The sequence below is a fragment of the Lacerta agilis genome, chromosome 11 (genome assembly GCF_009819535.1).
Source record: "Lacerta agilis isolate rLacAgi1 chromosome 11, rLacAgi1.pri, whole genome shotgun sequence".
Taxonomy (NCBI): domain Eukaryota; kingdom Metazoa; phylum Chordata; class Lepidosauria; order Squamata; family Lacertidae; genus Lacerta; species Lacerta agilis.
In genome coordinates this window covers 34,459,349-34,531,437 of record NC_046322.1, presented here as the reverse complement: position 1 = coordinate 34,531,437, position 72,089 = coordinate 34,459,349, and the positions used below count along the sequence as shown (strand labels likewise).

At 41.2% G+C, this 72,089-nt stretch overlaps 1 long non-coding RNA gene across 1 annotated transcript; it reads right to left on the bottom strand.

The window, feature by feature from the left end:
• Positions 1 to 45,649: 45,649 nt before the first annotated feature.
• On the bottom strand, positions 45,650 to 67,935 carry LOC117055146. Its single transcript, XR_004427581.1, has 3 exons — positions 67,892 to 67,935; positions 66,750 to 66,860; positions 45,650 to 45,728 (listed from the first exon to the last, which is right to left on the bottom strand). It is a non-coding gene; the product is annotated as an uncharacterized LOC117055146 (long non-coding RNA).
• Positions 67,936 to 72,089: the final 4,154 nt, after the last annotated feature.

Below are 72,089 nucleotides of genomic sequence, written 5' to 3'. Positions count from 1 at the left end.
AAACTGCTATGGAATCTCTGCACTTACCCTCAGAGTTCTTTTATAACAAATTCACAAGTACTGTTTTCCTAAAAGCACCTTTCAAGTGATCTGCTTTTTACTGAAATGCGACTGCTTCTGTGTACTTATTTTTAAAATCGCTTGACAGAATTGCTAATGTTCTCGTTCCTTCAGGATATTTCTTAATACTTGTAGCCTTTTCATGTTTCTAATTAGGCCAGTAATGGTCCCTGAAGTTAAACCAATTAAAATTATTTACTGTGACACACAGTGTGAAGATAATTATCTGATATCTGAATCCAACTTCTGCTTACTTCGCAACATTACTTAATAGGAAACAGAGAAACTGATGCCTGTGCTTTCATTTTACTTGTCTACCAAATGTGTTTGCCCTATAGCAAACTGTTTAAATAAGGCATTAAAATCTTTGTGGTGCTAATCAAAATGTTTAAAATCCACTCACACTCCCTTTATAATTCTAAGAAGCATATAAAAACACTTGCACATTACCTTTCTACATTATAGTTGCTGACCAATGTAGTATTATACCCACATTGCGTATAGATAATGCGTCATCCACAGTTTTTTATATTTAAAAATTGTTTCTTTCCCCCTCCACAGTGCTATCGCTTGCCCTGTCACATGTTCCCACACTACCACCTCTTCTGCCTCCAGAGGAAATATTATTCGTATTCATTCATTCATTCATTCATTCGTTTATTTATTTATTAAAAATCTTTTAACATTTTGGTACAGTGAATAACAGAGCTGTTAAAACAATACAAAAATTATCAGGGGAAAAAATATCATAACAGCAGCCACCAAGGGCCTGATATTCAATATGGATAGTCAGTGAAAGTCAGTTTAAATAAATCTGTATACAACAGGCAGGGAGAACATCGCAAAGTAGGAGGCTCCCATATTTCAGAAGGTAGAGCATTCTGAAAAGTGGGTGCCAAAACATAAAAGACTCTGTTAACAGATTCCAACCCCCCACCCCAGACCGGCCTTCTTATGGAAGATGTTGAGGAATAAGGAAAACTGAAATGTTGCACTATCACTTTTCCTTCATCACTCTTAACACCAATTCAGCAGAGCAGTTTTTTGTTTTTGTTTTTGCTTGGGGTGTCTTCTTCTTGTTAAACTGGAAAAAATTAATGAGAGAATAATTCTAATTTTAATGTTTATATACTTAAGTTTTGGATTTGCTGCATAGGAAACACATTGCATATGGATGGAACGGAAAGTTCTATAGTTACATAAGTTTTTCGTTAAAAGTCTGATAGTAGCAAGTGCAAAAGCAGTGAGTTCAGAAGTAAGAATTCTGCCTAAATGCAGAACCTTTCCTCCTAGAAAAATGGTGCTGGTACTCATCAGGACGTTGTTACAGTAAGTACCAGACTTTTAACCAGTGCTTTTCTTCTACAAAAAAGTGCCAGTACTGCGTACCCTTGAGTACACCCAGGGGGAAAAAAGCAGTGCCTAAATGCAAGGTAGAAATTGTGGAAGCTTTCAGAGAGCAGGAGTGGCTGAATATTATGTTAAAGCATGTTGCAATAAACCTTTAGTAGTGTCAAGGAATGTAGGATAACAAACTACAAAGAGCTGAACTCAATAAATATACAGCCAGAGCATGATTTAGATGCATAACGCTGTGTTATAACACACCTCGTGTATATTTTCTCATTTGTTCCCATTGAAAACACAAATGCAAATATGTCAATAAAAGTTGTTGGTGATGTACAGTATGGGTTGGTAGTCAACTATGCTTTATTCAGAGTATACCCACTGAAATTCATGGAGTTAGTCATGTTCATTTATTTCAGTGGGTCTGTAAAACATAGGTGAACACCACATATGATATTCACACAGTATGAGAGATTGTCCTGTCAACTCAGCAACCTTTACTGTCAATTTAAAGACAACCCCCTCTGTGGGAAATTGCTCTAAAGTAGTTCATCTTCATTGGGTGCGTGTAACGTTTGGTTAAACCCTTTCCATGCATATTGGCCCAATAGAAAGCAGGATCTATTGATACATCCATAGAGGTTTTCTGAGATCTCAAAGCCTTTGGAGCTGTTTCAAGTGAAGCAACTATTGGCTGGATGTCCACAGGTGCCCATGCCTTCTGGGGCAGGGTGTGTGACAACTAGGGAGACGACTTTCTCAATGGTAGAACCCTATGGAAGGCTTAGCTGATGCTCATTAAAAATAACAACACCAAAGTACTATTTATACCAAGCATGGGGAACATTTGGCTCTCCAGATGATGCTAAACTACAACTCCCATCAGGCCCAGTCAGCATGGCCAGGATGATGACAGCTGTAGTCCAGTAACATCTGGAGGGCTAAAGTCAAAACAAAACAAAATAAAAAATTCTTTCCAGTAGCACCTTAGAGACCAACTAAGTTTGTTCTTGGTATGAGCTTTCAGGTGCATGCACACTTCTTCAGATATATATACCTGCTATTTTCATTGTAATTTTTAATTGTTTTATTATTTTCTTGTTTGGCTGTGAGGTTTTCATAAACTGTGCTGGGTATATGTCTTTATTGAAAGAATCTTGATACTACTATACATGAAATTAAATCAGAATTTGAGGAGGGTAGATAATTGGATCAGTAATATAGACAGGAAAGCTGTTGTAAGAGACATGGGTGGTGCTCTAGATAACATTTTGAATTGGTGGTGATGAGGGAATAGAGCAAAAAAAAAAAAAAAATTCTACTGCCTTTCGGCATACACCTCCACAGATGTGAAGAAGAAGTTCTCTGTGGAGAAGTTTATCCTCAGCAACAGGTCAGACCATGTGACTTATAGCAGTACTGTACAGTTCAGAATCTACTACAATTCATAATACTGTAGTGTGAAGTTCTGCAACATGATTACTGTTTTCAAAAATTAAAACAACTACATTTTATGTGAAAGATTAACTGATATCACAAGAGTTACAGAAGGAACGCATTTCACTTAAAGTAAAACCAAGGGGATTGCTTTCACATGGAATTGGGCCTGTTAAGGTACTCTTTGTTTTGACTTGTAGAAGTCAAGTTGGCCCATAACCTGTATGAATACAAGAGGATTGTCGCTCTCCAGAACTCTTAGATAAATAATGTGATCATTTGCACATTGTATCTTGATGAAATAATGCATAACGCAGTTCAGCTGCATGGATACTAAACCAAATGGTACATCTGGCACCCTGACTTGAATTACATTCAAAAAAGTCAGCCCCCCAAATAACTTTGTAAAATATATATAGAACTGAGGTATTTCTTCATATAATATTGTACTTGTTTCTCTAATTTGCTATTGTAGAGATACCCAGGCCATTGTTTTGCAACCTACTACAGCTAATTAATAATTGTCTACTCATAACACCATTGAGAGCATGTGGATATGTGCCAGCCTTGGCACTAAGGAGTTAAAAACTCCTCAGTCTGCACTTTGTAAAGTTTGCTCCAATGCCCTTTTAGACAATGACAAGCTGTTAAGTGTAAAACTAATTAACATTTCAAAAACTGGTGTTAATCAGTAGTGCTTAGATTCATCTGGAGCAATCTTCTACAGACTTTCCCCTCCTCTTGTTTTTTTTTTTTTACACTAAAACTTTAAAGTTACTTCTGTTCAGTGCATGTCATACACACACATGGAACCAGGAAAACTATTCCTGCTTCAAATGCCTTCCTAGGAAGTCTCAATGAATCTGAAATAAGTTACCTGCCAAATGTTCATATTCGTTGGAAATTTGATGAATTCGTTACTGCAGTGCATATGTGTCCTGATTGTGACTTTTGTTAAACAAGGCCACACTGCAGCAGGGGGTTTGTAGTGCTTATGAATGGGGGAACTGAATTATTATTATTCTGATGCATCTTTGCAAAAGTATATTTATTCCAGTTGTACTATCACAGGATCAATCCGCTGAATCATTTAGATACATTTGAATGCACATGAGGCTGATTAAGATGGATTTGAATGTATGTGTCATTTTAAAATATAACAAACTATGTGTTTCAAAGATATTTTGTTAGTGTTATAGGAATTTCCTTCATCAATTTGGAAGGTTGGGGAATCCTGGTTTAGAACAACGGTCAACTCATGAAACCCAAAACTGGCCCAGAGTGTGTATCATATTAAAAAATGTGTACAGCTTCTTCTGACTGGTCTATGTCATGTCAGGCTATTCCCAAGGATACAATGAAGGAAACAGGCAAAGTAATAATATTTGTCTGATTGTAAACTCTGCTATTTCATCACCTCCTGGCAAATAGAAGGGGAAGAAATGGAGGCAGTGAGAGATTTTACTTTCTTGGGTTCCATGATCACCACAGATGGTGACAGCAGTCACGAAATTAAAAGATGCCTGCTTCTTGGGAGAAAAGCAATAAAAAACCTAGACAGTATCTTAAAAAGCAGAGACATCACCTTGCCAACAAAGGTCCGGATAGTTAAAGCTATGGTTTTCCCAGTAGTGATGTATGGAAGTGAGAGCTGGACCATAAAGAAGGCTGATCACCGAAGAATTGATGCTTTTGAATTATGGTGCTGGAGGAGACTCTTAGTCTTGAGAGTCCCATGGACTGCAAGAAGATCAAACCTATCCATTCTGAAGGAAATCAGCCCTGAGTGCTCACTGGAAGGACAGATTCTGAAGCCGAGGCTCCAATACTTTGGCCACCTCATGAGAAGAGAAGACTCGCTGGAAAAGACCCTGATGTTGGGAAAGAATGAGGGCACAAGGAGAAGGGGATGACAGAGGACGAGATGGTTGGACAGTGTTCTCGAAGCTACCAACATGAGTCTGACCAAACTGCGGGAGGCAGTGGAAGACAGGAGTACCTGGCATGTTCTGGTCCATGGGGTCACAAAGAGTCGGACATGACTAAACAACTAAACAACAACAACAATATTTCATATTTTAAATTCATCCCACACTCAGGATTTGGGATCTTGCAAGTTTAGGTCTGTGATCAGTTTTTAAACTGGATAACACTTGCAGAAGTATGAGTTGCCCATAGTGAAGAAAGGGAGTAAAATTCCCCTCCCCTTACTTTTCAACAGCATCTTCAGAATAACACTTGATGACTTTCTAAAGAAATTATAGAAAGGCAAATCTATTCTTCCTTCCTTCCTAGCAGCTGCAAGTGGCAACACGGTTAAGTACAATGTGGCCTACCTCTGATAATTTGGGATTAGAAAACATGGAGCAAGTGCTTGTTCCTCTGCCTAGAACAAAACTCATCTGTGAGAGAAAGTCACACATATTCTCAGATTGCAACAATTTACAGCTTCCAGAGCTCCAAAAGCAGCGATCAATCTTCCCTAAAGCACTGCTGTTACAAACTGAGTGGTAAATTTCATCCTGAGATTTTCTCATGGTTAGAAGCAATGTTTGAAGGGAGGCTGCCATCAACAATTGGCCTTAAAACGTGCCCTTTCTAGAAACAAGTGCCATTAAAACACAACATCACACACATTCCCATGAAATAAATACATACACAAAGCATTCTGCTTTAGAAGAATACTGGCCTATCATGAAGTACTAGAAAATGGGCTGGAGAAGAAAATCAACTGACAGCGTCTTCTCAGATGTAGGTACTATTTAATTCAATGGTGCTTACTACTTAATTTGTGCTAAGATTACAACCTTAGTCTATTTAGTTTGATCCTTGGCATATGGAGCAGAGGCTTCCTTTCTCTGGTGGGGAAACTACACTGCTATGGAGGGCTCTGCTGCACCAGCCAGTGGTGTGGATTCTTGTTAGGCTACCAATAGCGGCTACCAATAGCTATGATCCTGCTGGCTGTGGCTAGTTTAAGACTCCAAAATGGGATGTCATGGATTGGGGAGAGGCATAGCTGGGCCAGCCAAGGATCATCTGGATCTTAAACTGGGCTAATATCTGGAGAGTCCTGACTTGGACCACTCCATTGCACGAGCCTTGAGCTTACACAGCAAAAATTGAGAAAAATACTGCCTCTCCTACTTAAGCTCTGGCTAGTGCAAATCCAGGGCTTTGGATGCAGTGATGACTCTGCCACTGCTGCTCCCTAGCCCTGCTTCTCCCCAGCCAGAAGGTATGTTTGCTCCATAATCCATCCTGAGTCAAGGTGAATGTTTGGTAGACAGACTTGGCAAGTGACATGTAGAGCAGCTCTACTTGAGGAAGGATACACAGTGGTAGGAGTGGGGGGGGGAGTCCTATTGTGCAAGCAAAAGTCCTTGCATGGGCTTCTGCTGATGGGACTCATATGCTGAAACCTATCCTATATCTTTTCCTCAAAAGTAATGAGGTAGCCAAGCTATGAGAATTGGATAGCTTGGGTAGCCAAAGTAAGAGAAATGGGAAATGGGAAGACACTTGCCTATGGGCATTGCTGTAAATTTAAAGGCAACTATGCATAGTAATGTACGGAAGTGAGAGCTGGACCATCAAGAAGGCTGATCGCCGAAGAATTGATGCTTTTCAATTGTGGTGCTGGAGGAGACTCTTGAGAGTCCCATGGACTTCAAGAAGATCAAACCTATCCATTCTCAAGGAAATCGGCCCTGAGTGCTCACTAGAAGGACAGATCCTGAAGTTGAGGCTCCAGTACTTTGGCCACCTCATGAGAAGAGAAGACTCCCTGGAAAAGACCCTGATGTGGGAAAGATGGAAGGCACAAGGAGAAGGGGACGACAGAGGATGAGATGGTTGGACAGTGTTGTCGAAGCTACTAACATGAGTTTGGCCAAACTGCGGGAGGCAGTGAAGGATAGGCGTGCCTGGCGTGCTCTGGTCCATGGGGTCACGAAGAGTCGGACACGACTGAACGACTGAACAACAACAATGCAACTATGCTGGGGCATAATGCCTAGGGCAACCCAGTCAGATGAGTGGGATACAAATAATAAAATTGCTATTATGTGACTAGAGAAGTTATGCAGGTCCTAAACAGAAAATTATCACTCCATCTCAACTATAAAGTAAGTCTGAATATGTCCATTGGACAGATGTGTTGGATATCCAGGTGCAATAGTTGTAATAATATCAAAAGAATCAGGAATGTATACCACAACCTTCAACTAACTCCTTACGTTTTACTTTCTTAGTTTTCATTTTGACCAGTAAACAAATTTAGTGGTTCTTTTGCTTACCCATAGCTCTTTAAAGCACTTTATTTTCCTGACAAATTTTCCTTTAATTTGAGACATTTGATTGTTGTTGTTGTTGTTGTTGTTGTTGTTGTTGTTGTTGTTATTTTTATATATTAAAAAAAATGACATGTAGATCTTTTCGCAATGTTACAGGCCTTTAAAGTCTTTCTGGTTATTTATACGCAGTTTGGCGAGACCAGAAGGCAGGTGACCGCATTCTACACCAACTGTAATTACAAGTTTTGTTATTGTTCCAGTGGACTACCTGGAGAGAGATTTCTTGCTTATATCTGGTATTTGGGATGCACACTAGATTTGGCTTCAGTTTTTGAAAGTTCTAAACCACATTGGCAAGTTTACGCTTTTTTATTACTCGCTTGGCTCTGTATCATCTTGTTAACTGTGGTGTTCAGCATGTTCCATGTTGCCCACTTCCCTTCTGTTTGGTCCAACATCTGAGCCAATACTGTGGACACCCATGGGGTGAACTTGGCAGCTGTGAAACCCAGATGCTGAGTTCTAGCATGTAATTTTCCAACAGCAGCATCTGGGTGTTTGGTTGGCCTTTTATCTGGCTTATGTTGGCCGCCATGGTGGCTGCAGAAATTCTGTGTGGCTGGCATGGGATTAGTCTGCTGGCCTATTTTGTTCTCTTGAATGTCATGTTCTTTTTCATTCATATTTAATAGCCATGCATTTACCCCTTTCTGTGGATGGGGCTGAAGGAAATCCCCTTACCAAACCATGTATAATGTCATAAAGAAATCTTGATATATATTTTTAAAGATTCATCTGATGTATTGTTTTCAATTACTAATGGATCGGAAATGGTCATACATGATAGACACCTGCAGAAAAAAGCATACCACAGGAATTCTTCCAGACACCTGTATATAGCAGTGGTGGCTAACCTTTTTTGGTCCAAAGGTGACATTCAAACCTGGCCAGTTCTTCAAGGATCACATACCAGTAGTGGGTGTAGCCATCCCACATTCTTGCACACATATACATAGGACACACAGATACATGTAGTAGTCCCACTTTTCAGCTGATCAATGCAGATCAGTTGAGGAGAGGGGATATCACTCCCTCTACATTCACCAAATGATCATGTTTTTTGACAGAGGCGGCAATTTGCATCCCCACAAAGGTCCTGGCCTACCCCAGTGCTGTGTCTATATTAATGCTTTCTTTTTGCCGCTGTTACCTAAAATAGTGGGTTCATCTACAGCAGCACAACTGAATGCCTTCGACTGCCCTAACTGTCACAGCAAAGATGGGGCAAGCTTGTTTTTTCCTGCTTCGGAGGGTAGGACTTGAACCAATGGATTCAAGTTACAAGAGAGGAGATTCTGATTAAATATCAGTAAGAACTTTCTGACAGTAAGAGCAATTCAACAGTGGAATGGACTTCCTCGGGAGGTTGTGGCCTTTCCTTCTTTGGCTGTTTAGAAGCAGAGGTTGAGTGGCCATCTGTCTTGGATGCTTTAGTTGAGATTCCTACGTTGCAGGACTAGATGACCCTTGGGGTCCCTTCGAACTCTACAGTTCTATGATTTGCTTAAGATAGAGAAATCCCTGAATATTTACCATTTTCAGTGCCACTAAGTTGATATTATACTAGCAGCTTTCATTTAGCAGGAAAATACAGTAGCAAATATTTAGGACTAGGGTGCTATGTTTCACTTTTCCAGCATTTCCATTTTCTGTTGGAATCTGAAACTAAACAGCAATAAAATTACACAGTGATTGGATACTTCTGCTCTGATATATTTCTTTGTGATGAGAGCAGTTGGACTCCACTCCTTGAATTTCAGGTTCTAATTTTAGAGCCAAGCAATCATAATCCAGTTCATGTTTCAGATTCTTCAGTCATTGTTGGTATCAAAGGACATAGCTATTATAGATACACCAGTGGGGTTTCAATTTTTTAATCAGAATATTAAGACAGCATGGGTTACTGTTTTCAATACAGGACATCATATGGCATTTGCAAATACGACTCTATGAAGTTGCTTGAAAATAGAGTTTCTGCGAAATACAAAGCTTATGGTGCTTTTCAAAAAATGAATTTTCAATAATATCCATTGTTTCTATGATCTAAAAATGGAAAAGGTATACAATTTCTCCTACCTTTATGATTTAGCTTTCTTCATCCATTTTAAATAAATAATGTTATCAACAATGTATTTAATTCAACATTGCCATTGAAACAATTAGTGAAAGTTTTTCACATGGAAATAAAAGAGAGGTGCAGTGTTTTGTGTGTGTGTTTTTTTAAAAAAATAGGCTAGAAGTGGGATATCTCTCCTCTGCTGTTTATAGTTAATTGGTGTGGGAAGTGAATATCATGTAAACATGTTGGATGTCCTTGCTATGCAAAATACAACTCTCTTTACAGGAAGATATGTGACACCTATCTCACAGACAGGAGCTTGCAATCCTGTTCATTAATTTTATCACTAACATAAACTTTTAATATGCATATGATCAGTATATGGGACTTCCAGGGCAGCTTAAAATGACTGTAACCTGTAATTACTGTCCCTGTACTTGATTATAATAATCTGATTGCAATTATTCAGTGATTTTAATACAAGCCCCAAGCTACATAACAATAATTCAAGTGCAGTGATTGGGAACATGTTTCTGTTTGGCTGTGAAATTATGTTTTAATCCACATTGATTCAGGGATCTGGCTATAGTTCTGTTCCTGTAATTAAGGCATATTTGTACAGTCATGTAGAATAACTTTCATCAGAAGTGATTTAAATTAATGCAATGGTCCTATATAAGTCAGAATGGATCAGGAACATGAGTTTCTTAGATATTAATAATGTGGCAAAAATAGCAGGGGATGGCTGGTTTGGTCCAAATAATGAATTACAATAATTCTCAGATGCAAAGGAGGACTTGAACAAATCAGAATTTTCTGTGGATGTTGAACTTATTAGTATTGACCATCACTATGCTGCTTATTGTTTACTAATTTATTTTAAAGTGGGTGGCGCTGTGGGTTAAACCACAGAGCCTAGGGCTTGCTGATCAGAAGGTCGGCGGTTCAAATCACCACGACGGGGTGAGCTCCCGTTGCTTGGTCCCAGCTCCTGCCCACCTAGCAGTTCGAAAGCACGTCAAAGTGCAAGTAGATAAATAGGTACTGCTCCAGCGGGAAGGTAAACAGCGTTTCTGTGTGCTGCTTTGGTTCACCAGAAGCGGCTTAGTCATGCTGGCCACATGACCCGGAAGCTGTACACTGGCTCCCTCGGCCAGTAACACGAGATGAGCGCCGCAACCCCAGAGCCGGACACGACTGGACCTAATGGTCAGGGGTCCCTTTACCTTTTATTTTCTTGAAACACATATTTAAAGCAGCTAAACAGACCTCATCAGAACCTCAGCTGCAAATCCTGTGGCAAATGTCATCAGAAGGAAATTGTCCCCAAACCCCTGGAGTGAAAACTTGAGAGACCCAAACGTGGGTTGAGCATTGTGCCACAACTTATTATATAATGCTTTGGTTTCTGAACTCTGAGAAACTCCAGGGGCAGTGCTGGTTGGTTTTTGGATGACAGAGCACAGGAGAGACTTGTGACATTTTTTGAAAAAGTTGCTTTATTCACAAATATAAAAGCAGAGCCTAAGAGGAAGCAGCTGACAAAATCCTACAAAGCAACAGATCAATGGCTATCCTGCATAGAATCAAATAATTGTAGGGTTGGAAGGGACACCAAGGGTTCATCTAGTACAACCCCTTGCAATACAGGAATCACAGCAAAAGAATGGACAAATTGCCATCCAACCTTTGTTTAGAAACCTCCAAGGAAGGAGAGTCCACCACCTTCTGACGGAGCCCGTTCCACTGTTGAAAGTTCTTCCTGGTGTTTAATCAGAATCTCCTTTCTTGTAATGTGAATCCATTGGTTTGGGTCCTACCCTCTAGAGCAGCAGAAAACACAAACTCTAGATTCCCCTGCTTCTGTCAGATTGCATAGATCTGGACAGTTAACTGGTAAGCTGCCTAACAAAAGTTTGATCAACCAGAAGCTGAAACAATATTACATGTCTAACCTATAATTTAACTAAGAATTATAAGGTCTAAGATATAAAATAAATGTTCATAAATGTACCAGGCAAACACATACATAAATACATAAACCACATGTCTGAATCGGTACAGGAAAAGTCCTGAAACCATTTTGTCTCTCCCAAATTGACTTCAAATGTTTCTCTGCAAGGACAAAGGAAATGGGAAAACCTCCCCATTGTGTCTGTGCTCACAAATCCTGTCTTAAGGGGTATCTGTGTTTGAATAGGGTGAGCCTGTGACCTGGATTCAGGAACTGAGTATTTATCATCACAAAGGAATCGCTAGACTGCCCAAATTATGCAATCAGTGATCATTCTCAGGTAACCTGGCAGACAGGTTTTCTGTTGTAGACCGCCTCTTCTGTGATGTATGTATGATGTATTGGGGGTGTGTGTCTTGAGCTAGAGGGTGGCAATTTAAAAAGTCTATATAAGGCCATGCGCATCATTGTTCTGGGTCCCTCCTGCCTCCTGCGTGTGGTTGTGAGCACCCTGTTGCAACAGTTAATAAAGATCAGGCTTATTAGCTGCTTTGCTTCTCAATATTCTCCGTTATTTTCTCCTACTGATAGAGAACCTACAAAAGGACTCTATATGGGCTCTTAGGTACCCCATAAGGGAAAAAGAGCAGGTTTTTTTTTCTTATAACAACTGCTAGTTAAAGCACACTTCTCCTACCTCTAGGCAAACAGACGTCAGAAAAATGCTTGCTTTGGGTGGTGGCCTGACAGTAGCATGAAGCACTGGCTCAGTAGTGCAAATGGTCTTTGGTTTTGTTGTTGCATGTGTAAAGCAACAGAGTTTATATACATTATACAGTGGTACCTTGGTTCTTGAAAAGCTTAGTTGTCAAACAAATCGGCTCTCGAATGCCACAAACCTTGAAGTAAGTGTTCCGGTTTTCGAACGTTTTTCAGAAGTCAAATGTCTGATGTGGTTTCTGTGGCTTCCGCTTGAGTGCGGGAAGCTCCTGCAGCTAATCAGAAGTTGCGCCTGGTTTTTGAACAGTTTTGAGAGTTTGAATGGATTCCCATAACGTATTAAGTTCGAGAACCAAGGTACCACTGTAGCTTGTAATACTGAAAAAATGCATACTTTTTTGTTAGAAGTTACATTGTTACGGTATTATAAATTACCTTGGATATTTTGTGTAAATTATGTTGGGGGGAAATTATATAAGAACAAAACGTTGTACCCAGATAATATATTGCCTACTTTTTATGCCCTTTAAGAACAAATGTGTTCATTTGTGTGTGTGCCAAACAGGGCCGTCTTAAGCTTATCTGGCACCGTGGTGCAAGGATCCCTCCGGTGCCCCCCACCCCACCCCCACGTTTTCCTCCCAGTGGGCAGCAGCTGGAGGGTGGCTCCTCCAGTGGGACGGAGGCTCCGGGCGTGGCATGGGAGGCACCACATCCAGCCTCCACCTCTTCCCTAGCGCCCTCCAGAACTTGGCGCCATGGTGCCCCGCACCACTAGCCTCTATGGCTAAGACGCCCCTGGTGCCAAACTCTTTGGAGAGCCAGTATGGTGTAATGGTTAAGAGCGGTAGACTCGTAATCTGGTGAACCGGGTTCGCATCTCCGCTCCTCCACATGCAGCTGCTGGGTGACCTTGGGCTAGTCACACTTCTCTGAAGCCTCTCAGCCCCACTCACCTCACAGAGTGTTTGTTGTGGGGGAGGAAGGGAAAGGAGAATGTGGACTGCTTTGAGACTCCTTCGGGTAGTGATAAAGCGGGATATCAAATCCAAACTCTTCTTCTTCTTGGGCCCAGGTAGAAGAAAGCCTAGTTTTCCCCTCACCAGGGATGACAGTTATGATTCAGGAACATCTGGGTGGCACACCCTATCTTAAAGGAATGTCAAGGAAGGCCCTTTCTGTATTATCAGTCCTAGCCAGTGATGGTTGGTGTTCCTGTGTGATTTATTATTTCTTTTCATATTTTATTATTTCTTTTCATATTTTTAAAATCCCTGTTTTCAGGAACAAAATCTGCTTCTCCACACAGAAGCCTTGGGTCTCTCCTTCCCAGCACCCACAATGGAGTGGTCAGTTGTGAGTGACCTACTGCAGTGTTTTTCAACCTTTTTTGGGCAAAGGCACACTTGTTTCATGAAAAAAATCATGAGGCACACCACCATTACAAAATGTTAAAAAATTTAACTCTGTGCCTATATTGACTATATATAAAGTAATTTTTCAATTTTTCCCACGGCACACCAGGCAACATCTCGCGGCACACTAGTGTGCCACGGAACAGTGGTTGAAAAACACTGACCTACTGTATTTGATGGAAGGAAAAATTAGAAATAAGGGGGGGCACACCCAGCTGGTCCTTACTGTCAAAAGTTTGATGGGCAGAAGAGTTGCAGATGTAACAGAAACTGTGGTTTGGGAGAGACCTGTCACCTTAATTTGGTCCAGTCATGCCTTCTTAAGGCTGAAATTTACAAGGAGCAGCTGCATGCCTTATCCCTCTTAACAGACGGAGGGGAGTGGGGTGGAAATCACCTCTCCTATGAGGCATGTTGGTAAGCACCATTCTCAGACATTTTTAGTCAATACATGTTAAAGACACCTTGTCTCCTACAGATACCAGACAGAAAAATCGAGGCCTGTAAATACTGAATCTAACACCTGAGTTCGTTTTATGAAGTAAAGAGGAGGCAGAAGTGCCTTGAATTGGAAGATGTGGCTGATTTCACTCCTAGTCAAACCAACATTTCACTCAGTAGCACACCTGACTTGTGTTTGGTCCCCATAGCAGAGCTGAAAACATCTTATTGAAATGAACTCAGGGTGTTGAAGTGACCTCAACTTCCCGTGGGAACTTGAGGTGAACTTCATGCTCCAATTCATTCTAGCAACACAATAACAACATGGCTGTCAGTAGGCCTCAATACTCTAAATAGGGCAGCTGCATAATTCCTCTCTCTCTCTATCCAAGCATGCTGTCTTCCTTATCCTTTAAATGACAAAATTGCATGGTGAAGCCATATTTACATATCAATCCCTTCTCCTTGGTCCTTTGCTTAGGGCTGCAAGTTATGATATGCTTTGTACCCTGCCTCTAATATCTGAGTGCAAAATGTTAGGAAGAACATACAAACATATAAATCACAGATAATTCCTTTAACATAAAAGCAATCAGGTCTCAAACCTTTCCTGGCAGTTGTATTTTGAAGGCTGGCACTACAGTTTACTTTATACTTTATGTGACCCTTCTGACAAATTGCATATTTGTTTTCTACTTGGAAACAGAAGTAGAATTCAAAATGTATTTTAAGAAGTTGAAGATGCTCTTAATAGACATTAGGTAAAGGGTAAAGGGACCCCTGACCATCAGGTCCAGTCGTGTCCGACTCTGGGGTTGCGGCGCTCATCTCGTTCTATAGGCCAAGGGAGCCGGCGTTTGTCCGCAGACAGCTTCCAGGTCATGTGGCCAGCATGACAAAGCCACTTCTGGCGAACCAGAGCAGCGCACGGAAACGCCGTTTACCTTCCCGCCGGAGCGGTCCCTATTTATCTACTTACACTTTGACGTGCTTTCGAACTGCTAGGTGGGCAGGAGCTGGGACCGAGCAACGGGAGCTCACCCTGTCGCAGGGATTCGAACCGCCGACCTTTTGATCGGCTAGCCCTAGGTTCTATGGTTTAACCCACAGCGCTACCTGGGTCCCTTAATAGACATTAGGTCAACATAAATTCTCCAATAATTCCCACTCACCTGCCTCACATTGTACTGATACCTAGCTGTACAGAAGAAACTATTTCAAATAAAGAACTGTCCTTCCAGGGCCGTCTTAGAGGGATCGGCCGCCGTGGTGCAGCGATCCCTCGGTGCCCCAGGCCTGCTGGCTGCCCCTCGGGAGGGGGGGTGGGCGAGCGGGAGATGAGGGGCATGGCGTTGGAGCAGGTGTTCGCGCGCCGGCGGGCGAGGGATGAGGGGCGAGTGGACGGACGCTCACGCACCGGCGGGCGGGCGGGCTGCAAGCCGGCCGCCCTCGCCTCCTGGAGCCCCAGCTGGAGTGCTGGAAGGGCACGCAAAGCCCCGCGGCACTCCAGCGCTCCAGCTGGGGCTCCGGGAGGTGAGGGCAGCTGGCTTGCAGCCCGCCCGCCCGTCAGCGTGCGAGTGCCCGCCCGCCCGTGGGGGTGGGGGCGGGTTGGGGAGGGGGAGCCCGGTATGCCGGTGGGCTCACGGGGGCGCCCCTGGTGCGCCACGCCACCAGCCCCTGTGGATGAGACGGCCCTGTGTCCTTCATGAGCTCATTTGCTCTTACAAAAAATACAGGAATAAATGTCTGGTTCTACACTTAGGCAGAAAGAAGCATCTGCACAAAAACAAGATGGCAGACCCCTGGCTTGCAGGTAGTACATGTGAAAAGGATCTATGGATCTTTGTAGACCAGAAGCTTAACATGAGTCAAAAGTGTGATGCAGCAGTGAAAAAAGCTAATGCTGTTTTAGGCTGCATCAACAGAAGTATAGTGCCCTGATCAAGGGAAGTCATAGTACCACTCTGTTCTTCTTTGGTCAGACCATGCCTAGAATACTGAAAATTTGTGATACGTTTGAACAGACAATTGATACATAAAGGCAATACTTGTTTTTGATATACAGTGGTACCTCCAGTTGCACACAGGATCCATTCTGGAGCTCCAGTTGGATCCTGAGGAATTCGCAACCGGAGATGCCGCTTCTGTGCATGCGCGTGGGGCGAAACCTGGAAAAATACTTCTGGGTTTGCATCCTGAAGGATATGCAACCAGAGGTGTGCATATCCAGAGGTACCACTGTAATGTCCATAAAATACTTTCTGCTGGACAGGAATAAAACATGCTTTAGAAACCAAAGTTAAGAAGTTCAATGGGGCTTACTCCCAATTAAGTACGGTAGCTTGGAGATTGCAGCCTTAAAGTGGAATATGCTTTGCGATCTTTAGTTTATTTTTCCTCAGAGAAGAAAAAGAATTTGGATTTGATATCCCGCTTTTCACTACCCAAGGAGTCTCAAAGTAGCTAACATTCTCCTTTCCTTTCCTCCCCCACAACAAACAGTCTGTGAGGTGAGTGAGGCTGAGAGACTTCAGAGAAGTGTGACTAGCCCAAGGTCACCCGGCAGCTGCATGTGGAGGAGCAGGGACGCAAACCCGGTTCACCAGATTACAAGACTCTTGCTCTTAACCACTACACCACACTGGCTCTATGGATAGTTCACTGGCACTATGAACTATCAGTCCTATTGTACAGAAGAACTAAGAATTTTTTGCTATTCACAATTCGGAGCGCTCTTGTGATGAGCTCTTGACTCTTTAAAAGAAGTGTCTCGCTTTTGAATTTTGAGGAGTTTGAAAAGCAGTTACAGAAGCAGCATGAGATATTATTGGGAAATAAACATTGTGAGAAGCACCAGCATGAACAAAGTTTAATTCATTGTGTCAAAAGGAAGGTAGTGTCATTTAACACTCAGAAGGCGAGTGAATGCAGTGTGGTTGGACATGGCACAAAAGTTCCATCTGAGGAAATCTACAGAGTATGTTCGTGAGGTAAGTGGGAAAAAAATGTCAATTTAGCCCTGAATAATCTGGAACAGGTTGACATAGGAAAAAGGATACCACTATCAGTATTGTTTAAAATGGTTAAACAGTACAGTTATTTAATAGCAACTGAATCTGAAAATGGATTACAGTATTGTATTTTCTTCCATTTTGTGTGTTTTACCTTTTTTTTCTTATACCTTTGTAGAGACATTTGGTGCAATTTCAAGATAGATTGAGAGGGTTGGGCTTTTAAGTTGGTAATCAGTTTTTAAGAATTTGTCGCCGACATGTAGATAATAAAAAAGAATATGAAATACATCTTAAATTGTGTATGTGTGTGTGTATACACACACTATCTCTCTCTCTCTATATATATAATATTATGTGTGTGTGTGTGTTACAGACTCACAGTTGCTAAAGAACTCAATTGAATTGCTTTTATTTGTTTATATAATATGGTGTATGTGTTTGTGCTGACTGGGGAGGACCTTGCCTCCAAAAACATCCTTGCTCAAAGATTAATTCAATTCTTCTCCCACAAAATGCTTAAGTCCATATGCATCCCTAGAGCTGCTCTGTGGTTCATAAGAAGACTCTGTAATACATTTAGAAGCAGAGTTTGTAGAGCCAGCACTAGCCGTTTTTGGGTATGCTTCGAGGTTCATCAGAAGTCATACTGTCATGATCAGCAGGGGCTAAAAAACATTAATAAAAGCCAGGAGGCAGAAAATGATAAGCTATATGCTACTAATTAAGAATAGAGGAGAATTTCATTCAGTCCACAAAATTTTAAAGTGAACCAACCCCATTCGTAGTTCCGAGACTTACTGTATTTTCCCATGTATAAGATGATTTTTTCCCTGATTTTTTTGTCATAAATTGAGGGTTGTCTTATACACGGGTTAATATGCTAAGTAAGCAAGGGCTGGTGCTGCAGCGGTAGCAGGAAAATGTCAGAGAGGAGGCTCCTTATCAGCTCTTCCCGGTGTAGGAAGAGTATTTGGTGAGTGCCAGTATGTGGTGTATTACAGCACCAGTTCTGTCAGCCAGAGCGGGGGATCATTGAAAAGCTGCTCAACAGCTCAGCAAACTTACAAAAGAAGCTCAACAACTGTTGAGGGCTCCCAAAAATAGGGGTTGTCTTATACATGGGGTTGTGTTATACACAGAAAAATACGGTATACAGTCATGCCTCATGTTGCATCCGCTTTAGGTTACGGGTTTTTGTGTTGCGTCCTGCAGCAACCCGGAAGTACTGGAACGGGTTACTTCCGGGTTTCGCTGCTTGCACATGCGCAGAAGCGCTAAACCGCCCCGCCGGCGTGGCTGGCATGCGCAGATGCAGCACTTCGGCTTGTGTCAGTTCCGTGTTACGGGTGGGTGTCAGGAACGGATCCCGCCCGTAACACAAGGTTCCACTCTCTCTCTCTCTCTCTCTCTCTCTCTCTCTCTCTCTCTCTCTCTCTCTGTGTGTGTGTGTGTGTGTAGGTGTGTGTGTGTGTATAGGAACACAGTTAACAATTGGTTTTAATCCTCTGAATTTTATGATACAGTTTCAGTTGCAAAAATGCATATTTAAGGAGGAAATGTGTCCATATATATCAGGTGGGAAATATACAGAAAGTATACAAGCTCAGTTGGTAGAGCATGATGATCATGGGTTGAAGCCCCACGTTGGACAAAAAGATTCCTGCACTGCAGGGGGTTGGAAATAACTGAAAGATTTGTGGAATCCATTCTGGGGGGGGGGAAACTCAGCTAACCTTTGAAGCCTTTTGTTTACCTTGAAATTCCTCAGTTGTTTTGCCTGAGAAAGAGGGGGTTCACCTCCAGTTTTGACTGTAGGCACTTTTGGCAAACCAGCTCACCTCAAAAACAAGGGCAAAGCCTGAAAATGTAAAAAAACAACAACCCCAAAACATTATAAGAAGGAGAATAAACCTGCAGCAAACTGAGTTTGGGAATCTGAATATATAATCTCTCTCTCACACACACACAAATAACTCCTTTTATCCAGTTGCAGCAATTACATGTATCTTTGAATTTCCTACCTTGGTTGTTTTTATATATAACATTTATTTAGATTTCGAGTATTCTACTGTCAGCACTGCACTTTAGGAAGCTGTTTTATGACATTCATGATCTATCATAAAAGCTGGCAGTGGTCAGCAATTTTCTTATTTTACTCTTGCTTTGCACTATGTAATATTATGCTCTGCTTTTAAGAAGATAGGTTAAAGTTTAATGCAAAATAGAAGAGAGTAGAAGCTACGTCAGAGATGAGACACGAGCATATTTGCTATAAAAGATGGCTTGCTCATAACAGAGGTCAAGACGTCTGTGGACCATTACAGTGGTGACGGCCACTCTTTGCTAAAGTATAAAATGCATTATTAAGAATAACGGATAACAATGAATTAGCTGGTGTGCAATTGAATTGACTAAGCTATAAACAGGCAGCTGAATTTTCGAAGGAAATTTGCTGCTCAGGATCAAAAATATAATTTCAGCAGCACCGAACTCTTTTTATGATAGCTGAAAAATTATTGGAATTATATTTCTCTTAAATATTCACGTGCTAATTTATGAATTTATACTTTAAAGGCTGCAATCCCATAATGATTTACTGGGAATAAAGCTCCCTTGGCAACAGGAGAGGGAGAGAGATGGGACCATAGGTCCTGTCTATCTGCTGTTCTGAAAAAATACAGTTCCACTAGGCTCCCCCCATGATTGTCATCTATAGCAGCTCGGCTGAAAGACCAGCAGCTGTTGGCTTTTTCTCTTCTTTCCATCATAGCCAGTCACTACAAGAACTCTTGTAATTGTATGTGGGAACTAGTGCCTGATTTTCTTTTCTTCCTCCTCCCTCCCAATTCCTTTTTCTTTGGCATGTTGTCTTTTAGATTGTAAGCCTGTGGGCAGGGATTGCCTTACCACTGATATTTTCCTGCTGCCATGGAAGCTTTTTTTCTGACTGAAGAGGAAAGGGGGATGCTTTAAGAAATAATACCAGTGCTTTTTTCCTTAAAAAAATGTTTAGGGGTAGGTACTCTCATTTTGACTCAAGAGAATCACCATTTTATAGTTCAAATTGGGAAAAATAAATACAGTAAATGGACAAAAGTACCAAGATTCACAAAATGTTTAGGGGTATGCATACCCCTGCGTAAAACCAGGAAAAACACACACTGATTAAAACACAATGGCACTTAACTTCTGAGCAGTCATGTATAGAATTGCACTATTAATGGCATACTCATCACTTTCTATTATTTGTAATCACTCCCTCTGTATGCGTGTTACTATTTCAGAAATTACTGCTCCTTGAGTCTCAACATTTCCATTTTCAGAATGTTGCAGTTTAGTTTCTTACATTACTGGGTAAAGTTTCCTAACATCTATTCCTGTTGTGCACTTTAGAAATGAAATGAAATATATCTACATAATTCTATCTCTACAATAAAGGGGAATTCCTATAAAAACCGTCCACTAAGCTATTTTACACAAATGAAACCATTTTAGAGCAATTATATTTTCCTACTCATTAAACAAAGGAAGAAAGACAACATAAAAGTATCCCTGCTCTCATTTTTGGGTGAAAGAATGAGGTGGGGGCGGGAAATCTCATTGATGGTTCATTTCAGTTTAGATTACTGACAGGGCAAAGGTTTGAACTTAACTTCAAAATATTTGTCAAGCCTGACGCTCTGTGTGTGTAATGAGCACAGAAGTATGATCCGGTAAGAGGGTGTTATCCGAGAAGCAGTTCCACACCAAGAATCAGTAATTAAGACTTGAAAAGTATTATGTGAGGTTTATTTCATTTATTAACTTAGGTTGCGTGATGTGGGAAAAGATTTTTTCAGTTCTTTTTAGAGCTTTAATGAGCACAGTTCAAGAGATTACTACCACCTCCTCAATTTAACCAACTTCTCAACCACTGCTCCAAAGGAATCACATGAGTACTTGACCTCTGTGAGATTTTAAGAAGAAAAACAAACTTCATAAAACTTAATCACATTAGTTAAATCTGGAAGGATGTTTTAATGCTCCTCCTAAGCCACCAAGTTCTATTACCTGAAACCCATCAACATAATCCTTCCTTAGGAAGAAAGGAATAAATCAAATTGAAAAGATTTGTAATTGAATTATCCGCAGTCTCAGGGCAATTAGAACCATTTTTATTGGACACCTAGCTATAACCTTGACTGTTTCTAATTAGTTCATCAAGTCAGATAATAAGAAAATGTAGGGGCACTTTTGCAGTGTTATAAATTAAAGGGAGTTCATATTGTTGATACTGTGTGTACACAGAAGTAATGGTTGAGATGTGCACATACAGAAAAGACAGATATAACAAAACAGAATGCAGAAATATAGAACGAAGCGATGTCAGGAGAGGAGTTCCAACATGCCAGTTGTAAGAACATAGGTAAGTTTACTACATAGGCCAGAGACTGATACTACACTTAGGAATGGGTAGCAGGGATGGGTGCAGCCATGGACAGGCCTGTAACACTAGGGCCACAGTCTCATACAATGAAAGGGCAGGGTAGTGGCAAGGTTGGGGCAGTGAGAGCTGGCTGCTCTCAATGATATCGAGGATAATGATGTCTTAACTAGGCCTGCATTGGAATGTAAAGGTGTATTTCATTTGAACAATTGTACGAAAATCATTGTTTATTATGACTTGGATCCAAAGGTACCTTCAGTGAGTGGGAAAACACTACCGCTCATACAAAGCAGCACCCTGATTTCTCCCAGTCTCTCCTTGCCACTGCAAACTACTCTGCCATGTTCCATGCCGTTATAAAGGCTCTCCTAACCCTTAGGTGCAGCTTTGGCAGAGGGGCTGCAGTGAGGGAGCAGGATAGCACCATTGCATGAGTGGAGTTCACTCACACCTTTTTTTTATTCCATGACCTTGCTGTTTCAGTAAAGAAATTTTATTTATTTAGTCCTGTGTAATGCTGAGGGGTTCAGTTGGGTGTAAATTCTGGGCTGATTTAGCTTAATGAGGTCTACTCAGAAGTAAGTCTATTGAGTTTAATCAGGCTTACTCCTAGGTATGCATGCATATGATTACAGTCTAAGAATATTTTGTTGTTATCATTTAAGGGTGGCATTCGTTAACCAGAGCTCAGTGGTATAGGGCATTATCGTGTGTTCTGAATAAATCATAAAATGTATCTTACATGTAGAGTGTTCAGCAGTGCAGCCTTTTCATCTTACATAATTGGAAAGCTTTGCTCTAACGCCACATTGTGTATACTCACACACCGCTTACAGACACACAGCAGGAATTTCTGTACTCAGATTCTCTTTTTAGCAATGTGCAGAAACTCTAGACAGTATACAAAGAAAAGTAGTGTATATATGTGTAATATACTGTTGAACAGAAAATGCACTGGGGATTTTGGCATGTGGAATAAGACTATCCAGTTCTAGGGGATGAAGCATTACAATGTCACGATCCTGCAAATTCCAGCTTCTTCATTACACAGACATGTGTAATATCATTTCCTTTCTAGATATCAGCTGCTCACATTACATTTTGATGAGTGCCTTACAGAACATAAAGGTATTGTAGGCACTTTTAAAAACATTAATAATAGAACTCCCATCTGTTACTGATGCATGAAAGTCCAAGCTCTGTTGTGCACTGTTACAAGAAAACAGCTAGAGGAAAAACAGATATAGAGGCAAGTGACTCTACTAAGGAACATTAATGTCAACTTTATTTTCCTCTACTAACAAGGTAGTGTGGTATTTTAAATTATTTTTAGTATTAGTTTTTATTTTATTTTATTTAAAAAAAACCTACCGGAGAAGGGTTTTTACATGGAGACACTGGGGGGGGGGGAACCAAGAAATAATACTATTCTTATTCAACGGTGTAAAAAGGAATCAGGCTAGTGAAGGAAATGACTCTGTCTCCTATCCAAGTTAATCATTCCCTTCTAAGTTGCTATCCCTTTAAAATGTCATTGCTTTCTTCATGAAGAGTTAAATGTTAATAATCCTGGGCTTCATAACACTTCACACACACACACACACACACACACACACACACACACACATATATATACAGCAATTTAGAAATAAGCTGACTACAATGGATAATATTCTTTTTTATAAATCATTTCTATTTACAATGGATAATATTCAGCTAAGTTTTACTCAGAGTTGACATATTGAAATTAATGGATCTACTTAGTCATGTTCATTAATTTCAGTTGGGCTACACAGTGTAAAACTTAGCTGAATATCACTCAGTATTATTAACATGATGTAAGGCTGTTGAGAGAGAGAGAGAAACAGGAGGATAAAAAAATTATTTGTCCATAGACTTTTATGCAGAAATACATGCACAAAACAATCTCATGGTGTGAAGTAAAACTTCCTTGTCAGTTTTCCTTTCAGCATTGTCTTCCCACTCAGCTGGCTTTAAATGTTTCTTAAGTTTAAGTGCTTCAAACTCTAATTTAGGGATTTGCCACAGAATCCAAAACAAGCAGGAAAACTAATGCATGCACACAATCACTAACTCAAGCACTTATTTAACCATAGCCTCGGAATAAGAATGTAAAATGCAACACTTTCAAAATTAAAAATGTGTGTGTGTGTGTGTGTTTGTATGGATGTCTGTTTTAACAGCCTAATTAAACTTTTGGGTATGCTTTGAAACATAGATGAGGATTGTAGAGTGCAGGTATGTACATGTATTTTTTAAATGAATGTTAAATTAATAGGAAGCTTACAAAGTCTCTCAATAACTACAAACCACCAGAATCAATGTTGCCCATCCAGCCTTCTGTCAGGACCCCTTGTGTGTATTCATGTTGATACACAGGCTTCTCCTCAAAGAACAGCCCTAGTGGGAAGCCCATTGGCTTCAATGGGGTTCCTGCTGGCACAAATGCTTTGAGAACTGTGCTGACGGTCCTTAATTACATGATCACATGCTACTTTTTCCAGCACTTATGCAAATTGGGCCCTGAATGTCTTGGGTCTGATGCACAGAAAAACAATGAACACATCATTATTTGGCACCTCTGGTTTAAGTAATAACGTATCGCGCCTTACACAGGAACACTCTCACAGAGACAGGGATAAAATCCGTTTTTCTATGGCACTGCAATTTCCTATGAATAAGGCCAGCTCTTCCTAGAACTGATTGCCTCTCCAGCGCCCTTCTTATGTTTTAAAGTCAGGACTGAAAATGCTGCAGCCTGAATCCTGGAGCCTGTGAAGGAAAATTAACAGCTGCATTTTTTATGGAGGCACACTTATAGAATCTATATATCTACCTGCAATATAGAGGGAATCTAGAGCGTTGAAGACATTTCCTTTGAATATTTTCTTTTCATCCTTACATTATTATTTTTTGAAACACAGATTTTTAAAAATTAAGTACATTCACATTTATTTACATGGTTCAACCTATGTGGACGACAAAGACACCTACAGATCAAATTATTTGGAGACATACTGGCTCATTCATTTGCAATATCTGAATTTACCATTTACACTGAACATGATCAATATATTTCTCTAGTAGCACAGCATCACCTGGGCTCTATAAGGTCTGTATGGATTGGAAAGTTGCAGTACAGATCACTTTAACCTTGTGGAGTGGATTAGCTGTTGGTTTTATGGTTTTATTACTTCCACTGTTGCATGATGTACTGCAACATCTCACATTGGTGGAACATCAGCTGCACCACAGAAGGTAGAGAAGGCATTTCATTATATGCCAAATCAACATATTTGCTCTGGGACCATGAACAAGAGATCAAGATTGCCCTCCCTCCATTTGGTCCTGGTATCTTCTCTTGTACCATGGGCTTTCCTTTTGCTCCCTCCCTGGCAAGGTAGTATGAAGGTGAAGGCTCATCAATCGTACATCCAGTACTGCTTTTTAAAAGAAGGCAGAATTGGTAAATGTATGTGAATCAAAAGCTGAAGCTGGTCACATCCACACCATACTTTTCAAGCACATTTCAAGCAATGACTTCCCCCAAATAATATGGAAATTGCAGTTTTAAGAGTGCTGGGATTTATACTTTATGAGGGTAGACTACAGTTCCTATGATTCTTTGAGGGTAACCATATTTTGTGGCTGTGTTCTGTGGGCCCTGCAGATGTTATTGAACTCCAGCTTCCATAACTCCTGACCATTAGCTATACTGACTGGGGCTGATGGGAGCTGGAGTCAAATGACATCAGGAGGGCCACAGGTATCCCTGTTGTAGAAGGAAGGAGCATTGCACATGCTCTGCATCCAGAGAGCCCAATCTTTGAAAAGGGTCAGGTAGCAGCAGGTGATGTGAGAGATGTCTGCCAGAGACCATGGATGCTGATGCCAGCAGGACAAACATTTCTGGACTTGATGCGCAAATAGTTTGACCTGCTTTAAGGCAGCTTACTACAATTCCTAAAAGTGGAAATGTAGAATGCATGGGAGCCAAAAGTAAGAGAATGGCTGGGTACAGAAAGCCTTGAAATGCATAGAGCATCAGTGAGTGAGCTGAGTGGGCACATCTCAAGCATTCCCATTTGCCCCTTCACACATTCAAGCTGAATGCCTGAAGAGGGCTTTATTAAACTTCACCTAATCAATATTTCATTTCACTGTGGGAATACCTCATTTATCATCTACAAATTGTGGAAGTAGAGTAGCAGCAACATTATGAATCAACCCTTAATTTTGAATACCAAATATTTGGCATCTGATGTGGCTCTGGTCTCCTCCATCACATTTTTTTCACTTCTCTGGAGCTTTGGAATTCTAATTGGAAATTAAAAAGTTCTTCTTCTACTTAGAATATAAGAGCTTGTGGTAATTTTAGCATTTAAACTTTGTATCATATAACTGGATTTCTGATATTTGTTCATCTAGTCACTTGTGTAAACAAAAGGCAAAATAAAAACCCACATATTTGAAATCTTCATTAGCGACATGGGCTTAAATCCAAAGGAGCATTTGAGGAACTGTGTTGGAACTGATTTGATTTTAATTTCCCCCAAAGGAGTTCCCAAAGCCATGTCATAAACTGTTTTTGAAAGTGGCAGAAATGTCAAGAGCAATTTCCCAGGTGACCTGGGGGCATGCAGTTGGGAAACATGAGACAAAAACACCCTTGGGCATCCAAAACTAGTTGCATGAATCTTTGGATCCTGTCCATTGCACCATAGTTCTCCCCAACTGCCTCAGTCTCTGTTCCATATTGTATTGCTGTCCCTTCCTTATTATGCAAAGTATATTAAAGATCTCAAAACCAAGCTTATTTCCGGATTTCTTAAGGAGAGAGGGATGCTCACATAAATCTATATATCCAGAAGAAATGAGTATACGATAAAGAGTCAATACACACCATAATCCTGAATAACCTATTATAGTGCTATTGGATGGTTACAGATAATAATGTCTTAGATTGCATGTTACCCAGTGGTATATCTCAAATGATAGCAAATTCCATGGCTCCTCTTTTCCCAAAAATAACAGGAAGCAAACATACCAAGCAAAAGCTATAATGCTTTATGATCAGTTCTGGTTTTGTGACACTAAAAGCTAGAAGAGTGCGAAGGCAAACATGATGTGAAATGCTTTGGATTGCTGTTATAAAAAGCAGTATTGAAATGGCCTATAGAAATGTCATCCCATTGTATTCTGCTCTATTAAGAATTAACTATTGCAATACAGTGTGTGTCTGTCTATCTATCTATCTATCTATCTATCTATCTATCTATCTATCTATCATCTATCGCACTTTCACACACACTCCAAAGTAATCAACCCCATCAATTACTAATCAAAAGCAATGCCAGATACTCTTGGAAAAGGAGTAGTTGGTAAAGAAACAAATGCATTCTTTTTTTAAGGTTACATTTAACACTCTGATTTTTCTTCTTCTTCATTTTAGGAGTTCCTTATATTACAGTATTTTCCTTTCATAATAGGAGCCTTGCATTTAAATGATGTATTAAGTATGTCACAAGCAGTTTCTTTTCTTTGGTAGGAGGAGTTAGCAGCTCCAACATTCAATTGACCTGTTTCCAAATAATCTACAGGAAAAAATGAAGATTAAGTCCTCTAACAAGAGCAGTTTTCACAGTCTAGCATACAAAGAGAAGGATTCAGTAAAAAGATGAGAGGGCAAGCCGCATTGTGCTGGCTCACTTAAATCTTATTTCCAATTCACTAAATGTGTTATTTGACTTGGCAAGTGAGCTGGTATGTGTATTAGATCAGCAGGGAGCCTAATCAAGGAGATGCCAAGTTTGCTGCAGCCCCTCTGCACAGCATTAGCCTCAACTAGTGACCTTAAGCAAAGTGGGTGGTTGAACCCAAAAGAGAATAGCATTAACTTTTACTTGAAGTTCAGCCTGATTTGAAGTCTCCTTTTGTGTGTTATTCAAAAAAAGAAAGAAAGAAAGAAAATGCAAAAAGCATTCAACAGAACTGAATCTAGTCTGCTCAGCACCATCTTCACATGCAAGGCTTTATAGAATCTTGCCTCCATTAATGCTGACACATGCAAAAGAAATGAAAAGCATTAACTCAGCTAAAGCACTTGATTCTGCAGCTGCAGAACAATTCACTTTGCAACCCAATAACTTGGAGGGTGGTTCCCCACCCCCCCATCCAGATAAAATGTGAATTTGCTAATTGCCACCAAGAAGTGATTTTCAAATATTAATAGCATGGTGGACAAGAAAATAAACTAATAATAACACTATTTATGCCATATGGCAGGGTAGATTTTTGTTCAGGAAAAAATAGAACACATTTAATTTAGATCAATGATTTTTCTTCTTTTAACATACTAAGGCTGAAATCCTAAGCAATCTTATGAGGAAATAACCACCTAAGAGACTTAGTTCTGAGTGAAAATACACCCAATTGCATTAAAACTCTAGTTAGAATGCGAAGTTTCGCTTTTTAATATGCAGCCAAATTTCATGAATGTTCAATCGGAAAACATCACACCCCTAAAAAAGGTTCATATTGTGACAAATGTTTCCATATTTGTGTTTCAGACATAAGATATTGTTACAAAGGCGGTTGTGCACCACCTGCAATCACTACTGAGTGGGAGCAAGATTCTAGGGGATTCCAGGCACTTACTCTGGGTCATGCTTCCATTGGGAATCAAGATGTGGTGGAGACGGTTGTGTCTTTTAAAATCATGGTTTATTTTACACATATTTACACCTAGAGACTTCAATGGAGGGGGTGCTGAACATTATGCCCCATTGCTCCTCTTGTAGCTTCAGCAAGCTTGGGTGGCAAGCAACAGCCTGAAATGGCTCCGTTTCCCTTGGAGCAGCTTCCTCCAGCCAGCACCGCATGGAGTTCTGCCTACTTCCTCCTCCTTCTCCCCAGCAGTCTTTGCAGAAAAACAACTCCTCCCCTTCCGCTTCTACCATCTTTCTATGACCTCAATTTCAAAAGCCTCCTGTGGTAACATCACGGCCCTGTAATCTTGGCAGCCTCCCCCTTTCTTGTCTGATGCTTAATGTCTCACCTTTTGCCAGGGTAATGACTCTGCTATCACTTTGTTCTTGCATGGCACCTCTCCAAGCCCAGCTGCTGAGGAAGCTGGTTTGACTTCAAACCCCACATTTACTAATAAACCAACAGCACCACTGTTTTTAGGGCTGCTTCTTGCGATACATTTATACATGGCTATACCTATTTCTGCTTCTGCTTAGCATCCTCTAACTGCCAGAGTGGGACACTTCTGCCTTATCCAAACCCTCCTCAGTCTGGCAGATCTGTGGTTTGTATTGTAGCCTTGAAAACGAATTCAAAGGTAAAATGAACTGGGCTTCTTGTAAGCCAGAACTGAAGGGTGAAACAGGGTAGCTAAGTTTCTTTTGTTCCTGCGAAAGGATAACCTCTTCCTCTGACAACTGAGTAGGCAGTGGAATGAGATTGCATCCTGCTCTCCTAAATGGTTGAAAAAGAAAGGTTAACTGAAGCTTAAACAACTCAGCAGGCTGACGGTGCATTTGTTTTAACAAGACTCTACTAATGATTTTATTTTCTACAGCTAACAGAAATTTGGTTCCACAAATGCTCCTCAGAATTTTGTTGTGCGAATGCTGATGTTGAATATTCATAGGTAAACAGAATTCGAAGTCACAATGTGTCCTGCTCTGAACAAATTTCTGTCGTTCATTGGACTGGTTTGAATTTACAGCTGTCCTGTGAAACTGATTAGGAAATTGCTGCATTTTATCATTGAAAATGGTGTAATGCTGTGCAAGTCAACAGATTCAAATTGATTTGTTGAAAATGGAAAATATAGAGTCAAAACCATTCACTGAGGTTTTGACTCTAGTTATAACAGATTGAAATGGAATAGGATTTGAGGGTTGACTTACAAAACCCCAGGAAAACAAAAGTGCGCAATCAAAATTATAACCCGTCCTGACCTCGTGTTGCATTACTGGACACCACTAGCATGCCAGGGAAGCAACTGCAAGAGAGAACCATATAAAGAGGGTAAAGTCTGGAGTGAAAAGTCACACCAAACATGCTGAAAGGCTGGTAGGCACCTCAACCTTTATTCTCTAATTGGGAGGAGAAGAGCTTTAACTGCAGACTCAGTCTACAATGTAGGCCGGCAGCCCAACTGGGCAATGCCCTTGATTTACGCAGTGCACAGCTGTTCTATTCTAAACTCTTTAAATAAGCCTACTTTCAAACTGGGATATATTTTTAAACAGTAAAAAGGTATTTTACTAATTTTTTAAAAAATAAAACTTTGACTGCAAGAAATACTTGAAGTTGGTAATCATTTGCAGACTCCCTTCCCCTTCCTCGCTGCAGGACGGAGGACAGATGCACAGCGGGTTATCAGTACAACCCTTATTACGAGCACCAATTATTAGTTTAAAAGATCTGCTATTACTATTTAGTTACAATCCTCCTCATATGACATTGAAGGGGGGGAGTCCAACGCCCTCCTTTCTATATAAATGCACATGTTTTTACATCCCCCTCCCTCGAGTCTTCAAATGAGAGGAACCTGTGTGAGTTGAACCATTTTATCTCTCATTTAAGGGGTTGAGATTTTATAAAATACCTTCATTTTTGTGATCTTCCTGGCAAGAAGTTGGCTTTGGAATATATATATGGGGAGGGGGGGAGCAGCAGAGGATATTAAGTGTTAAAAAGGTAAAGGTAAAGGTACCCCTCACTGTTAGGTTCAGTCGCAGATGACTCTGGGGTTGCAGCGCTCATCTCGCTCTATAGGCCGAGGGAGCTGGCGTTTGTCCTCAGACAGCTTCTGGTTTCATGTGGCCAGCATGACTAAGCCGCTTATGGCAAACCAGAGCAGTGCACGGAAACGCCATTTACCTTCCCGCCGGAGCGGTACCTATTTATCGACTTTCACTTTGCAGTGCCTTTGAACTGCTAGGTGGGCAGGAGCTGGGACGGAACAACAGGAGTGCTCCCCATTGAGGAGATTCGAACTGCCCTAGGGCAAGCCCTAGGCTCTGTGGTTTCTAGTGCTATGAAACAGGTAAATATGAATAACTCCATCACTGAAGGAAACACTCCAGTGTCCACTAAGAAGGACCTTCTCCAGGTCAGACAAACTTAACAAACTTAGATGCTTACTTGCCATGGACACAACTACATAAACGCATAGGTGGGAATTCACACTTGCAGTTGCCCAAGGCTGCCAGGTGCTAATGCCGGGCTTGTTCACTAAAGTTACTATCTTTCCCTTTTGTTGTCTTGGTAATATTCTCTGTGCTTTTAATTTCTTGCTGAAAAGTCAAAATCACCAACAGATACACCGTGGGTCATCTAGTCCAACCCCTTGCAATACAGGAATCTCATTGAAAGCATCTGTGACAGATGGGCACTCAACTGCTGCATAAAAACCTCCAAGGAAGGAGAGTCCACAACCTCCTGAGGGAGTCTATTCCACTGTAGAACAGCTCTTACCATCTGGAAGTTCTTCCTGATATTTAGAATCAGAATCTCTTTTCGTGTAACATCAAACCAAGGAAGATTGTTCCTCTGTCGAACAGCTCTTATTCTCAACTCCAACAACTGTTCCTCATCAGGCTTGGTTTCCATATACCCTTGATCATCTTGGTCACCCTCCTCTCCATAGCTTGTCAATATCCTTCTTAAATTTTGGTGCCCGGAACTGGACACAGTATTCCAGGTGTGGTCTGACCATGGAATAATAGAGTGGTACTATTACTTCTCTTGCTGTACTTCTGTTGATGCAGTCTAGAATAGCATTAGCCCCCCCCCTTTTTTTTTTGCTCCGGCATCACACTGTTTATTCATGGTAAGCTTGGGGTCTACTACGTCCCCTAGATCCATTTCACACGTGTTACTGGAAATCTAGGTGTCCCCCATTTGTTCTGATCTATCATTAAAGAGTGGGTTTTCCCTTGGAAAGAAGTGGGGTATGGGGGAAACTGCTCAGACACATGCCTAGAAAGCGTGGGTCAAGCACAAAACCATTGAGATCTGTGCTTTCTAGGTACAACACAATCAGAATTGTGGGTGAGCCCTTAGTTAATCTCTTTGAAATGGATGTATTTACTTCTGGGGGGGAGCATAGGATCAGGCTGTTAGAAATATGTGGCATTTCTCTGCTTGTTCCGCGCTCCTTGGGTGGGTGGGGAATATGCAAGGTGGCAAAGTCATATAATACATTTTATAGTTCACTACAGTATTTGGTCTGATGCAGAGACCTGCATTAAAACCGTAAAGTGCCCAAGAGCAAGGTTATATCTTGAATGTATTCTGGGTTACTTTAGTTCTATAAAAATGTTATTCTTTAAATAATGAGCATGTTGACCATTTAACTCAACAGTCCCCCCTCATACTTCATCAAAGGCCAATTAGCATAGTTAAGGTCATCCCAAAGGAAACTATTAAAACATAAATGTTTTTCATGTCTTCTAGTCTGGTATTTTTCTTACAGCAGTATATATCTCTTCAAAATTTCCTAATTAACAGTGATGTATTCCTCCTTCAGTCCTACAATTTGGGCATTTGCATATGATACATTTTTATATGAGATCCATTATTAAAACAATAACAGTGCTTTAAAGCTGCAAGAATGCCTAGGATATAGGTAAAAAGGAACCTGATAGTTGGCTCCCTGCAAGAACAATAGAAATTTACTCACTAAAGGTACTGTGCAATTCCCCATCACATCCTCTCCTCTTATGAACATGTGTAGATTTTTATATATTTTTTATTTTTGCGTTTTCTGACCTTTAGCGTGAGAGGCTGAGCTCAAGTAAAGATTTATGTACTTAACTGCATGCAAAATCACCACATGGAGTATCATAGAATCAAAGAATTGCAGAATTGGAAGTGACCACAAGGGTCATCTAGTCCAACCCCCTGCAATGCAGGAATCTTTGCCCAATGTGGGGCTTGAACCCACAAACCTGAGATTAAGAGTCTCATGATCTACCAACTGAGCCATCCCTGGAGCCAGGGAGTAGATGCTAGGCATGCAGTTCTGCTCCTATTGAAATAAATAGGACAACCGAGGTCACAATTCCAAACAGGGTTAAATGTTCTCAAGCTGATTGATTTCGGTGAGCTTATGTGCATTCAGTACATGCTGAGTTGAAGGTCCTAATTTATTATTTATCTATTTCCCCCCATTTAGGAAACTTGGAAACCATTGCTTAAATAAAAACGCCTTTATATTCAAACTACAATATTAAGATTTTCTCAGTTGCTTTACCACAATGTTTCTTTCGTGTTCCTGCTGTGCTACGTAACTGTGCTCCTGATCTTTTAAAGCAGGCATTAAAAATATTAAAATCCATTTGCTGGCTGCACTGATGCATTTGTGTGCCTGTCACAAACACCTCAAGGAGTGGATTTGCCAAGTGAGTTAGCTAGAAGGAGCTGCTTGCTCCAGGTGACTGGCTAACAGAAGGGGTGGGTTAAATTAACACATACCAACAGATTCATCACTCATCTGAAGTGTATTCCTTTAACACCAAGGCCAGTGATTTCCTGAAATTTATTTAGTGGTGTGTGCGTTTCAAAAAATCTGGGTGAAACAGATATTTAAAAATGATATTCAGTAAACAATAAATTCTCTCTTTATGAATTCACATCACAGAGTATTTTTGAGTAAGTTCAAAAGAGGTTAGACTCTATGGATCTATTTCCAGAGGTTGGGGCACCAGCTCATTAAGGATAATAGAGCAGGCTTCCTAACTCCAAAAGGCACTGACTCAAATTTGTAATGATTTCACTTTCAAATTTCTTTTATCTCAGTTGCTGCTTCTTCAACAAATACAAGTGCTTGAGATATAATAAGCAGCCTAATGAGCATTGCAGCTGATTAGTAAAATACTGTAATACTTCCCCAGGCATGACACTTCCTCCCCAAAATTAAGTAAAACGGTTTTTCTCTTTTGCTCTGCTTTATTGCTAAACTGTGTGACCTCCCTTTAAAGTGCAAACCCAACTTGGCATGAGGACTGTGGGAAAGAGCAGGCTCTCATTAGGATACAGCTTCTTTTTTAAATGAGCTTTTAACTTCAATTTGCATATTCACCATAGTTTTACTCACGAAGACAATGCACGGCAAGCAAGGTGTTTGCCGTTTGTAGCCGCCATTGTGGTGAAGTTGAAAAATGGACATTTTGGACTCAATGGTCTTACGAGGGGGTGGTCATGATTGGATATCAACGTCTATTACTTGACTTTCTTTGAAACATGATAAATGAGCCCTGCTGCGAGGGGCGGAGGGAGGTCCTGCTCATTCTGGTGAGTGAAGCATGGCCTTCTTCCCCAAAGCCCTGCCCTGATGACACCACTGTTCTTCTCCTGAGCTCTACAAAGCTTCTGCACAGCCCTCATTATTGCTACAGGAGGATATTCTCAGGAAGACACAAACTGTTGTGGCAGTCCTACACTAAAGGTGCTCATCAACTCTCTGTGCCCCCCCCCCAATAGTGAGGAGCAACAGGGAAATTCAGGTCATGATCTCATGTTCAGTGGTAGTGCATCTGTTCTGCAGGGTTTGTAGGACCTCAAATGGTGGAGACCAATTTAATATGGACTATTCAATGGTCCCTGAATACCTGTGGTGGTGGATGTTGAGAAATGGTTCTGGCTTGCAGATTTAAGCATTGTAAAGACTCGTTCAAGCAGAATTAGGAACTTTACTGGTAGTAAAAAGAGAAAGAAAGGTCAAAACCATTATGCATGTGAACTGGCTTTTATTGTCCAAGGCATTATGCTTAGGTATGTTATACTGTGTATTATAGTGAAAAACAGACAAATCCAAAAGGTCACCAGTTTGATCTGTCAGAAAATGGGGTTTCAGCCCAGCCTATTTCAGTCAGGCATTGACTATACAAGCAACACCTATCAAGTAATTTTGTGTGTGTGTGTGTGTGTGTGTGTAATCAGAGCCCTAGCAGTGTAAGATCATAGTAACTGCCTTGTGGGATCAGACTTATGCTCCTTGTGATCCAATGCTCTTTTTGTCACAATGTCTAGCCCTGTGCCATGGAAAACTCACCTTCGCAAGCCATGATACAATAGCACAAACATCCAGCAATCAGAGACAGGCTGCCTCAAGCCATAGAGACTCATAACTAACCATAATGTCCAGTTTCTAGACATCTTTGTTGCCTGAAAGAAGTGGCGAATTGTAGGGAAAAAATACCTTCCTGGCTTCAGTTGATGGCTACTAAAAGATTGGAAAGGTTCAGAAAAGGACAACCAAAATGATCAAGGGTTGCAATGAGGAAAGGTTACAACATTTGGTGGGTTTGGTTAAGAAGGAATAAGGGATATTATTTTATGCATGGTGTGGACAAACTAGAATTGGAGCAATCCAATGCAGCCTAGTGTTGGAAGATTCAAGGCAGACAAAATTACTTTGTCACACAATGGAATTTACTTCCACAAGATGTTGTGATAATTGTCAATTTGGATGGCTTTAGAAGAGGGTTAAATTCATGGTTTGTAAGACTATGAATGGATACTAGCCATGAAATCTACTTTCTACTTCCTCTGTCAGTAGCAGTATGCCTCTGAACACCAGTTGCTGGGAATCACATTTTGGGAAGAGCGGTGTTGCTTTCACTTCCTGCTTGATGACTTCCCATGGGCATCTGGTTGGCCACTGTGAGAACAGGATGCTGGATTCGATGTGCTTTTGGACTGATCCAAAGGACTCTTGTGTTTTTATTAGAAGAAGGCAGACAAGTGGTAGAATTGGTTTTGTATAGAATCCACATACAAAAATAATTCATAAAAGATCCAGTGGGCACAGTTAGGGAAATTTCTCAAGTAGCTGATAGCATACATTTTGACTTGAATGAGAGAAAAAAAAAAGCTGTTGGTGTGGTATGTAATGTAAAAAAAGTCACTCATTCAGATATTATGGCTTGATGTATGGCTATTATGATTTGAGATGGGACAGACATGCATTTTTCCCACTCCTGAATATGGGGTCAAGGATGTTCAGTACCTGTTATCATTTTCCCCATAGAGATACATTTCCATTTGGACTCCCCTCAGTCTGTATATATGCATTAGGAGGGGGGAAGTGGTATCAGAAAAAGTCCACAGAAGGGGGTTGCAGAGAGGCAATCTCCCCTTTCCATAACAGAAGAAGGGGAGCCTGTGCGCGTGAAAGCCTCTGGATCACAGCACATATATAAATTCACACAAAGTTCTTTGTGCTGTTGTACATTATATGAAACATCTGGGGTTCTCAACCAAACATAGTAGCACGCAGTATCTCAAGGGCCTTGTCCTCTAATTCAGCTTTTGGCTCTCTTTCATTTTGAGTTTGAAGACGGATTGCTTTACAAGGTAAAACAGCCTGCAGGGAATAGCAATTTCCTTTTCCTTGTGCAACAAAATAAATGTAACTTTTAAAACTGTTTATCTTTGATCAAAAATCTATTACTTAGCACACTAAATAAACAGCCCTGTAATTTGTCATAGAATTCATTGCTTCCTGTGGCTATTTTTAGTGTTTTTACATTTGCTGGTCAATTGGTAATGAGAGCTGATAGCCATGCCATTTGTTTCTTATTTTTGCAATGATCTCAGAGAGAGAGAGAGAGAGAGACAGACAGAGAGAGAGAGGGAGAAACATTTTGAAATACGAGCTGTACTTTAATGTAACGGATAAACTGCTATGCTGCCAGGAATTTACCCAACATCCCCGCTCAGTAATCATGGAAACTCCAGTAATAACCGTAACCCACACGCAATAATGCACAAAACCACATGGAACGCATAGATTACAGTTCTGTGGCAACATCTCCCCACAGCCTGCATGGCATTCCTGGAGCATGTTAAAGCAATGGCTGGACCATGTTAAGGCATTGTTTTATGAAAATGAACATATTGTAAATTTATGTAACCTTTTAATGTCCACCCCCTTTTGCTGCTTTGATTTTTATATTTTAGTAAAAACTGTTTGCCTATTGCCAGAACACATCCTCAGTTGCATTTGCGAACCGCTCCTTCCCGAATCCTCTGATGGTTAAAGGAATGGAGGAACACCAATGCCCTTTTATCATCATCATCATTAACAACATATTCATTCATTTAGAAAGATTTATAAACCACTTAAACAAAAATCTCTCTAAACAGTGCACATACTGTTTTTCAATTTTTACACTTACATTCAGCATTTGCTTTTGGGAAGGAACAGTTCGCAAATGCAACTGAGGGTGTGTTCTGGCAATAGGCAAACAGCGTTTGACCCAAAGTCAGGGTAGAGGATGTGAAAGAGGAACTACATTCCGTCACATGTCTCAATGACTACCAGTCTTACCTTTTTACCTTTAAACAGGTAAACTACCAGTAAAATAGGTAAACACGCCAAAGAATCTGGAGACACAAAGTTGGAGGAGCCATTTCATGAAGCTTCATAAAACTCAGGTTAGATGGGATCTAGCTTAAGAGATCGCAGATTATGAAGAAATTAATTTTTCCTGAACTGGCAATGGCAACCATACGGGGTGGAAACTGGTAACAAAGGGTATGTCGTAACCTTTCGTACCATGTAATGATGTAAGTGTATGTCAGACACTTCAGTGTGGTTTCTGAAATACTCTATATGCTTTAGGCTCTCTGGTTTTTCACTTCCTCCTTTTTGGGACACATTATAGAAGATGTGAGCCTCTTAGGAGTGTTAGGCTATAGAGGATCACGTCCCCAAGAAAGCAGTTTTGCTAACTAACCATTAGAGCTTTTCTAAGCCCACAGAGCTATAATTCTTCATTCTTCCTTGGCACAAATAAGTCTCACTTCAGAAAGTGAAGCAAGACCCTAATAATATCTGAAGCCTCCTGACAATTTTATATGTTCTGTCAGAAGAACTGAATTTATCTGCACTCACCTGTAGAAATGGATACAGCAACCTTTGCTTAGTGAATCCTTGGCGTAGGGTTTATTCTTTCAGTTTATTAGTTTATATCACTGGTCTGTGGAGACCTTGCTGGTTTGGTTAACTATAATCCAATGCCTCCCTTCTTTAAAACAGCCTGAACAGCATCAATTAGAGTGACCCCTGGATTTTTGGGTGATGTCCAACACTGAGAATTTTAGTACAAATAAACAATGAAAGAAAATGTTTAACTCATCTTGGTGATTTTTTAATCTTTAATTGATGCATCAATAGTATTTATTTTATTAACTAAATGTGTAATACCACCCTATACCTGCAGATCTCTGGGCAGTTCACATTTTAGAAAAAAAAAAAGTTTGTGAACAGAAAACCTGCACAAACAACGCTGACACCAAATCCTACATATATTCAGTAAAATAGAAGCATCGTCACCCCTTCCCACCCATTTCCCCATCCTGCTCACCTCTTTTCCCCTTTTCTTCCTAATGTCTCAACAAATGAAATTGATTTGTAAAAATGTTACATGGGAAAAATACGAGAGAGACTTTACACTACCTTTGTAAATCAAGAAAATCTTTAATAAAAAGAAAAAAGTGTGTGGGGGGGGTACATAACAGAGATGTTTAGAATTATTCATGGTGTGGAGAAAATTAAAAGATACTGAACTGGCATCAGATACAAAAAGCTTCTTTGTTTTAGTGTGTGCTGACTTCTGCAGTACTACATAATTAAACAACAACAACAACAACGTTGGAAAAGTAATTTGTGTTATTGATTAGAATCATATAATAGAATCTTAGAGTCGGAAGGGACCCAATGGTCACCTAGTTCAACCAGCTGCAATGCAGGAATCTCAGCTAAAGCACCGATGACAGAAGATCATCCAATGAATTTCTGACCATGGGATCACACACCCAGTAGCTCCTTAAGCTTTTTGAAACTGGCCTTCTTAAAGTCCAGAGTGCATGTCTGACTACACAAAGTTTCCCCTTGTGTCTGTATCATGAAATCCAGGAGAACATGATCACTTCCTCCCAAGTTTCTGAGTACTTCCACTTTGTCAATCGGTTTCTCCCTATTGGTGAGGATGAGGTCCAAGATCATTCCTTTGTTGCTTTTTCCACCCTCTGGGAAATGAATTTGTCGGCAAGGCAATGGAGGAAATTGTCGGACCTTACATTCTTGGCAGAGTTTGTGTCCCAGCAGATATTGGGGAAGTTGAAGTCCCCCATGAGTACTACCTGTATATCTCTCCTTTTTTAATGTTTGGTAATCTGCTCAAGTAAGGCATCATCCAAGTCTTCAGTCTGGTTTGCTGGTCTATAGAAGACACTCACAGTAAGATCACTGTTGTTTCTCTCTCCTATAATTTTTACCCATATACTCTCCATCTGCTTTCCATGCTCCAGGTCATGAATTTATTCACAAGTGTGTACATCCTTTACATATAATGCCGAAATAAAGGTTGATTAAAATAAATGTTGATCATAAATTCACTCACAACACATCTTCAATACGCAACACACAAACTAACATTGCTTCAGAGATAACACAGTATGCTTTTTCAGTACAAGACCCCTGCCTGCGCATTATGAAAATGGCAAAAGCTGAATAGAAACAGCTCTTGAGATTGTCGGATCTGAAGGACACAGAGAAAAAGCAAATAAGACAAGCCATTCCTTAAGTTTACACCAGCCAAAAAACTCTGTAGGTCAAAGGAAAAATTTCACCACTCAGCGCCACTTGGGAAATGTGAAATGTGGGGAAGACTTACTAGTTACTAAAGCCATGCATTAAAATAGGTGGAAGGAAAAAAAATGAATAAAATATGCATTCATGTGGTAAACTGACCATCTATCAAACCTTGAGTTTGCTGATCACTGTGTTTGTTGAGAAGAACAGCAAGTTGGATTGAACAAAAGCATTCACAATATATAACAAATGTGTCAGTCTGCCATTCACGCATGCTCTCTATACAGTCAAAGCTTGAGTTGCGTACGCTCCGTGTTGCGTATGTTCGACTTACTGTCCTCCGCGACCCAGAATTCCTCCCAGGAGCGCGCATGATGTGCAGGTGCACAGAAGCATTCTGCGCACTTCGCGCATGCGCAGAAGCACAAAAACACGTGAACTTCCAGGTTTTTTTCCCAGGGCGTTCGTGTTAAGCATGCCCGTGTTATATAGCGCGATCCAGAATTGATCGCATGTGTAACACGGGGTACCACTGTACTGATAATACAACTTTTATTATATAATACCCTTAAACTGATTATGGCTTCAGGTGCTGTCCATAAAAGTAAAACAATAAATCCATACTTAAAATCCATTTATATCACACATTTGGCTGAGAATTATAAATGTTGAGTAATCAAATAATGAGAAAACCAATAATGAGCATGCATGTGTGAATTGGTGCATACCGGTAGTTACTTATAACTTGTCAATAATCTTCTCTGATGAGAGTGCAGCTGACAAGCAGCACAACTGTATAGACTCACTGCACTTGACAAGTGTAGCTTGTCACATCCGTGTGAGCAGCAAACAAAAGTACCCAAAAAACTTTTCAAACAGGCATCTGGGTTTTCCAGCTGTGCCTTCTGCAGAGGGTCATGTGTCCAGATTGTCAGGATTAATTTTGCACCATTTTCCATTCCCCTTGCTGTCTTTGTCATGAAAATGAGAAAGCATAATGAGGAGAACATGAGAGGTATTAATAGTCTGTGCTAACTGATTCCATGTCAAAGATAATGGTCACATATCACAGAATGGTGCATTTAACCAGTCTCAAAACCAACACAGGCACGAGGGCTGCAAATGGCATCATGTAATTTCACTGTCACAACCACTTAAAAAGGATTCAGATGCAGTCCTCGCCTCTGTATATAGGCACTGAGGAAGAAGAAGCAACTATTCCAGGGCAAAGAATTCTCTATTTTGATGAAAATCATAAGCCATGAAATATTTTCCCCATGAAGTATTTCCTTAGAAGATCCAGGTACAGGGGATGTAATTGCATTGACAGATCTTTAGTTTCTCGTGGTATGAGCTTCCTGGTGTAAACATATCCAGGTGTGGTTAAAAAGAGGTTTAGGGATTCAGAAGTGCGTTCTTAGCCCTGCAATGCTCTTCTAAAATGCTTACAGAGCTGACAGGCCTGGTATGAAGACGGTTGCATAACTCTTTTCTTCTGCCTGCCAGGTTGGAAAAGCAAAGCTCTTGCTGATTCATTCATCCACAACACTAGACGCTCCTACTTTTTTAAAGTCTTTAAATACTTCTGGAGGCAGTAGAACTGGTGTCTGGATGACTTGGCAATCACTTTGTTTTAATAATTGCTGTTTTCAAAATGGGCGGATTCTTAACCTCTGTCCTACCCACCGGCCAAATTTTTTTCCTTTAACAATCATCCACCTGCCAGTATAGAATCCTCATGGGGTATTTAAAATGGAAGGATATAGTGTGGAAGCAGCTAGCTGTTTGTGTGAATGTAAACCATGCTCTTGTAGTAATTTTATTGCCTTATGCTTCCCCACTCTTGTCTAAAAATTCGCTTGCAAGTAGACCTGAGATGCCATGATTTCTGCTGCATTAAGCCTCAGCTAATATCCTGTAAATAAAAAAACAAACAAACAAACAAACAAAAATTTTCTAAGGCTTTTTTAAGGATTACTTCTGTTTTTCATGGCATACCATGAAGTGATTATGTGCTTCATTGTCATAACACCCCGTGAGATAGATATGTACAGTAATATTGCCACTTCTCAGATGGGTAAATGAGGGTGAGAAGAAATAGCTTGGCTTAAAACATACAGAGAGCTGTGGCTGAGCAGCAAGGATTTGAACCTGGGTCTTCCCAAATTCTAGCATTCTAACCATTCTGACCCACCCAAATCCAATAACTTGGAACTTGTTGCTGTAAGGCAATCAGGGACTCAAACCAGGGACCATGCATCTTACTCTCTACAGTCCACCAGAGCAGCTGACAGGTAGAGGGGGCTGTTGCTCTGCTGCAGCACCACACAGATAATAGCAGGAGACAGGAACTGTAGCCAGGTGCTCTAGAATGCCAATACAGCCCTGGCTATTTTATTTCCACAAATTTCAATATCACCAACATTAAGAAATAATATCATAGTGGTGAACAGCATAACCCTCCCCAATATAATTACACTCATGAATAAAGTACAAAATGCATCACAAATCATTGGATCATAGATGATAGATAAATAGATAGATGATAGATATAGATAGATAGATATAGATAGATATAGATAGATAGATAGATAGATAGATAGATAGATAGATAGAGGATAGATAGATAGATAGATAGATAGATAGAGGATAGGTAGATAGATAGATAGATGATAGATAGATAGATAGATAGATAGATAGATAGATAGATAGATAGATAGAGATAGAGATAACTTGTTGATTCATCTGATCAACTCATTGCTAAAGTCTGCTGTGTACTTGGCTGCAGAGCAACTGGCCTTGTGCTGAATTCATTCAACACATCGGAGTGGAAGGCAAAAAGTGTGTGAAGTACATTTGTCTGAGTCCCACCCTTTTCCAGGAGTTAATTCCAGTGCTTTTTTTCTGGGGGTATGCAGGGGTACGCATTCCCCTAAATATTTTGTGAATCTTTGTACTTTAGTCCATTTACTGTATTTATTTTCCCCGATTTGAACTATAAAGTGGTGATTTTCTTGAGTCAAAATGAAAGTACCCCTAAACATTTTTAAAGAAAAAATCACTGGTTAATTCTACTGTGAAAGATGGATAATGGAATATTCCCCCAAGGCACTGCCGCAGACTGTGCACTTTCCCCCCATCCCATCTGATGAAAGATCCAAGAAAGTCCAGGAGTGCCTAGTATGTCTCACCATTCTGAAACATGCATATTCTGGGTGTACTTACATGTTGCTCAACTGTTCTTCGTTGTGAAGGACACCTTTTCAGTTCTGTGTTTATTATTTACTTATATGCACTTATCTGCAAAAATGGCTTTCAAAGCTGTTATACATTTCCGTCATTGGTTTTGCAAGATCTCTTCCCATTGTGACAGCTAACCTTACAGATTAAATAAATCTCACGCAAGATTGACCAGGATAATACCCCCAATAGATCTCTCCAAAGAGATAAGAGTAAGACTCCACAGAACCATAACATTGTCAAAGTAGAGATGATGGTCATAAGAATGTGGCCTGTCTAGTTTTCAATTGAACACACTTCTAAAATCCTCAGTGCAAAAAAAAAAGCTTCAGTAAAATAAATAAAAATTATTGAAAGGAGGGTTGACGCCTACAATGTTAGATCAAAAGATGTGAATAGTTCTTAGTCTATATGTGATGGAAGAGCCTTGCCATGTTCTAAGGCAAGAGGTGGGCAACATGTGGCTGTCCAAATGTTGTTGGATTACAGATCCCGTTGGTAGTGTTGGGTGCCGCAGATTGTCCATGTCCTAAAAAATGTGCATTAGGATCTTTAGAAAGGAGGGAGTCAAAATATCATCTCAACTCCTGCTGAAATATTATTTTATACTACTGGGCAAATGAATTACACCGTGACTCATCTCCCAAAACATCGTGACAAAAATAAATAAATAATAAATAGATGAAGAAACAGCACGTCTCCTTTCTCAGAAACCTGATGAAGGCCGTTTCAAAGGAAACAAATGTCAGCTGTGTGTGTGTGTGTGTGTGTGTGTGTGTGTGTGTGTGGCTCATTCCTATGAATAGATGGATAATTTTAAAATACCCTTAGGCTTCAAAGATGATTAACAAGTGATTTACCCCCCCCCCCCTTTGATGATGCAAATGGTGACGATGACAGCTTTGTTTTCTCCTAGGTTGGGAGGGAAAGGCTGGTAGTAGGTACAATTAATTCAGCGCAAGTTGTTTAATGCAGTCCTCACAACTTTCACGAGATCTGCCAAGAGATCCAGGCAGAAGATTGGCTTGGGTTCCTCAAGCAGCTGTTCCACTTCCCACTTTGCTAGAGGTACATTGTCGCAGTAAGCAGCTGCTGAGAGTGTGGGAGAGAGATACTGTCAAATCGAAGCAACAGCAGCACTCAGAATTGAAAGAACGTCAATAGCAACAGCTCGAGAAGATGAACGGAGGGCAGTAAACAGCCTGCAGGAGTCAGCACAGGCAGGGCCAGCCAAAGACATATGGTACCTGAGGACAAGATGGCACCTCTCCCATTCCACATAAAAAGTAGAACTGACTGGCAGTTAATGTTGGTAACACAACAGAGTCCTCTACTATACCTGAGGGCATCAGGCTGCCCTTTAGAGGGCACAGGGCAGCCTGGATGGTTCACATACCGGTAGTTCTGTCCAGTCTCTGCCTCTCACTATCTGCTGCCTGAGGCAGTTGCCACACTCTGCCGAATGGTAGGGCTGGCCCTGTTCATTGGCACAGATCATAGAATCATGGCCTTTTAAGCCATCTTTTCCAACTCCTCTGATCAACGCAGGAAATCCAGAACTAGACCATTTCCAACAGATGGCTATCTGGCTTCTGCCATAAGACCAGCAGCAAGAGAGATCCCGCCTTCCTTCAGATAACTAGTTCCCTTGTCAAACTTTGCTTACGCTTAAGAGGTTTCTCATGATGTTCAGCCCAAATCTACCCTCCTGTAACTTTGGATCAAGTCCTGCCTCCTGGAGCAGCACAGAAGAATCTTTGCCTTGTTCTATGTGACGCCCCTTCAGGGATTACATATGTTCTCTTGATGTCATCATCCATGCTAGCCATGGCAGAGTTAATGCACTGTATACAGAAGCTCCAAGGCTTCAGTCTAATGTATCCTGCGACCCAAGAAACTTGCCATTTTAAATATTCCATGTGTCTGACTAGAATGGCAGACTCCATTTCATGATGCCCTGTCTGTCGTGTATCAAACCAGCATCTGTTTTACTCCATGGTTTTGTCTGGAGGAAAAAGCCTAGCTATCTCCACCCATCTCCACCCCCATCGTTCTACCCAGACACTGAGGTCCAGCACCGAGGGCCTTCTGGTGGTTCCCTCACTGCGAGAAGCCAAGTTACAGGGAACCAGGCAGAGGGTCTTCTCGGTAGTGGCACCCACCCTGTGGAACGCCCTCCCACCAGATGTCAAAGAGAACAACAACTACCAGACTTTTAGAAGGCAGCCCTGTTTAGGGAAGCTTTTAATGTTTGACGGATTATTGTATTTTAATATTTTGGTGGAAGCCCAGCCAGATGGGTGGGGTATGTATAAATGAATGAATGAATGAATGAATGAATGAATAAATAAATAAATAAATAAATACTTCTCACCTTGTAGAGGTGAAGGCTGTTATTAATTGCATCTTCCTCCAGCATCCTCTGCCCATGTGGGACCCCCTCCCTTTTTTCTCAATTGCTCCTCCAGCTCTCACTCACAATCACTAACAATTAAATAACATAAAAATGGCACCATGCATATAGATTTCATCATCAATCACCACCAGCTGCAGTGACTCTAGGTGTAAGCTTTTGATGTGTTACTTTGCCTAGTACAGGACTAGTTAGACAAGTGTGTTCCCCCCCCCATTGGATTGTGAGAGACTCTGGCACAGCCTTCGCAGCAGAACATCCTCCTACAGAACTTAGTAGAATAATTACCATAGCATCATAGCAGCGACTTTTCAAATATTGCTTTCAGTAGCCTCACTGCCATGCCTTACCTCTCAATGTTTTAGGCCCATTGTAACCAGATGTTGATTCAAATGTCCAAAGGAGTCCAACATTCTGCTTCAAAATTACAAGATTCTTCAAGATGTTAACAATTCTGAAAAGGTACAGATTCAGGCATTATAAATCCCCACATATCTGAGAAAAGCAGAAACCAAAATAGAGGAGGAAAACCTGAAATAAAACATGTAACTATAGGGATGGTAATAAATTAGAAAGGGAATTCAATTCTTGCTAAGGTTTGGCACTTGAATAACAAATCCAACACTTCAATAACTTCACTTACGTTCTTTGTGAAGGGCCTGACATCATAGATTATTTACTACCTGCACATCTGTATGATAAATAATAGAGCTTAGGAGTTCCATTTTTTCCTGCTACTTCAATTAAAGTGTTTCTTTAAAAATATCCTCAATGCAGTTTTAAGGCAGGAGATGTGAGCTTGCTTTCTAAATCACTGAAGCAAAGGAAGTCATCAGCTATATTCATCCAATGGTTAGATTTCCCAAATCAGTAGTAATGACTGGCTTTCTGTTGCTAGTTATGTGGTTCATAGTACATATTGTTGTTTAATATGCATCTTCTTCAGAGTCAAACACATAGGTGCTCCCCTCTTAACTAGTTTTTAAAATGCTTGTTATAATACATGCAATACTTCTCAATTGTCACTAGGTGTCACTATAGCATCATCTACACTCTAGGGGAAAAATAAGCATTACCTTCATAGGAATCACATGATAACTTCCTGGAAAACTGTCCACCCTTAATAAATGCTCTATGACAGGCTGAGAGAAATCATCCTTGTTCCACTTGTGGAGCCTGCATTGTGTTCGTACAAACAACAACCTTGAAAGAAAGTCAAATAGAATTACCATGTGAGTATAAGAGAATTTTACGATCACGTGGGTCTTGGATAGTACAAATGTATGCTGTAATATAAGTCCTGCAATTTGGCCACGTATTATCGTTGCTGTGAGAAAACTGTCATCAGAGATATCCCTCTTTTAATTGACAGAATTTTAAGAAGGGGCAAATAATATTCTTTCTTTTCTAAAAAGCATCAGCATACTGAGTAATCAAGAGCTATCTACTCTGAAATGTGTGGCTTACAGCAACCTCAAAAAGTGGAGGGAATTAAACCTTGAAGGTCTAGAGGGGATGCTGAATTTCAAGCTGCTGAAATGCAAAGCCAGCATTTGCAGCACTGAGCAATGGTTCTAGGTCAACGTAGCTCAAGCTGTTCAAACACCCACTAGAATATTTTGTTTCCCATCGGTGTGCAAACAGGAAGTTGAGAAAAAAGGAAGTTGAATGAACCAATTTCTATAGCTCACTGCAAGCCTTGTGTGTAGAAAGCCCACAGGATTTTGCAGCCTGCCAAATACTGTGCCTGTGTTTCATTTCCCCCCTGGTTTTGTTTGGATAATAATTTACAAACACTGAGATGAGTTTACCATATAGAATGGCAAATTAAAATAATCAGAACAAAAACAGCTTCTGTGATATAATTTGTAGGGAACAGATCGAGTAAATGGCTGAGCTTAAATAAAGCATAGCACCTGGTAATTTTATAACTTTTAGGAAGCTGGAGTGAACAGGCAGGAAAACAGTAGGTCTCGTTCTTTTTTTTCTATAGCATGATGTATTGAATGAGGGGTGCTTCACTTGATCTGTTTTTATTTCAGCGAGATGCAGCTTTCTGTGAAAGTGGTAGGAACTGAATGCCTGGCAAAAGAGCCATCTGATGGTTTCACTGAGACCCCAGATGGCAGCTCATCTTGAAGTTATGACAAAATATTTAAAAGTGGATTGAGTGGTGGTATTGGGCATGGTGAGCCTCAGGGCTGTTTCCCCCTACATTTCAACTTTCATACATAGGACACAGCCTTATGGTGAGCCTTATACTGGTCCATCTAGCTCAGTATTGTCCAATGGCTGGCAGCAGTTCTCCAGGATTTCAGGGAAGGGGAGGTGTGAAGAACTGAACCTGGGACCTTCTACACGCAAAGCAGATGCTCTACCACTGAACTATGGCCCTTCCCAGTGAGCTGCCTTTCAGCATAAACACTGGGTTCAATCCAAAGTATCCTTTCTTCCAAAGGAAGAACTCTTCCTCTGCTGGAGACATCCCACTGGGGCAGGGTGATTTCTGATGACACATTTGCTGTGTGGCCATTTATAATTGGTATCCTGATAAACTGGTTTCTATCCATGTAGTGAAGGAGACCTTACTGCACATTTTGTCTACCATCTACTTGCCCATGCAGTAATGAGTGAGCACAAAGGCCAACATCCTTACATAGCTGCTACAGACAGCTGGCCCCCACATGGATGTTGTCTCAGCACAGTGTGGCTATGATCTGAAACCACCATAAAACAGCTTTCATATATTTGAAGAGATGTCAGTTGACTATATTGGGAGTTCTACGGGAGTTCTAGGCAATTTATGGACAAAGACGCCAGTCCCTTCTTGCCATCGCTGGAAAGGTCTTGTCATCCCATATGGAGAAGAGTTTGGTCTGCTTGAGCTTGGTTTTGTAAAAAGAGAAAGGGTTTCCCCCTCTGAGATGAGAGAGGTCTGCTCTCAAGAGGTCTACAACAAATCTGATTTAAGCAAATGTGTGTGGGGTTTCCCCCCCAGTCTTAACCTGGCACTTTGGCTCTATGAAATGGTGGAGGTATTACTGCAAACACAGACTAGTCACTCACAGAAACAGCAGTGTCTTGTGAGGGAAGGCAGTTAGGTAACCCATGCCAGCTTTATTTAGGCTGGCAATCAATATGCACAGATCAGGCCCTCTGCCAGCCCATGCTGGCTGTGAGAGTGGCTAGGGATTCAACTGGTTTGGGATTAAATTCTGGATCAGGGAGTATTTTAATGTTGTTGTTGTTATTGTTGATGTTGTTTTAAAAAAGAATTATTTAAATTATGAAGTTTTTCATGCCATCTTGTGATATTTTAAATTCTGTGTTAGTAAAAACATCATGGTACATAAAATATTCTACATACTGGGATATAGGATGATGTTCTGAAGATAATTCATATGCCATGGTGATGCCAACTGCCTTAGTTTGTAACTGTTTCCATGAATGTAATATATTTCTCTAAATACCATTGGCTCTTCCACAGCTCACTCTACAGAGGCCTTCTAGATTAATATATGTTCCTTAATAAAGACACTATCATGCAGAATTTAAAAATAATTCTCTGTTTCCTTAGAAGCTTGGCTGCAGAGTAAAAGAATCTGGAGACAACAGAAGTCTCAACATCGCCATCTCTTGGAGACTCATAACATTTTTTTTAGCCCCTGTACTGTACTTTTAAAAACTGAGCTGTAAGTCATGACAAAAGGAAGGAAACAGTTGGCAGAGACTATAGGAGTTACTATGCAGCATACAAAAGGAAGTTGGTGGCATAGACCTCCAAACATGGATGTTCAGAACATATTCTGAGATAATGACAATTATTTTAAAAAAATCATATCTCATGGTATGTTTGTCGCGTTGCACATGCTAGAGTCATGGCATGATTCAATCATTTAGATGAAAGGAGTGGGTGGCACATTTTAGTGGCATGCATAAGTTTCAATCTGAACCATGGCCTGAGTGAACTCAAATAAAGAAAAATAAATGAGTGGTTAAAATGAACCGGCATCTAATGAACAGACAAATAAAAAAGAATCAAATGTTACTGTACCCGTATTCAGAAGGATTGAGACAACAGGACTTTAAAATCATGTTTTAAAAGCAAAATGTGTCCCTCCCCAATTAAACAGGATGGGTGCCAATTAATCAGCAAAAACTGACTAAAGTTGCAATGCTTCACCAATTTATTAGCATAGCCATGGATCGATTATGGAGTATCTGCCATGCACATGGAAGGTCTCAGGTTCAATCCCCAGCATTTCCTGGTAGGACTGGGAAAAAATCCCAGTTTGAAACCCATTGCCAGTCATTGTGGACAGTGCTGAGCTGGATGGACCAGTGGCTTAACTTGATATATGACAGCTTCTTATGTTCTTATTTGAAAATAGATCCTACTGAGCACAGTAGATAGATATTTATTATTACGGCCATTGGCCCATCATGCACGATTTTTCAAACAACATATGTATACTTAGCCTTTCTACTTAGAACTTCGAAAGGACTTTAAAGTAACAGACTAAGCAGTAAATTTACAACATAAAACATCACCCCCTATTTATAAAATTATAAAATTATAAAAACTATAAAAACTATAAAAATTATAAAAACATCAATTAAAGTAACACATAATTACCGGTACATCCTGAGTCATGATTTAAAGGGAATGTCCAATCCGCCCAGAAGTCCGTTTTTCTTCTTTTGGGATAGGACGGTGATCAGAAATCTGGCAACCGTAAGTTTCTTGCTCCATATTTAAAGGGAATTGCTGATGACTCGAACAAAGCCAAACTGAGATACCTACTGAGCACAGTAGTATTTATTTTCCAGTAACCAACCATAGGATTGGGCTGCAAAACTTGTGCTGTTAAAACTGATACCGTGGGTTGTTTGTTTGTTTGTTTTGCTCAGATTTGTTTACTAAATATACCAACTCTCCATGCTTTAATTTTTGGCCTTCCCTAGCAAATCCCCTCAAACTAAGATGTCTATTTCTTCAACCCACCACTCGCTCTTCCCAGGGCGAAGGTAGGCTACCAAGCCAGCCCCAGAGAGAGGCAGTGGCAGGAGGAGGCGGAGGCAGCTCCTCTCTGGGGCTGAGCCGGGCTTGCACGCCTGCCTTGCCTGCCTGCTTTCCGTGGGCTCCTCCTTTAAAGCATGCAAAGTGAGAGCCCGGCTCAGCCCCGGAGAGGCTGTCACTTTTGCAAGCGGAGCAACAGCCTCTCCTGGGCTGAGCCGGGCTCTCGCTTTGCTTGCGAGCGGCAGAGGGACGAGTGGCAAGAAAGGAGCCCTTTCTCGCTGCTGGTCCCACCCTGCTGCGCCTCTCCCAACTGCTGCGCCTCTCCCAACTGCGGCTACCAAGCCTGCTCTTGCGAGCACGCCTTCACTCCATAGGACTCACAGACAGTGCATCTTATGGAGCGAAAAAAACGGTAAGCTGGACGGGAGTTTTCATTAGAGTTGATTGATTTGCAAAGCTTTCTCTGCACTCAGGACATATTCTGGGAGGAAGTGTTTGCTATTTCTGAGACATATTCATAACAAGAATTAATGCAGTAATAACTGCTGTAGGATGCTAAAATGATCTTTGTTGGTACAAACTGCATGGTAATGGTGTTCTTCCTGTGATGAGGTCTCTAAAATTGTATGTGAAGACTGTTTATATATATATATCCTATGAATTCTCTTTTTTATTTCACTGCTTATGGGCTTCAATATTTTCTCCCTCTTGCAACCTCTCTCCCACCCTCTTTCTGGTCAGTATGCTGCATGAGTGATTTTTTTCATTTAATTTGTGTTCTCTGCTTTGGTTCATTGGCCACAGAGTTTTTACATTTCTACATTAAACCACCTTTTCCGTTTACTGACTCAGTAACTACCAAACCTTTGTGTCTCTAGTTATGCAGTTATGTTATTTGGCCTACCTTCACTTTAGGGTGCATATTATACTTTTTCTCATGCAAATGTGATATACACACTAACATAATAGGTAAACTGAGCTGACCTTCTTTTAACAAAGAAAGTTGCAGATTTCATATTTGATATAAAATATATTTTAGTCATAGGAAGAGGAATAATACCTGGGGGGGGGGGTCTACATATCAGCAATATAGCTGAGTGATCCCATCCTATATTGTCTTTCTGTCTCACACGAACACACACACTTTCATGCTCTCTCTTTTTCTAGCGTCTCACTCATCTTGTGGTGATTATTCCCAGTATAGTAGTACCAATGCATGTTTCTATTTCCTGGATCAACCATCGATGTCAACGTAATGCTACTACAAGTTGTGATGCTGTACGCACAGCAAGAGCCATTGTGATTTGCCCCAATCATTTATTTTTCAGTGCAGCATGATTTTTTTTGTACAAAAATGGTAGAGATGGGAGGAGCGGATATATCTGCTCTTGCTCATATTTTGACCCTAGTCAAAGAAGAATTGTTGGACATGTACAGCTTATCTCTCAACTCAAGGTAGAGTTTATAAGTCCTTGAAAGCTCAGTAGATCTTCAGAGGCATAACTAATTTTGTTTAGATAAGCCAAGGAGCAGGGGTATCATTCATAAGTAATTTACAGAAGACTTGCAGGCCAACAATGACATTATGGACCATGTGATCAAAGGGACTAAATTTGATATTTGTGAATACCAAATACCGAAGATAAACTTATAAGTAGGTCCACTTTAACTGAAAGGTCCAGTCATTTTTAAGGCTGTATCTTCAATGCTTTTGGCATTTTTAAAAAATAATATAATCCTACTTTTCCGTCTATAAGATGCCCCCATGTATAAGACGTCCCCTATTTTTGGGGACTCAAATTTAAGAAAATGGGGGGAGATGGCACAGAGTTGTTGACCAATAGCATGCATAATAGCTGCTGACAGCCTCAGCGGCAACCAATCATACGTCAACCCTATGGACTAACCATGTATAAGATGACCCTCACTTTTTCGCATGATTTTTAAAGAAAAAACATAGTCTTATACACGGAAAAGTACGGTACTTAATGGCAACATGAACATAAATGAGTTTGAGAAAATCATGCCCAAACAAGCCACCTTTAGCAAGTGCAGCTTCTTCTATCAGTCCACTCCATGACGGGAAAAGCATTCTCTGGGTGCATGTGAGAGCTGTCAAAGGCAAGGTCCATAAAAAATGTGGCAACTCAAAGGAGGAGCCAAAATAATCTACTTTAATGCTTTGAGAAAATCATGCTGCAGACATAATCTAGATGTGTGTGCACACGAGGAACTGCATGTCTGTGTATGTATTTAAGAGAACCAAAGGTGCAGAAAGAATAAGGCAGTAAGTAAGAGAGAGAGAGAAATCACTGTTTCATTCCACAAATTTTCCATTCTTCTTTGCAGCAGAAAATAATATTTAAAAAATGCTACTCCAGTAGTAGGTAAGGCAGAACACAGACAGCTTCTTGCTACTTTCTTCCTGGCAGTGAATAGTCATTACTTATAGTGTTGTTTGCCATCAAAGAACAAACAGACAAGCATGCAAACTAGTAACCTGTTCTGACCTTCTACTCTTTGGTCCCCAGGGAAGCCTTTTAAAGAGAAAACCATTGATTTTTTACATCAGACAGTTATATATCACAACTAGTAGTAAATTGCCCATGATTCCCTGTATTATGTTCCCCAGGGAGCCTTCTGTAAGGGGAAACCAATGATTTTGACTTTTCAGGTGTGGATTTGCCCTTAAATTACCTCTTTTATAGTCTTAGTCCATGCAGCATCTATAACAGAAAACGAACAGAGGGGGGAACAAAATCCTAATACAAGCCAGGTCTGAGTAAAACAGCCTTTTTGCTTTGAGATGCAGCAGGAAATTCCATTTAGCAATATTTTTGTGTCACTGTGGCCAAACCATCAAGTATGCACTGATGAAGAGTCCATTGCTTAGTGAGTCAAATGTCTTGTAGGCTCAAACTGCAGTCTCTCTTTCCATCTTGTAAGCACTTTAGAAAAGTTCTTAGGATAGACCAGACTAAAGGGCCATCTTGTCAAGTATTCTATTCTCACAATGGACAACAAAGCACTTATGGGAAGTCATCAAGAAGGACCAGATCTCTTTTCAAACCCAATAAAAATCACAAAGTCCAAGAAAAAAGCACATAGTTTTTTTCCCCATCAGTAGAAATTATTACTATACAACCTTGTAATATGTCAAGTTTTTATGATGCTTATGTTTGTTAGTTATGATAAATATATCCCACAAATTGGTGAGTCACGGTTGCATTTCACAGACAGACGAAGGGTGAGATTCAATGATGTGTCCAAAACTACCCAATGAATTAGAGGTTGAAGCAAGGTTCAAATCTAGATCTCCCTGGTCCAAGAGTTCCTACAGCTTGCACAGCAAAGTATGACTTCTGGACAGCTATGGAAAAAAGCTATGGGAAAAACCATAGCTAACCTATTCAAAAAGAACCTATGAAAATCCACGTACAGTAAGTACATACACATTAAATAACATGATTTCTCAAAATATAGTCATATTTAACAATCTTTTCTTTTGGTCTTCTCTTAGAATCATAGAACTGTAGAACTGGAACGGACCCCAAGGGTCATCTAGTCCAACATCCTGCAATGCAGGAATCTCAACTTAATCATCTAGTACAGATGGTCATCCAACCTCTGCATAAAAGCCTCCAATGAAGGAGAGTCCACAACCTCCCGAGGGAGTCCATTCCACTGTTAAGCAGCTCTTACTGTCAGAAAGTTCTTACTGCAGTAGTTTAGTCGGAATCTTCTTTCTTGTAACTTGAAAGCCATTGGTTCAGATCCTAATCTCTGGAGAAGCAGAAAAGAAGCTTGCTCCATCTTCCATGTGACAGTTCTTCAGCTATTTGAAGATGCCTGTCATATCTCCCCTCATTTTCTTCTTTTCCAGGCTGAACAACTCCTTCAACCATTCCTTGTAAGGCTTGGTTTCCAGACCCTTGATCATCTTAGTCGCCCTCCTATGCACACATTCCAGCTTCTTAAATTGTGGAACCCAGAACTGAACCCAGTATTGCAGGTGTGGTCTGACCAAGGCAGAACAGTGGCATTTTCTTTCCAGTAAATGTCTGTGGCAACTGCCTGGCTGGGAGAGGAGGGGGGCAAGGCGGACATCAGTCCTAGTGGGATTTATCAGGTGCTGATACCCTGTCAGTTACCCAAGGACGTGGAATGCTGATGTTGGGTATGAGAAGTATCCTTGGGCATTCTATAAATAATACCCTACCTATGCTGTAGGGACCCAGGTGGCGCTGTGGGTTAAACCACAGAGTCTAGGGCTTGCCAATCAGAAGGTCGGCGGTTCGAATCCCTGCGACAGGGTGAGCTCCCGTTGCTCGGCCCCAGCTCCTGCCCACCTAGCAGTTCGAAAGCACATCAAAGTGAAAGTAGATAAATAGGGACCACTCCGGCGGGAAGGTAAACGGCGTTTCCATGCACTGCACTGGTTCGCCAGAAGTGGCTTTGTCATGCTGGCCACATGACCCGGAAGCTGTCTGCAGACAAACGCCGGCTCCCTCGGCCTATAGAGCAAGATGAGCACCGCAACCCCAGAGTCGGACACGACTGGACCTAATGGTCAGGGGCCCCTTTACCTTTACCTATGCTGTAGCCACTTTTTTGTAAGTGACTCTACCACTTGTGTATGCTGATGGTGTGGATCTTTCCCAATGAACATGCAGCTCTCTTTCTGGCAGGGTGCCCATTCCCTGAGTAGGAACCTTGTGGTTAAGTAAAGCCAATCAGACAATGAGTCAACGAAACATTGCCTAGGCTGTGTGGAACGACTTACAGAGAAGTGGCTACAAGAGTCCAAGGGTATAATTTCAGGTGCCCTAATGAAATACACAAAAGCATGCAAACAGTATCAAATAATAAAACAAGATTCTGTTCAGCAAAGAGGCAGACTTGCTAGGGTACAATTACAGACACCTAAGTACAAGAGGCTCTGAAAAGTTGCCAAATCAAATACTCCACACCTGGCATTTATTTATTCAGGGATTTAAAATGAAAAGCATTGAATCCCGACTTTTTACAATAACTGACTTTTTACAAAAGACAAGGCACAGTAACAAATGGCAACTCTAGTCTTCTCTACCCTAATCGTCATCACAGAAACCGATGTGGAAAGAACAAAGGGAATGGGGGGTGGGGATTGAGTGTAATGATACGTTTTCTTTCTTGTGTCTTCCTCTTCTGTTTTCTAGACCCATTGCTAATGTCTTAAATGAAAACATATATAAAGTAGGAAATCTAACAGTAACAAAAGTGTTGAGTGGCTTCCAGCCAGCCAAATGTCAATGGCAATAAAACCAAAATGCAACCAAAATGTTTGTTCTCAACAAGGCAATACAGACTTGTCATTTTTGTTATTCTTTGCTGCATCTCAAAGCTTCCAGTTATTGGGAACTAAGGCCACTTGACATAAATAGCAGATCTGATGGTAAACCAGGACTATACCACATCAGACTGTGAGGTCACATGTTACCTTAAAGCATTACGGTGACCTGAGATTTGGATAATGATATCATTTTTACAAAAATGTGTTGTTTTGTTAAGAAAACTGAAACAATTATTGGTCATTTTCATGCATTTGCATGTTCCCTTGTCTATTTTTCCTTCTTTTCTATAAGCTGCTTTGGGTACTAATTGGTAGAAGGGAAGGTTATAAATACTAAATAACATTAAATAACTACATGCTGCTTTCAGTGGAAAAAAATCCTGCATCAGAGGAGTAAAAAGCCACCCAAAAACCACCCTCCTGGCTGAAGATTCTCTGAGTACTAATTTTAATCCAAAACTATGTATGGCTACCTTAATATCTAATGTTTCAATTGATCTAATTACCTAACTATTGTTTTATGAAATGCTTTGAAGACTATGAACACAGATTCTCTTTCTTTTAGTTCTAGGTACAGTGGCACCTCAGGTTAAGTACTTAATTCGTTCCGGAGGTCCGTTCTTAACCTGAAGCGTACTTAACCTGAAGCACCACTTTAGCGCATGGGACCTCCTGCTGCCGCTGTGCCGCCGGAGCACGATTTCTGTTCTTAAGCGGAGTTCTTAACCTGAAGTGTACTTAACCTGAAGCGTACTTAACCGGAGGTACCACTGTATTAATATTAGTATCACACAACTGGGCATCACTTCTAGGTCACACTTTTTTCTATTTAAAAAGGGGTACTGCACAGATTATCCTATAATCTTGTCAATGGCAAAGAGATTGTTCTATAAATTGCCAAATTGAAATTAGCTACTTCTTAACATTGTTTGCTCCTAGCCTGATATTTTGGCTGATCACATCAGTAAACAAGCACAGGGATTGCAGCCCTGTTGTGATATCAAGTGCAGAGATTCAGGACTTGGGCATGGAGGGGGCTCCTAGAAGTGTGAGTCAATATCACCATTTGGTGAAGGGCAGCCCAGCAAAATAGGATGCAAGAAGGGCAAAGATGAGCAAGGATATGACAGAGCAAGGTGAGGCATCATCAAAACAGTCCATTTCATCACTTTGGATGCTTTTCATGTTCTGTTGCAGCGGTTCTCTCTACATCAAAATGAAACTCTGAGCCTTTGCCAACCTAGCAGTGTTCCCTCAGTATTCCCTCTTGTATATAGAGGTCAGTCTGCTTCCAATCAGCATCTGTGTGAGAGAGGTAAGCATTCTGTCCCTTACTCTCAGGAAGAGCCTTTCTAGTTTCATAAGAAGGGTCACTTCTCTCTTTGAGAACTGGGATCTCACACTCAAAGAAACTGGTTCAAAAAATTGTCCTTCATACCCATTTATCATTATTTCTTCCCCAAAGATACTGCAACACACACACACACACACACACACACACACACCCCTCATAACACAGATTCTATGTCACTTGAGTTGTTACTGAGTAAAGGAAAATGACTTCTGAGTCATACCAACCATCCATCTAGTATTGTACACTGACCAGCAGCAGTTCTACAAGGTTTCAAGCAGAGGCCTCTCTCAGTGCTACCTGGAGATGCCAGGGTTTGAAAATGTATCCTTCTGTATGCAAAGGGCATATGTCACTGTGCTACAGGCAATTTAACAGGAAGGTAGCTGTTTGTTTTGTTAGTGCCATTGCATAGTTTAGTCACTAGGTGGCAGTGGACTTAGTTGTATCTGGGTGGAATCAGGTGTTTCCTGTGTTGTTCTGTTCCAGCTCAAGACAGACAATAAAGTTATTGTCTATCTTTCTGAATGACATGGTCCTTATACTTTATAAGGCTTTCCATTATACCATTCTTGCCACATATAAAAATGATCCTGCTGATTTACTGCTTACCTAGTATATAAGTACTGGTAAATAAGCATACACCAAGACATGGTGGACGAATAGTATTCTAGCTGTGTCTACGATTTATTTAAGACAAGTCTGAGCAGTAAGTGCATGGGATGCCAAGAAAATTGGCAACATCTTTTTAGCAGGCCAGAATTCACTTCTCTTAAGGTCTCTTACACTAACTTGTTCGTACTCTGGCCTATATAGTTTATTACTTCTCAGGACTGTTTCATCATGAAACCAGTTCAGGGTTTATCTCTCACACAAGATAATCTTGTTACAGACAATCTGGTTATTGAATGTCCTCAACAAAGAACAATCTTGTTAATAGCTAGCCTGCTCAAAGATGTGTCACTTCAAATCCATCTTGTCCAAGATCTCAGCTACACATAAATGACCTCATTTGTAGCTCCCCTTTTCCAGACTGATGATGGCCGCTCTGTGTTGGCGTCAAAAACTTACAAAAGACTCACTCAGCTGGCTGGATTTATTCCACATTAAAAAAAATATATATTACTTAGAGTGGAGCTTTATACCAGTGACCATTATCTTTCTCTCTGGGGTACAAGAATTGCCTGGGAAAGGGGTAGTTTTCCTTAAACAAGTCAGTATTTTAATTTTAACAAGAAATGAACAGGGTTTAAAATAGTCCTCTATATCAAAAGGAGAGAATAGGACAAAAGGTGCTCATACTGACTCAAAAATATTTATTGCAACCACTTGAAGCTAGACTAAGGATTTCATGGTGAAATCACAACACAGTTCTATCTGAAGGTTCACAGAACAATCCCAATTCCCAGTCCGCCAGCTGGTTAGGCTTTGACTGAGGCAGGGCCAACCCCACATCAGGCCCGACCCTGCCCGGCTTCACCAACCACTGTCAACGAGTGAGACCCACCTTCAAGGAGTGTCCCAATGCACCTGCCAAAATGCTGAGCAGAAGCTGAAGCTTGTGCTGTCCCCACCAACTGTAGCTCACAGAAAAAGAGTTGGTAAAAAGTAGGGGTGTGTATTGGCTCTATGTGTATCCTGAATTATGAATTCTCATGTCTCCAAGTAGAATTGCACTGTTAAAGAGATATCTTGAGTTAGGTCAGGGACTCCCTAAGTTTCGGATTGGCTCATTTGCCTCGACATTTTGCCCACCCCAGTCTTTCCTTAGGATTCATACCAGGTTCCTCCCTGCCTCCAAAAATTCATACCCCAAAATGGTAAAGTCTGCCCTTTGGGGAGAACCACTGCAGCCACCATTCTTAAATCTGGCAGACTTCATCTTATCACAAGGGGTGGCAATGCCTTTAAACTGTATCTAATTCCATCCTTTGGTTGAGAGCCTGCCACTTAGAATTAAGGACCAGAGTGTCTCAGAGCACATGCTCCATCCTGGACTTTGCTTTTAGCAGCAGAATTGAGTTCATAGTCCTTTTACAAAAAAAAACAAAACCCTCCACTCCTGGTTCCCCCCTGCCCTGGGTTTCGTTATTTCAGCAGCCTACTTGAGAGGAAAATGCTCTCTTGTTTCTCTTCTTGGGAGATGGAAACCGTTGCCGATCTACCGCAAATTGCACAGAGGTGTACCAGTAGATTCCAAGCTACCTCCCCCCCCCGCCACTGATGTGTATACATGTTTATACACATCCCCACCAAGAACTGCTTTGCAAAGATAGTAAGGCGCGTACACACACACACACACACACACACAGTCATTCTCTTTGGTCCCAATAGTGCTTTCATCTGGATACAAAGAGTCTGAGGCATGATTGTCTCTCTCACTATATGATTAATTTAATGCCATTTTCTCATAAAGGAATCCAGGTCACACAGCTCAGGACCCCTTCTAAACGTGTGCCAAACATAGCTCTGAGAGACAGAAGTAAAATCATTTCTGACTTCTGCATCATCAACAGAATAATTAAATCCCTCTTGCCGAGTCTTTTGTAGAGGCAGTGATACGTTAGCGAGAACAAGAGCAGCTTGGCTTGCTGGGAGAGATATAAAGTGTTGGGGGAGGGTGGGAAGAGATCCTTTTTGAAACTCCTGTGCTGAGCTTATAGAAGTCATTGGGACAACAAACCCCATGACTTCATTTTACCAATATAGCTGTATTTTCAAGAGGCCCTTGTATTTACCGACTATATTCGCTCTCTCCTTCCCACTTACATCCCAAGCCTCCCCCCCCATCCACCCACCATACATTTGTGAGTAAGATATTTTCAACTTGAGCTCATCTTACTCTGCACAGAAGATGCTCTAAAGCTTGAAAGGGGGTGGGGAAGGAGAGGTCTATGCATTTCATAGATGCAATTAGAGGTTAGTCTACTGAAGAAGGGGGGGGAGCCGCCACCACCCCGCTTAAAAACACAATGGTCTTAGGCTTCCCAGAGTATTTCACTCTGTGTAGGAGGTGAAGGCAAGAGGCAATTTATTCTGCAGCTGGTTTCGAAATAAACACAGCAATGGAAGATAAGGAGTGAAAGAGGGATAAATCCTCCTTGTAGCAAACTTGATGGACAGACAGGTTGCCATTAACAATGCTGTTGCCTTTGTAAGTACAGAGTGATGTGGAGATACCCTGGCATTTATACTGTAGACATGGTCCTTAAAGATTTTACACCTCCAATTCCTTAGAATTATCAGCTATCTCCAGCCTGTCAGTCATCCTGGCAATCTTAGATTTTTAGCTTACAGGCCAGGCAGATTATTGACAAAGCAATCCAGGGTGATATAATACACCCTGACAAACAACAGTGAGGGGGGATTGTGTTTACCACTTTTGCCACACCAATTCGGCTAAATTAATTCTTAACGCTAAAAGTAAACTTTCTCCTGATAAGCATTTCACTCCCAGCGCAGCATTGTTTTGCTGTACTACTCGAGTGGCGCACTAATACACTTCTGATGCAACTAATTTCATCTGCTCTATGCTAATAGAAACAGGGAGGGAGAGGTCTGCAACCCTGCAACAAGAAAACCAGCTGATGCACCTGTACATAAATACCAAATCACATCCTACAACAGCAAAGACAAAGCCAGAAGTAGTATGCATTTGGGATTGCTTCTCCATCGCTAGCCATTCCTTGTTTTACAGGGAGTTTATGATTAAGTGACTTAGTCCTAGAATTAAACAAAAACCATTCGGGGGAACATTTTTGGTAGTGTCAAACACTCTTCTTTTTAGATGATTTTTCAGCATGGTTTGGAAAAATATGTGTCTGTGTATTTCCATTTCCATCTTGGCCTCTCATTTTCAGTTGACTTCAATTGCCATCAAGGATGCTATGATGTAGTCAAATGTTACTGGCTACGTGGCCTAGTACAGTCATCACATTTAATGCATCATTCCTGATTGGCTAGGATTATACCTGGTCTAAGTTGAGTAGCTTGGTCTAACACAGGAATCAGTTGTCTGTGCTTCCCCTCAGTGACATCATCATGTAGACCAAACTGATTGGTCCAATTAATGGTCTTGTCTTTGACTTCTACAACCTCAAATAGCTCAGATCCCATATGAATGAAAGCTTGACTCTTCCCATACAGACCCAACCTGAAGCAGTGTTGATCTGGGTTCTGTTAGCAACTCTGCCCCCCATGGTGGTTTGAGGGGGGATGGAGAGTGGAAGAGTCTTCCCGGTAGAAGTGCCCAAGCTCCAAAACTCCCTCTTTGTGGATGTGTGCCTAGCACCTATGTTTTGCACATTTTGGTGATATCACATGTCATAATGTCCACCTAGGCTTGAGGGATGGCTGAATGTGAGGTTTCCCTTCAGTATATGATGTTGCATTGTTTTATTTTTGGTTGTCTTCTGCTTTTTAATTATAGTTATGACTGTATTTTTATTTTTACATTCTAATTACATGTTGTGGTCTTCTTCTTCTTCTTTGGCAATCACTCATAGCCGAGTAAGATTGTCTTCCATAAACACGGTTTTAACAATCAGTCCGTAAGTGACTGTGGAAGCCAATTCTGGATCCACACGTCCTTCCACAGTGGGGACATTGGTTTCTGGGTGGGAGTTGATCACGGTGTGGATTTGCCCACATTCACTAGCAGGGCCATCTTTAGCATATGTGCCGCCAGGGTGCACAGATCCACCCAGCACCCCCAAATTTTGAAATGGAAAACTAAAATTGCGTGCTGAAACACATGTGTAGTAGAGCCCTAAGTACTAAGTAGTTAGTCAAAGAAAATGGTGACAATTAGCGAAAATAAACATTATTGTTTTTGACGATTTCTCTAAACAAATTTGAACTGTAAGTGATGAAATTAAAATGCAGTTTGCAATGTTTCACTTGGGTGCAGTGGCACCTTTGACATGACTGATCTCGTGTGGTTTGCATGCAGGTGGCAGGCAGGCAGCGCGAGATCAGTCATGTCAAAGGTGCTGCTGACCCCACTGCTGCCTAGCAGCTCAATACAATACATAACATAATATTTTGTAAGAGTTAATTTCGTGTGCACGGCACCATTGAATTGTCTGACAAGCGCCGCGGTTGTGAATGAAAAATCTTTGGTAAATGAGCGCTGAAGGTCAAAAGTCCTTTAGTGAAACAGTAGGTATACATTTTGGCAATACCTAGGTATATATGTATTTTGTTTTTGTAGCTTCATCAAATTAATTATTATTTCATAACAGGTAGATAGTTAAGGGCTTAGGCGGCTTCAGCAGCGGGCACCTGGCGCCCCCCAAACCCATTGCACCTACGGGTAAAGACGGTGCTGTTCACTGGGCAATCACTATTTGGATGTCTGCAGAAGAGCTATAGAAAACAAGGGCACCAAACATGGTTTTTCAAAAAGTCAATATTCTCTTAATCAGAATAGGAGACTAATTCTAGCTCAATCGTTATTTTTGGCCTGAAAACTGGATAATATTCAGCACACACCTAATCAATGTCGTTGAAGGAGAAATTAAATTTGTGCAACCCCTTTCTAACACAGTGCACAAACATACTCTCACTCACTTGGCCTTGCATACTCTGATCGTCTTTTGTTGGAACCAGAAACTCTGAAGTGTGTTCTAAACATGCGCAGGTGGATATGCTTAGAAGCTTCCATAAAATCAGGAACCCCAGGCAATGTTCCCAATCACAGAGGCTTCTAAGCAGATACAAGTGAATGCGTGTCAGACCTTCTCACTCAGTATGGAGGTCACAGGAGAAGAATGCAGGACCGCTGCATTTGGGAATCATGAGGACAGTGCTGGCATTGCCCACATTCCTTTCTTGCACTTACATTATCACTTCAGGTGTAATTCTTGTGAAATCCAGATTTGTGAGCAAAGAACTGGACTTTTAAAAAGTTTTACCAAATGTGTGATGCGACGGCATTTGAAAGTGTATTCAGCAAATTGGCAAGCCCAGTTCTTCCTTTCTTTTCTGCACTAAAAAAATAAATAAATAAATAAAAGGCGTCTCATGGCTCTCTGTAGCTTCCTGGCCCCATTGAGTTTCCTTGGACTGTGCATGGAAATCATTTTCATGGGCACATCAAGAAAAATGATGGGGCTGGGGAACTACAAAGAGCAGTGAGGTTCTACTTTTAAGTGTAAAATGAAACAAAACAAACAACAGCTGGCAGGGTTGCATAGCTATGGAGAGCTGTGAGGCTCTTTTTAAAGTAAAATGCAGTGGGGCTGCAACAGAGAGCTGTGAGGTTCTTTTTGAGGTACAAAAAGGAGGGGAACCCTCACCCACTTCACAAACTTAGCTAAGGTAATGGCAACACACACACAACCTACAGAATCTGACTCCTCATTTTTGAGGTCGGAAAATGGATTGGCACAAGTGAGGAATGTGCTTTTATTTAACAATGTTGAACTATTGTTTAATGCCGCAAGGTGAAAGGTAACAATTAATTTTATCATGATACTATTTTTCAGCGAGGGCAGGATTGAGGAGGACCACTTGCCCCCCCCCCCCCGCCAACCCTGAAGCAATCAAAGAGGAATCGAATAACATTGCAGAGCTCCTTCCATTGGTTATGTGCAATAACAACAGACATCTTCAACAAGAACACAAGCAGTCCTCAGCGAGCAGTATGTCTGAGAAGGACAGGAATGGGGAACTTCACTGTCTGGCCTTTGCAACTCTCCCCAGGCTACACACCTCATCAGCTGTCAGGGACTGGACTGAGCAGGAATGGTGGGAGCCCGCCCCTTTTTCTGAGCCTTCCCAAGGGCAGGAGGACAGTCAGTATTGATTTAGAACAGTGGTTTGCAGAGGGACATAGTCCAGAGGGGAGAAGCTGGGAAATACTGGGCGAGGAACAGCTAGAAGAAGACACACCAGGAGAGAGACAGCTGGCAGATTCACTATCTTTGGAAAGCATTCCTGACCCCTCCCCCTTTGCCTAAGACTAGACGGGCATTGAAAGTGCAGCAGCAACAAGCTCAGATTACCTGACGTAGGAGTGACTTACCGGTAGATTAATGGGGACAGAGGGGGTGAACTTTTACTGGGAGCAACACCATTTTTAGAGAGATTTGCATTCCTTTGTCTCTCGCTGTGATTATTAAAGACACTACAGTATCTGGTAAGAATGCTCCTTTCATTTGATCTGCTTATTTACTGCTACTGGGGGAGAGATCCTGAAGCCTGACACCAGCCCTGGTTTGTACCTTCCTTGACCGGCTTTGCCTGGCCAGAACTCTAGTTGTGTGTCTTGCTTACCTGGATGGAAGGCAGTGGAGAGGTATGTGTAGAAACAAGGCTTCTGTACAAAAGTAAGAATAGCATACATTGGTCAACCTGCTTTTGTTCTGGTCCCACCCATCCCTGGCATGTGACCTCTGGTATGTGGCCTAGAACAGTGTTTTTCAACCACTGTTCCGCGGCACACTAGTGTGCCGCGAGATGTTGCCTGGTGTGCCGTGGGAAAAATTGAAAAATTACTTTATATATAGTCAATATAGGCACAGAGTTAATTTTTTTAACATTTTCTAATGGTGGTGTGCCTCGTGATTTTTTTCATGAAACAAGTGTGCCTTTGCCCAAAAAAGGTTGAAAAACACTGGCCTAGAAGGTTCCTCATCCATGGATTAGGAGCAGGGAGACCCTGGTTCACATCCTCACTCCGCCATGCAGGCAATCTGCGAGAACGCCTAACCTACCTCACAGAGTTGTTGTGAGGATGTGTGTGTGTGAAGAGACAATGTATGCCATCCTGAGCTCACTGAGGGAAGGGTGGGATAAAATGCAAAGGATAAGCGATTCATTACATTTTGAGAAGAATGTCATGGTTTCACAATAACAGCAGTCCGATTAGGTTTTTGGCTTGTTGTTGCTTTGCAATTAGTTTATCTAACCTGTTGGTGCCTATCTTCATTGTTGTCCTCATTGACATTTATGCTTCTAAAAATATTGGACTGTTATTTGCCCAGCCCTGGTGGGGGGAGGGCGAGGGAGGTACCAGAAAACAGAAGGTACCTTTTCTCCAAATGAACACTGGGAACCCTGCAGTGCCCTCTGTGTTAGCTACCAAGCCAAATTCAAAGTGCTCCACTTCACCTTTAAAGGACTGGATACCTGAAGGAGCACCTGGTCCCATATTTACTCCCTCAGACTTTGAGCACTTTGATGAAGCTCTGCTGTTGGGTTCTTTTTCATCCACGGTGAATTGAGCGATGACAAGGAGCTGCTTTTCTGTATAGTGGCTCCCACCATCTGGGAGCCTGGAGCATTTGTCTTGCTGGTCTTTGAGGATTTTTCAAAGGATGGTAAAGGCCATCTTATTTAAGAAGATTTTCTGCCTGTGAGCATCAGCTGCTGCTGCTGCTTATGGGTTCTCTGGTTTTGCTGAACTGCGGTTTTGTTGTTGTTTGTGTATTGTGTTCAACACATTTATTATTACAGGGTGCTTTTTCATATAATGGTTAGCTACTCCAGGCAGCAATCCATTGCATACTTCCCTGGAAGTAAGTCTTATTGAACTTGAACAGCCTTTTTTCTGAGTAGGCATGCATAGGATTCCCCGGATATTGTTGGGATGGCTTCTCTGGCGGGATGCATATTTTTTAAAGAAAGAAATACATGTTGCACAAGAGACCATTTGCCAGGCAATTTCCATCCTGCACTATTAAGAAGTCCCATTTCTTCCAGTGGTACTCACCCCATGTACTCAACAACAATACTTTATGTGATGAAATACAGTAGATCTAATCTGGAGAATCGTGCCAACTGTCAGTGATCAGTGATCTGCAACTCTGTTACACCATCTAGCTGTGTTACATTGCAGAGTTCTTCAGCCCAGGCAAATGGCAAGAATACAGCTGTACCTTGGTTTATCCTGTTTGTTCCAGGGCTCGCAGCCTTTAAAGCAGTGGTTCCCAATCTTTTTTTGGCCATGTCCCACCTAAGCATCTCTAAAATCCTGATGCCTGTGACATATAATTCTTCTTATTCAAAAAGTGAACTCCTATTCACATGGAGGAAGCTTAAAAGGCCATTAACTTGCTCTAAACATGCTTCCAAATTGCCCCCCCCCTTAAAAATCCAGTTGCTCTCCCTGTAGGGTGTGTGCCCCACATTAGAAACCACAACTTTAAAGCCTTAGGACCAGGTCACCATAGGGACTGCTTGTTCCAATATAGGCCTGCCTTGGATTTGCAATTTATTTTAGAGGTCTTGCTCTCAGGGCCTTTTCTGTGGTGGTGCTGTGACAGTGGAATGCTCTCCCAGTCAAAGCAGGATCCCTTGTTTTGTGCCCTTTCTACTAGACACCCTTGTTTCAATCCGCTTTTAGTGCACAATAACTAGCTATATTGCTACCAATTTCAGCGTGTAACACATTTCCGCCTTGCCACCCTCTCAAGCGTTGATTGCTTCTTCCACAAAAGTAATGAAAGCTGCCCCACACTCCTCTAATTCCAGGTATTTCTGGGGTGCACTGGGGCCGGGCTGCCTATGCAGCTATCTACAGATCTCACCCAAAATGTAAGCATGACATCATAACAGGTAATATATAGATAATCTACTTTTTCCTGCATCTCTCTCTCCCTATAATAGACAGTAATAATGTCATTGCAGAGCCCCCCCCCCCCCAATTGGGGCAGTTGTTGTGCCTCATCAGAAGCCTTGAATTCATGGTAGGGTAGGGGAGGAAAAGTGAAGGCAGGTTGCACAACCTTAGTGGCCGTGGCGTAAAAGCAAGAACAGGGAGGACACAGAAGAGGGGAAATTGGTGCTTTACAACAACAGCACAGGTTTGCATGAAGCAGGGATAGCACTGAGAGGAAAACAACAGTTTTTTAATAATAATAATAATAATAATAATAATAATAATAATAATAATAATAATGGCAGAGGTTTGAGTAAAGTGGTATGGAAAATTTCGGGGCTGAGGAAGCAGGCGCACAGCCTCTGGTACATAGCAATATCTATCTCCATTGCTCTATATTTTTCAAATTAATATTCACATATCCCAATTTCAATTTGACATTCTTTTGACAGTTTGAAAATACTGCGTCCTAATGACCTGGTGCCAAAGACACATCCTGTTGCTTAAGTGCTGTATAAGCCGCTGGGCAAAGGGCAGCTGTTCAAGAATGGTAAAAAATGCTCTAGAAGCCATATATATATATATATATATATATATATATATATATATATAGCCATGGATACTGATAGGAAGCACACTGTTTGTGTTGTAACAATGCTAATTGTGTGTAATTTTAATTATTTATAAGGAGATGGCAACTGTTTCCAAAAACCTTTCTATTAAAAACAACAATGCCCCAATATAAATCTCTCTGATATGCTGTAACGCTACTTCTTCTTCTCTGTCAGCCATGTTACGAAGCATAAAGCCTCTCATTAGCTCACACTTCCACTTCCATGGGCTGCTTTAACCAAGGGATCCAGCATGTGTTAATGACTTAGAGAATTAAGACACGGCTCAGGCAAAACAATAAATACCTTCCTCTTATTAAGGGCGTTCGGTAACAGTGGTGCGGCGTGCAGCTTGCTTTGTGCTCACTTTTCTCCACGCGCATTTTAATTCAGGCAGAGAGAGCCAGGCGTGCACTCCTGAGAAACACATAATGAGGTCAGGTGGAAAATCTTGTCTTGTTTCAGATATGAATTCAATCTATCTGTCCTCGCATGCGAGACGGTATACACAGAAGGAAATGCAACTGACATGCTTTAACTTCACTGACACTGAAAATCTCTCTCTCTCTCACTTTCTCTGTTGGTGCTTTCCCCCCCCTCTTCACATCAAAATGTTCCCTTCTGTCTCTGACACATGCTGAAGAAGGGCCACCCAGAATATGTTGTTATTTTGGACTTTCCCCCTTCCCTTTCCACTCTTCTGCCCCCCTTTACTTCTCGGTTAAATTCATCACTTTTTAAAAAATAAATACCGGTAAATATGTGTGTTTCTTAATTGGTGTCTGGCACTGTGCACAGAGAACGACAGACTCTGTAAGGTTGTTTCACCTTTCATACTACACTAACTAATATTTCTGGGAAGTCTGGATTTTGGAAGCAGGAGCAGGATAGCTTGCATTAGGAAAGTCTCAAAATGAATACTGGTTTTACAGTTAAAATCCTGAAGGAGTGGAGTAGTTCACCTGTCACAAGCAGGTACATTTGGTTCAAAACTATTCCCTTGAGCCATGCTTTGCTACTGAATGGAAGACAGAACAATGTGTCAGGGCTTAGAGTGCAGCTCTTCAATGTCTAACACAACTATTAGAAAAGAGGGTTCTTTTTTTAAAAAAAAATCCTTCAGTTGTCAGCATAATTTGAGTTTAAAACCATTTAAAAAGGACTGCTTAATTCCCAATTAGCCTATTCAGTGCATTAGAATGTGCATTTATATCCATCAGCAAAGAGACCCCATGATAACCTTTTAATAGAGTGCACCTTGTATATAGCTAGCTTCTTGTGGAAAATGACTGTGTAGGAAATACTAAATTAAAGGAAGTCCTTGGCAGGAGTGAAGAAGAGATGTAGAATAGTTCAAATAGTTCATAATGGTGGATTCTGGTCCAGTAGGGCAAATGGGGCACTGCCCCAGAAATCTCAGTCTGCCCGCAATCTGCCAGTCTTCTTACTTAAAACCAGTCCAGGGTGCGGCACTTGGCTGTCAGCTTCCTCCTCCTCAGTGATGTCCTTGTAGAACTCTGTGCTGAGGAAGATGGGGACACAGCTAGAATTTGTTGGCTCTTCCGGACTTCCGGCGGCGACGCCATTGCGGGTGGTCGTGGGCTGCTTCGGCTGCGAAGCGCCCAGTCCATCCCGGGGGTTAGGAGCCCCGCCACCGCAAAGCGGGGCTCCGGTTGGGGTGCGGGAAGAGCGTCCCGCACCCTGGGCTCCCCGGCTGTGCCCGTTGTGGCTCCGAACCCTTCCCCCGCTCCCCCTGTAAAGGGGGAGTGGGGGGTGAAGGGACGACGGAGCCGGGCTATAGGGGACATGCCCCAACCGGGATGTAAATGCGGCGACAAAGCCTGTGATGAGCGTCTAAGTTCTACCTGTCTTTAACGAGCTGATAAGAACCCAGTGGTTGTGAGTACTTGACTGACATTTTTTTTTAATCTTGGAACGATCTGGGGGAAAGAGGAAAGGCAGCCCGCCTCCCTTCCCTTCGGGAGATGAAAGAAACTAACCAGTTTAAGTGACTGCTGCTACAATAATCGATAGAAAGTATCTGGAATTTGAAAACTGAGACTGCTGAGATTTCCCTTTGGGGATTAATTGGGGAAAAAATATCTCCATTTGAAGTTTTGGTCTTTACACTCCGGCTTCGGAAAAATGGCGACGATTTGGACTGTCGTGGGAAAAAATTGAAACAAAGGAAGGAAGAGACAGGAGCTGAAATTTGATACCCACCCTCCCTTTCAAAATGCTGGACTTTGTGCTTGCACTTGTATTGAACTCTGGTTTAAAAGATGAGGAAATGCTCACTGTCTTGAAGCTGGAACTGCTTGATCGGAAATTACAAGTCTTGTGTGGGATTTTAAAGAAAATGGACTTAACTTCCACAGAGGAGGCTTTTCAAAAGTTTTATACAATGGAATCGAACCTTGGCAAAGAGCTGGGAGGGGTGCTTGAAGGATGGTTTGAAATGGCTGGGCAACTCCGGGAAAAGGAACCGATTTCTGGGGGTGGCAGCCCCGGAACGGGAAAATTTATAATATCCAGACCCCGAGGTGGGAGCTCGGGGGCAAGGGACATGGAATTAAGATTTCTACAAGAAGAAGAAGTATGGTACAAAGAAACGGAGGAGCCCAAAAAAGAAGTGATGGACACCCTGAAGCCTGATGCAAGGTCTGTTGTGAATGCTGCCTGGATCTGTGGACATTTAGAAGAAGAGATTTGGAGATTTGGTTCTGGTGAAAGACAGAGAAAGACAATGGACAGAGGGGGAGTGGGTTGAAGTATTAAATGTATATTCCAAATGGTCTGTCATGGTATCTGAAATCGGAGAGTGAAGTCTGTTAATTATAAGTTTATTTTAAACAAGTAGGGAGATATTGAATTTTAAGTTAAAAGCAGCATGATAAAGGATAGAAGAAATAAGTTTAGTCTTTAAAAGAATATTTGGTTAAGATTTTTGTTATAATAGAAAGATCAAGATAATTGTGTTATCTTTAATTAAAGTTAAAGTTTTTTTATAGGGAAAAGATGTTAAGAAAGTAGTATATCGATTTAAAACCGAAGGTGAAAAGGCGGGGGAAGTCAAAAGTCAAGATTCAGAACTAGAAATTTTTTTTTATGTAAGGTATACAAACAAGAAGAAGAATCCTGGCATTATGTGTATTTGTATTTGTTTTTGTATTTGTAGGTGTGGGTTTGGGTTTGTGTTATATTATGAAAACGCTAATAAACTCTGTTTAAAAAAAAAAAAAGAATTTGTTGGCTCTTCCTGTCATAGGCTCTGACTCCACCTGCTGTTGACCTCCAGGCCTTCCACTCAACCAGTTCCAATTGGCAGCAGCTGCTACTGGTTCCTAAAGTTTCAGCTGCCTAGGAGAATTGTATCAAACACATGTGCTATGCCAGCTCAGACATAAAACACAAGTGGAGATGCGGCTCCCCCCCTCCCTAGATATTTTGAAAACATTTTATCCAGATGAAATCAGAAGCAAAACACCATGGCTAATCCAAGGCTGGTATGGTTGTTTTCTCCTCACTTGAAATTAAAATTCTATGTAAAGGAAGGTGACAGCTTATGCCAAGAGAAGCTCCAAGCATGTATTTGCGATCCAAACATCAATCAGTGTATTACATATTGTATGCATACCCTCCCTCCAACATTTATCCAAAGAAAATAGGGAAGTCCTACATTTACTTAGATTGCCAAATATGTTTTCTCCTGCACCTGTAGGGAAGGCACAAGCCAAAGGTGATGCATTCGTGAGAAGATGTGGAATATACATTGCTGCAATATTAAAAGCAATTCCCTGTACAGACAGGGTTATTATGAGCAGGCTGATCACTTGAGAAATTCTGATTGCCCTCCCTTGCTGGGATCTTCATCTCCTGAAGAATTACCAAGAGGGATTCCCAAGTGGACTGTCCCCTTTGCCACTGCTTGACCCATCTTATACATCATCTGCAGCCAATCAGTGCAACCAAGATAAGCAATGTCCAGAAATGGAGAAGAAACCTGGTCCAACAGACCATATATGAGTCAAAGGGGAGGGAACCTGCTCAGCTCCAAACACAGCAATCAGCTACACTGCCTACACTGCCTTTACAATATGTCCTTAAATGCTTGTGTGGTTGTTAGCTGACCAAAGGACTTAATTATGGAGCTAGCTTCTTCCCTGGTGTGAATCAACATAGCTCCACTAATGCTAATAGAAATGTGCTCATTTGCACTGTTTGACCCTGTAAGATAGAATGAGGAAACAGCACATTTTTCTACCAGGCGGCCTGTGTGTGTGTGTGTGTGAGAGAGAGCGGGGGTGGGGGGGAGAGAGAATGAATATGGTATATTCAGGCTACATTTCCTAATGTTTGAGAGCAGTCTCCGATTTCGTATTGCATTGACTTGCACATCATATTTGCCAAGTTCATTTTTGCTAATTGGATGTGAAAACATGTAACTCAAGAGCTGGCATTGAATTAGAACATTTCATAGCAAGAAAATGATTTTCAGATCATATTATTACGGTATATACCCAACCCTCTAATTAAACACAGAAGCTGCCGCAATAGCTGATAATTCAAGGAGTATAGGGGGGAAATCCTTTAAACATAAGCATATATATATATACATATATATACCTGAGCCCCAAAATAACTTTTACCAGTCACTAGCCTTGTGTTAGAATAGTTCCATGCTCTACACAATGCGGGCAGAACAAGAGTCTCTCTTTTTTGTCACCCTTTCAAAAACAAAGATGTCAGCATTCTATGGCTGTAAACAGATACAGAAATAATTTTGCTAAACATTTTTTTTATGTTGCAGTTTTGATTCTGCTAGGATTCAATATGCCAGTATTAAAAGAAGCAGCTTTTATCCTAGCTATAGTGGAAAGGTATGAAAAGACAGAACGAATAGGAACAGAGCCAACAGATCAGATCATCCGCCAGCCACAATGATGTTACTGCATGAATCCATAAATTTGCAAGTGAAAATTATACAGCCCCCCCTCTTCATCACAGCTGTGCATTTGCAGCTTAAAAAATATGTAACTCATTCTTTTTAAAATGGTGCACAAGTGGTTTTGGTTATCAGTTAAAATGTTCAATTAGTACGGCAAGTGCTTTAACGCAGAAGCCCTCCAGAGCAAGGCAGTCTCATCTGGCTGCCTAGCTGGAAATCACAGCCCAGCTGATTAAGTTGTCTGCTAAATGACAGAGCAAAAGTGTTTGGATTATTAAATGGCGCAAACTGATCAAAGCACTCCAAGACAAACCTTTTGGGCATCACTTGACTTGCTGCTTTTTTAATATGCTAAAAATGTTGCCCTTCCACAAAACATGAACTCTTAAGCTATGGAGCAGAATAAACCATTTGTTTACACAGAAGCAGAAAATGTTTTGGGATTCACCTCAAACGTACTTGCTCATCTAGCTACAAAACAAGAGGGTGATATCTGGAAGTCCAGTCTAGATCTAGGTGTCTTACACCTGCAATCTTACATCAGCCATCTCCCCGACGCCGGTGCCTTCCACCCAGAGAAGTATGTTGGCCCAATTGCTGGTGATGGAAGGCAAGCTGTTCTATAGCTGAAAGACCCAGCTGTGCGCATAATGCTCAGCTGCTGGATGGCGACGAATATATATGTGAAGAGCTATACA